The sequence below is a fragment of the Hemitrygon akajei genome, chromosome 9 (assembly GCF_048418815.1).
Source record: "Hemitrygon akajei chromosome 9, sHemAka1.3, whole genome shotgun sequence".
Lineage (NCBI taxonomy): Eukaryota > Metazoa > Chordata > Chondrichthyes > Myliobatiformes > Dasyatidae > Hemitrygon > Hemitrygon akajei.
Genome location: NC_133132.1, coordinates 68,120,166 through 68,192,254, shown reverse-complemented (window position 1 = coordinate 68,192,254; position 72,089 = coordinate 68,120,166). Strand labels below are relative to the sequence as shown.

Genomic DNA, 72,089 nt, shown 5'->3' with positions numbered 1-72,089 from the left:
GTCCTCACCGTCAGTCGGTATTTTATCGCTTGTCTTCGGGTTTTGTTGCGGTTTTCCTCTTGTCTTTCTTTTGCTTCCCTCTTTCATGCTACAAGACCCACTTTTCTATTTAAATAACCGTTTCTTATTTAGGGGGAAATAAGACCATCTAGGAGCCCTTACTGATTATGCTGCTGGCTGTATCCGCCATACCTGAAGTCCCAAAAATCTGGTTGAATGGTGCCACAATAACAACCTCTCACTCAGCATCAACAAAACCAAAGAGCTGATTATTGGCTATAGGGGGAAAAAAGCAGAGGTCAGTGAGTCAGTCCTCATTAGGGGAACGGAGGTGGAGAGGGTCAGCAACATTAAATTCCTTGGCTTTATCATATCCCAGGATCTGTCCTGGGACCAGCCTGTAAGTGTCATTAGAAAGAAAGCACAGTAACATGAGAAAAAAGGCCCTTTCTTAGAAGTTTGAGCAGTTACATGTCATCCAGAACCTTGACAAACTTCTATAGGTGCTCAGTGGAGATTATCCTGACGAGTTTCATCACTGCCCGGCATGGAACAAAAGACAATACAAAGTAGTGGTTCCAGACAAGTCTGTCACAGGAAAAGCCCTGTCTCCCCACCATTGAGCACGTCTACAAGGATTGCCGTCACAAGAAAGCAGCAGCATCGCATCCTCAAGGATCCCCACCATCCAGGACAAAATCTCTTCTCACTGCTGCCATCAGGAAGAAGGTACAGAAGCCTTAGGTCCCACACCACCAAGCTAAAGACCAGTTATTACCCCTCAATCATCAGATTCCTGAACTAGCGTGGATAACTTCACTTACCCCAACACTGAACTGATTCAACAGCCTGTGAATTCACTGTTAAGGACTCTACAACCTATGTTCTTACTATTATTTATTCACACATTTATTATTTATTTATTTACCTATCTATTTGTTTGTTTACAATACTGTAACCTTTTCTCAACTCAAGCTGGTAAAACCTGACAATTAGCCATAGGCAGGCACAGTCATTTCTCAATTGCTAGGAACTTTTGGACAGTTTAGTGCATATATGTCAAACTCAAGGCCCGCGGGCCAAATCCGGCCCGCGGTGGAATTATCTTTGGCCCGCGAGATAATATCTAATTACTATTAAAGCTGATCCCAGTAATCGAAGCGCCTATGGCGTATGATATGGCTAATGCTGAGTTTATTCAGGTACCAGGTTTTCAGGGTTTTTAATGTTTATTCGGCAGTCTTCTTCATAAGAAACGGAATTTGTAAAGTGAAACACTTTGTAGTTATAGCAGGGACCTGAGACACATGAGAGCAGGCTGAAAAAACGGAGGCAACGAAAGCTGCGTTCGCACGCGTCCGACTGATCCGGCCCGCATGAAGCTGCATTTTGCTCAATCCGGCCCGTGACCTAAAATGAGTTTGACACCCCTGGTTTAGTGTATTGTGGCTTTTTGGAGATTTACATAAATATTGCTGTGTAGGCCTAATTGTTTAATGTTATTGTGTAGTGACTTTGGGATGATACCAGTTGTAGATATTTCTATTGAGACAATGTATACCCTGTTCATGTTCCACAGACTTTCAAATTCCTCTTTTAATTCGACATATTTTTGGTGTTTTTCACTTACTGATTTCTGTAAGTTATGTGTGTTTGGAATGGTTATATTTATTCAGTAAGTTGTTCTTGCTTGTTTATCCTGTAATGTTACTGTACATCTGGACAATCATTATGGATTCTCCTATCTGTAATCGTGGATCAGTTGTAATATAATTTGTAGAACTCTGACTCTAAAACAGTATCAGACTTATATATATGGTCAGGTATGGTTTTCTTTACTTTTATGCGTTTGTTTCTTAAAGCAAGATTTTGGTAATTTATGTTTGCTGCTTGATTGTGCCTGTGTAAGTAATCAGATTTACTTAAACTGCCGCAGGATCCTGTAATGTGTTGAATTGCTTCTGGTTTCTCTTGGCATTCTCTGTAGTTATTGTCTTGAATTTGTTGGTCTTTTATTATGCATCTTTGATAATTTTTTTAACCCCCTGGGACTCTATTGCCTCTGTTTCTGGGAAGAAGTCTCCAACTCTGAACCAGGGGTTTGTCATTCCCTTATCAACCTCTGGACTGCTCAGATCATGGGGAAATCTTCCATTGAGGGCCATGCTCCTCCATTGGTTAACTTTTTCTTCCGTAGTGATAATTGTTCTGTAGTGAAAAAAGTACAGTTGATGTATCGGGCCGAAACCCTTTGGCAGGAAGGCTTGCTGGGTTCCTCCAGCATTTTGTGTGTGTTGCTTACATGGAGTGCTGAATCCTGTTTTTGTTGATGAAAATATATCCTTAGATTTTTTAATCTGCTGTTGGGTAGATTTTTTTATATGTCTGTTATTCTTCTTCCTCCTTGGGCCCTACACAGTGTTAGTCTAAGTGCATTTGAGTGTACATAGTGTTTTCTAAACTCTGTCATTTCAGTTCTTATTTTTCTTTATAAATTTTCCAGATCAGTTTTGGACTAAGGTATTATGCCAAAAGAATACAGTAATATGGGTATAGCGAAGGTGTTTATTGCCTTTGTTACATTTTTACTATTAAGCTCTGTTTGGCAGATTTTCTTAAGTCTTGAAGTAAATTCTGTTCAAAGTTCTCTCTTTATTGCACTATGATCTATTAGTTTTACTTGTTGATATCCCAGATACTTAGTGCCTTAAAAAAGTATACCACCCCCACAACTATTTTCTCATTTTACTGTCTCATTTTTAAAATTTAAAATATATTGGACTAGTATTTTTGAGCTAATCTACAAAACATTGCACACCATGTCAAATCAAAAGAAAATTCCAAAACCTGTCAACAATTCACAAAAAATTAAAAACCAAAATTGTGAGGCTGAAAGAGTATTCATCCCCTTTGTAATTACTATGCTAACTTTCCTCAGGAGAAATGTATATTACCTTATTTGTTGATGTAGAAAATTGAAGGATCACCTGTTTTCAATGAATTGATAAGACTAGATACCCCCTCCTTCTGTAAGGTTCAATAGTATTGGTAGGTTTTCAACAAACCAAACCTAAATGAAGACAATGAGCATTCAAGGTAAGTCAGGGAAATGATTAATAGAGGAGCACAAATCGCTGGTTCTAATAGAGGAGCACAAATCGCTGGTTCTAATAGAGGAGCACAAATCGCTGGTTCTAATAGAGGAGCACAAATCGCTGGTTCTAATAGTCATTTAAGTGAAGAATCTGATGGGGGCTGAATACTTTTCCCAGACACTGTATCTGTTTTGTGTTCATCCATCAGTTGTACCCTGCTGCTCTGGTTTATATTCTACTAGCTCTAATGCACCTTTCTTTATGTTTAATGTTCTGCACTTATCTTTTCCCAAAGTTCATGTTCACATCTTTAGAAAACACATAGTTCTACTATTGAATTAATTGCTTTAGCTTTACTAATGAAGGAGCGTAAACTTTCAAATCATCCATGTGTAGATGATGTGTCAAGGTATAATTTGTTTTGATGTCTCTGATTTGGTGCCCTATTTTCATCTGATTCAGCAATTTAGAGCTTGACAAAACTATAGTGGGCTTAGAGTCAACTTGAATATGCTTTGGTTTATTTTGATAACAGTGGTTGTTCTTTTTTAGATGGATAGGGTGATTCTAGTAGGCCAATGCTTCTTCAGATGTTGTTGGAATTTCACAGGTATTGGGTGCCATTTATATATATTAAGAATGTCTATTGACTGGGAGTGTGGGGCAGAATCTAATGTTTTTTTGGTAGTCGATATAACAACATGAAAGATTTCTGCTTTTCCGCTGGGCTTGATTTAGAATTACGGAATCTATTATCAGTTGTTTTTTACATCCTTTCATTCCCTTACGGCATGCTTTCTGTCTGTGTATCATGAATGCTGATCAGTAGGGAGGTGCATGATGTTACACTTTTATATATAGTTTGTAAACAAGCAACAGGATGATACTCTGATGATTCATTTGTGATTTCTCCTTTAGGGTAAGAATTATGTTTTACCTTCTGTTAAAAATTTGGGCACTTTTTCAAGATGTTTAAGAAAATTGTTGATATATATTAATAGGTACAGATGAAGGCAAGTACATTTTTATACCAGTAATTATGGATATTATTACTGACAGTACTTTTCCAGTTGTGGGTATTTTTATAACCACTTTTAGCATGTCCATTGTAACTTATGGTGTTTGCGCATCTTTAGTTGTGTGAATGCATTCTTTCTCTTCCCTAATCAGAGGCAGAGATAGATAAGAGTTATCAGGAGGTAGTCACACCAAAAAGACAGGAGGTAGACAAATAGGTGACAGTCAAGAGAGGCAGAGGGAGCAGACAGAGAGAGCAGAGCACCCCTGTGGCCATTCCCATCAACAATAAGTATACTGTTTTGGCTACTGTTGGTGGGGATGACCTACCAGGAACAAGCTGCAGTGGTCCTGTCTCTGGCACTGAGGTTGGACCCTCGACTAGGAAGGGGAGGAGGGAAGAGAACAGAGCGGTAGTGGGGCGGATAGGAGATTTTGTGGGGAAGATCGGGAGACTCGGATGGTATGTTGCCTCCCTGGTGCCGGGGTCCGGGACATCTCAGATCGGGTGCAGGTTATTCTTGAGAGGGAGGGCAAGAACCCAGATGTTGTGGTCCATGTAGGGACCAACGACATGGGTAGGATGAGTGAGGGGGTCCTGCGTAGTGAGTTCACGGAGTTAGGTGCGAAGCTGAAGGGCAGGACCTCCAGGGTAACAATCTCAGGATTGCTACCTGTGCCACGTGCGAGTGAGGCAAGGAACAGAAGGATTATACAGATTAATATGTGGCTGAGAAGATGGTGCAGGAGGGAGGGCTTCAGGTTTTTAGATGATTGGGCTTTGTTCCAGGGAAGGTGGGATCTGTTCCGACGGGACGGTTTACACCTGAACTGGAGCGATACTAACATTCTTGCAGGAAAATTTGCTAGTGCTTCTTGGGGGGGGGGGGTTTAAACTAAATTTGCAGGGGGCAGGGATCCAGAGAGGATAGCGAGATGAAGAATAAAGGACAGGTGGGGACTACATGGTTCCGGAATATTAAGTGTGTAGTAGAGAAAGGTGAGGCGGACCAAGTGATGAGGAGGACACATGTACAGAGGGATGGTCTGACGGAACATGGAGTTAAATGTGCAGAAAGAATAAGTAAATTTAGGAAGGACAACAAAATTCAAGGGGCGTATAGCCTGATGGGTGTTCGGGGAGCTGGGTTAAGCACAATAGGCAGAGATTCAAACAGAGAGAGGAGAAATGGGCTAAAAATTCTATATCTGAATGCACCAAGTGTCAGAAATAAGGCGGATGAGCTTGAAGCTCAGGTGCGAATGGGTAACTATGATGTTGTTGGGATAACGGAGACATGGCTGCAGGGAGATCAGACCTGGGAAATGAATGTACAAGGGTATACGTGCTATTGTAGGGACAGAAATGTGGGCAGAGGGGGTGGGGTGGCCCTGTTGGTGAGAAATGAGATTCAGTCCTTTGCAAGGGGGGACATAGGATCAGGAGAAGTAGAGTCTGTGTGGATAGAACTGAGGAACAGTAAGGGCAAAAAGACCCTAATGGGTGTTGTCTACAGGCCACCAAACAGCAGCATGGATATTGGGTGCAAGTTGAACAGGGAGTTAACATTGGCATGTGGCAAAGGTAATGTCGCAGTAGTTATGGGGGATTTCAACATGCAGGTGAACTGGGAGAATCAGGTTGGTGCTGGATCCCAGGGTAGGGAGTTTGTAGAGTGCCTACGGGATGCATTCTTGGAACAGCTTGTACGAGAGCCGACCAGGGACAAGGCTATTCTGGATTTAGTCTTGTGTAATGAACAGGATTTGATAAGCGATCTTGAAGTAAAGGAGCCATTAGGAGGTAGTGACCATAACATGTTAAGTTTTTATCTGCAGTTTGAGAAGGATAAGGGCAGATCGGAGGTGTCAGTGTTGCAGTTGAACAGGGGAAACTATGGAGCCATGAGGGAGGAGCTGGCCAAAGTTAACTGGACGGATATCCTAGCAGAAAAGACAGTGGAACAGCAATGGCAGGTATTCTTGGGAATAATGCACAAGGAGCAAAATCAGTTCATCCCCCGGAGAAGGAAGGATTCAAAGGGGGGAAAGGGGCCACAGTGGTTGACAAAGGAAGTCAGAGATTGCATAGCATTAAAAAAAAAGGAAATATGACAGAGCTAAGGTGAGTGGGAGGACAGATGATTGGGAAATTTTTAAGGAACAACAGAACTTAACTAAAAAGGCAATACGGGGAGAAAAAAATGAGGTACGAACGCAAGCTAGCCAGGAATATAAAGGAGGATAGCAAAAGCTTTTTTAGGTATGTGAAGAGAAAGAAGATAGTTAAGAACAATGTTGGGCCCTTGAAGAATGAATTGTGTGAAATTGTTATGGGAAACAGAGAAATGGCAGAAGAATTTAATAAGTACTTTAGATCTGTCTTCACTAGGGAAGACACAAGCAATCTCCCAAATGTATGGATGGGCCAAGGACATAGGGTAACAGAGGAAATGAAACAGATTGACATTAGGAAGGAAACGGTGATGAGTAGACTGATGGGACTGAAGGCTGACAAATCCTCAGGTCCAGATGGTCTGCATCCTAGGGTACTAAAGGAGGTGGCCCTGGAAATTGCGGATGCATTGGCAATCATTTTCCAATGTTCCTTAGATTCAGGATCAGTTCCTGAGGATTGGAGAATGGCTAATGTTATCCCACTTTTTAAGAAAGGAGGGAGGGAGAAAACAGAGAACTATCGTCCTGTCAGCCTAACATCAGTAGTGGGGAAGATGCTAGAGTCCATTATTAAAGATGAAATAGTGGCATATCTAGATAGCAGTGATAGGATTGGGCTGAGCCAGCATGGATTTACCAAGGGTAAATCATGCTTGACTAATCTATTGGAGTTTTTCAAGGATGTAACAAGGGAGTTAGACAAGGGAGATCCAGTGGATGTGGTGTACCTCGATTTTCAGAAGGCATTTGATAAGGTCCCACATAGGAGATTGGTGGGTAAAATCAGAGCTCATGGCATTGGGGGGAAGATATTGACATGGATAGAAAACTGGTTGGCAGAAAGAAAGCAAAGGGTAACAGTGAATGGGTGTTTCTTGGAATGGCAGGTGGTGACTAGTGGGGTGCCACAGGGCTCGGTATTGGGACCACAGCTGTTTACGATTTACATCAACAATTTAGATGAAGGCATTGAGAATAACATCAGCAAGTTTGCTGATGATACTAAGCTGGGTGGCAGTGTGACATGTGATGAGGATGTTAGGAGAATTCAGGGTGACTTGGATAGGCTGGGTGAGTGGGCAGATACTTGGCAGATGATGTTTAATGTGAATAAGTGAGAGGTTATCCACTTTGGGAGTAAGAACAGGAAGGCAGATTATTATCTGAATGGTGTAGAGTTAGGTAAGGGAGAAATACAAAGAGATCTAGGAGTCCTTGTTCATCAGTCACTGAAGGTGTATGAGCAAGTGCAGCAGGCAGTGAAGAAGGCTAATGGAATGTTGGCCTTTATTACAAAAGGAATTGAGTGCAAGAGCAAGGAAATCCTTTTGCATTTGTACAGGGCCCTGGTAAGACCACACCTGGAGTATTGTGTACAGTTTTGGTCTCCAGGGTTAAGGAAGGACATCCTGGCTATAGAGAAAGTGCAGCATAGATTCACGAGGTTAATTCCTGGGATGTCCGGACTGTCTTACGCAAAGAGGTTAGAGAGACTGGGCTTGTACACACTGGAATTAAGGAGATTGAAAGAGGATCTGATTGAAACATATAAGATTATTAAGGGATTGGACAAGATAGAGGCAGGAAATATGTTCCAGATGCTGGGAGAGTCCAGTACCAGAGGGCATGGTTTGAGAATAAGGGGTAGGTCATTTAGGACAGAGTTAAGGAAAAACTTCTTCTCCCAGAGAGTTGTGGGGGTCTGGAATGCATTGCCTCGGAAGGCAGTGGAGGCCAATTCTCTGGATGCTTTCAAGAAGGAGCTAGATAGGTATCTTATGGATAGGGGAATCAAGGGATATGGGGACAAGGCAGGAACCGGGTATTGATAGTAGATGATGAGCCATGATCTCAGAATGGCAGTGCAGGCTTGAAGGGCCGAATGGTCTACTTCTGCACCTATTGTCTATTGTCTAATCCTGCTTGCTCCTTGCGTCATTCTATTTGACCAGGTATTAAATTCATTATCTCTGTGTTTGTTGGTAATTCTGTGCTGGAGTTGGTGACATTTTAGTGTGTTGAATTTAGTTTCAAAGTCCTGTATAAACATTTTTCATTGTTCCTGAACTGATAATTCTGTTTTCCTCATCTGACGCATTTCATGTGTCTGATTAGTCTGGCTTTGTATGCACTAAGCTTTTGTTTTGGTGTATCTATAAATTCTACAATACCTTTGTTCGGTTGATCATATCTTGTATGGACCTTATCTTTCCATAAAGCCATAAGATATAGGAGCAGAATTAAGCCATTTGGCCCATCGAGTCTGATCCATTTTTCCTCTCAGCCCCCATCTCCTGCCTTCTCCCTGTATCCCTTCATTACGAATCAGAATCAGAATCCTGTGTCAGGATGCTGTTCATTGACTATAGCTCAGCATTTTATACCATCATTCCCACAATCCTGATTGAGAAGTTGCAGAACCTGGGCCTCTGTACCTCCCTCTGCAATTGGATCCTTGACTTCCTAACCGGAAGGCCACATCTGTGCAGATTGGTGATAACATCTCTTCCTCACTGACAATCAACACTGCCACACCTCAGGGGTGTGTGCTTAGCCCACTGCTCTACTCTCTATATACACACGACTGTGTGACTAGGCATAACTCAAATACCATCTATAAATTTGATGATGATACAACCATTGTTGGTAGAATCTCAGATGGTGAGGAAAGGGCATAGAGTAGCGAGATGTGCCAACTAGTGGAGTGGTGTTGCAGCAACAACCTGGCACTCAACGTCAGTAAGATAAAAAGTTGATGTGGACTTCCGGAAGGGTAAGATGAAGGAACACATACCAATCCTCATAGAGGGATCAGAAGTGGAGACAGTGAGCAGTTTCAAGTTCCTGGGTGTCAAGATCTCTGAGGATCTAACCTGGTCCCAACATATCGATGTAGTTATAAAGAAGGCAAGACAGTAGGAATTTTAAGAGATTTGGTATGTCAACAAATATACTCAGAAACTTCTATAGATTACTGTGGAGAGCATTCTGACAGGCTGCATCACTGTCTGGCATGGGGGGGGGGGGGGCTACTGCACAGGACCAAAAGAAGTTGCAAAAGGTTGTAAATCTAGACAGCTCCATCTTGGGTACCAGCCTACAAAGTACCCAGGACATCTTTAAGGAGCGGTGTCTCAGAAAGGCAGTGTCCATTATTAAGGACTTCCAGCACCCAGGGAATGCCCTTTTCTCACTGTTACCATCAGGTAGGAGGTACAGAAGCCTGAAGGCACACACTCAGCAATTCAGGAACAGCTTCTTTCCTTCTGCCATCTGATTCCTAAATGGACGTTGAACCCTTGGACACTACCTCACTTTTTAAAAATATAGTTTTTTTTGCATAATTGTTAATCTATTCAATATATGCATATTGCAATTGGTTTAGTTATTTATTTATTACTATTTTAATTTTTTTCTTCTATATTATGTATCACATTAAACTGCTGCTGCTAAGTTAACAAATTGCATACATATGCTGATGATAATAAACCTGATTCTGAGACTGTGTCCTCTGGTCTTAGACTCCCCCAGAATTGGAAACATCCTCTTCACATCCACTCTATCAAGGCCTTTCACCATTTGATAGGTTTCAATGAGGTCACTCCTCATTCTTCTGAATTCCAGTGAATTCGGGCCTAGAGTCATCAGATGCTCTTCATATGACAAGCCATTCAATCCTGGAATCATTTTCATGAACCTCCTTTGAACTCTCTCCAGTGTCAGCACATTATTCTAAAATAATACACTTCCTTACCTTTTCTCTTAACTTTCTTGCTTGGGTTATTCATTTTATACTCTGTTAGGTGGGCTATTTCTGCTCTTATGATTATTGTTGCTGTTATTTTTGTGTTGGCACAGTTTGTCTTCTTTTGCACATTGGTTGTTTGTCAGTCTTTGTATATAGTCTTCCACTGGTTCAGTTGTTATGTTGTTATTCTATGTGGATGCCTACAAAAAATGAATCTCGGGGTAGTATATGGTGATATATATGTACTTTGAGCTTTGAACTCTGCATCTCTCAGACAAGGCTTCTCCATTAATCTGTGCTGTCCAACACCACTAGCCCCATCATGAATGTTCAGTGGTGCGGTTTGGACAATGTGGACTGCTTCCTACATCTTGAACATGATTCTGAAGTTAAACATTTTAAATGAAATTTATCCCCGGCACCTTTGCAGTGGCACAGTCTGAGGAAATGAGTGTTTGAAAGTCAGAAGTTCGGATGCAGCCAGCGTCTGCAGTCTGCAAGATCCCTATTTGTCTCTGAGTTATGGAGCCCTCGCGCAGGAACCTCATCACATGAGATAATATAGCATGTGGCAAAGACCTTGCAACCTGTCTGCTCCATGCCCACCAACGAGCTCAACAAAGCTAGTCCTCACTCCTATTGACGTACCTGTCCAAGAACCTTTTAAATCAAGTCATCATACTTCCTCGGGCAGTTCATTCCATATCCCAACACCCACTGTGTGAAGAAGTTATTCTCATGTAATTTTAAATCCCTCACCTCTCACCTTAAACCTCTGCCTTCTAGTTTTTGATTCCCAAGCTCTGGGGAAAAGACTGTGAACATTCACCCTATTTATGCTCCTCATGATTTTATACATCTCTATAAGATCATCTCTCAGTCTCTTTCACTTCAGAAAATGAAGTTCAAGCCTGTCCAACCTCTTGCTATAACTGGAGAGGTTCTAATGACACTGTTTCTCCAAAACCCTCTTCATCCATTGGTGGCATCAACATCCTTTCCCAACTAGATTTCCTTGCATCAACTCTCTAATTGACTTCTGCCCACATCTGACTGCGCGCACGTTATTCACATCCTGCACACCGGACTCCCAAAACTCTCAGCTTCCTCAGAGGGGAGAGCTTGGCAGAAGATCATGGGAAGCTCCAACATCAAATACAGAAGCTGGAGTGGGTAATTTGGCCCTTTGAGCTGGGCTTGCTGGCCAGAACAATGGCGGGTGACCTTCTTTCTTGATCCTAGATTCCCATTCTCCACAGACCCTTGTGTGTTAGAAATCAAACTAATTTTTCACAATTTCTCAGTACACAAGGCAATAATAAATAAATTCCAATTTATCTCCTTAAATAAATTCAGTCAGCAGTCTCTCCCATTACTTTCCATGGTGGATACATTTCTCCTCAGCTGTAACTGTGACCTCTGATTCTAACCCCACCACCTCAGCTGGGGGACAGACTGCACCCAGACTGTGTGAATTTTGTACGTTTCAAGATGATCATCTCACTCGTCTGAAGTCAAGTGCACACAGGCCTTGTCAACCTGTTCTCTCTTGTACAATTGCCAGTCCGGTGAACCTTTCCCACATTCCCTCTGTACCAAGTACATCCCTCAGGGGTAGGGATACCAAACTGTACATAGTACCCAGAATCTGGTCTCGTCAGGGCTCAGTGTAAGTCTAAGTGCTGTGCTGAATTCTCACTCACATTAGACACACACCACTGCCTTCTGGTGAGAGCTAATCTGCTGAGCTTTATTGAAATATTCATTTGTGAAGTCGAAGTGCAGCACACACACAGTTTGCAACAGATGGTGATGTTGTGATCAATCCCAGACAGAAATTTGATGTCATATGTTCTCTGTATCCTGTCCTATTGGTCGTGAATTCTTGTGCTGACCTAAATGATGAGGAGCTAATTCCTGATTCCAGGATTTGTCTCCCCATTGCTTCTGTTCTTCTGCACAGGAACTGCCCCCACGTGAGTCATCTACTCCACAGCTAACCACTTTGGCTATCGTGCTGTGATCTAGCTGGAGGATTGGTAGCTACAGCATTGACTTCCGTTTAACATTCCCCAAAGTGCATCCTCTTGGTTACTGGCACTGAGTGAACCAAGTACAGAGGAGCACATGATCGATTCAAGGACCTCACTTCTCAGGTGGCAAAAGAACCAGGCCTTTTTGCTAAGCTACTGTCTCAGCCTGAGCTCTTTTTATCTTTATAATCATGGACATGGCCAATTCTACTCCCTGCTGTTGAATCACAGGTGAAGCCTACACCATTTAACTACAGCCGGCCAGACAATTCCACAGGCTGTATTTATGGCTGCTGCAATTTAGTGAAAGAGTGGAGTGTTGTCCATTATCTTGGGCTAGTCTGGACTTAAATCTATTTCACAGAGCCTTAATTGCCAGTTTCTGATTCAGAAACTGTGATCAGTCAATGTTGGAGATACATTCCTTCTTCATTTAGGCGTATCAGTCTCCTTGCTTTTTGACTTCCTTAACATTCTCAGAGAGCAAGACTGATAACTACACTGTGCACCTTACCCTGTATAATTACTCGTGTTCAACTCCTCTTGCAAATGAAAGCTAACAAACCATTTGTCTTTTTAACTGTCTGCTGCATGTAGGTATCAGTTTTCAGTAACTGGTGTACAAGGACTCCCAGTTTCATATAAGTATTCTCTAGCCTATCACCAGTCAACTGATGTTTGTCTCCTTCCTCAACTGTCCAGTTACTTTGCCATCTCATCATCCTCCTCGCTATTCACAATGCCACAAAGTGTCTTCTCGTTAGCAAGTTAGGAGATATTCCATTCTGCTTCCCCTTTTAACCATCGATAGATATTGGGAACAGCCGGGTCCCAGTACTGAACCATGCACTGCCCCCACCAGCCACTGCCTGCTATTTGGAAAGGGACCTATTTATTTTTACTCTGTTTCCTATTTGTTAACCAATTCTTGATCCATGCCAGTATACTAACCTGCATGCCCCAATACCATATCCCCATTCCACATCCCCAATTCCATCCCACCTCCCCAATTCCACTTCTCCATTCCTACCACCACCTTTTCAATCCCACCCCAATTCCAGGTCTCTAATAGCCAATTCCAACTCCATAATAGAGGAGGTTTACAAAAATGTTTCTCAGAATGAAAGGGTTAATTGATGAGGAACTTTTAACGGCTCTGGGCCTGTCCTTGCTGGAGTTTAGAAGAATGAAGGGGGGGGGGGTCTATATGACACTTACTGAATATTGAAATACCTGGATAGAGTGGACACAAAGAGGATATTTCCAACAGTGGGAGAGATTAGAACAGGGGTTTCCAACCTCGGGTCCAGAGAGCCCTCGGTTAATGGCAGGGGTCCGTGGCATAAAAAAGGTTGGGAACTCCTGGTCTAGAAATTGATGCTACAGCTTCATAATAAAAAGACATCCCTTTAGACAAGAGATGAGGAGGAATTTCTTTAGCCAGAAGGTAGTGGATCTGTGGAATTCCTTGCCTCAGGCAGCTGTAGAGGCCAGCTCATTAGGTATATTTAAAGCAGAAGTTGATGGTTCCTTGATTAATAAGGGTGTCAGAGATGAAGGGGAGAAGGTGAGACAGTGTGGTTGAGAGGAAAATAAATCAGCCATGAGATGACAGAGCAGACTCGATGGACTGAATGGCCTAATTCTGCTCCTTTGGCTTATGGTTTCAATTTCCACATTAATTTACTTGGGATTGACAAGAGTTCAGTGACGGCTTAAGTGCAGAGGAAGAGGTACAAACTCAGAGTGAATAGGTCACCGAGTTTCAATAAGAACTGTACAGAATACAGGAAAATATTCAGTCCCGCTGAAGGGTCTCAGCCCGAAACATCAACTGTACTCTTTTCCATAGAAGCTGGCTGGCCTGCTGAGTTCCTCCTGCATTTTATGTATGTGTTGCTTGGATTTCCAGCATCTGCAGGTTTCCCCATGTTTGTAAAAATATTAAGTCCTCGGCCAACACGCCGGCTAACTAAAAACTCTCAAACTAAAAACTAACACCGTCACTGTGGCTCAAAGTCAGTAACCTAGAACAAAATAAACAATGCTATTTAACCACGTCTGTCTACAGTAAATCATTAATCTTATTTCCCAGAATGTGGACTAAGGTAAGCAGGGAGCTTTGTCGTCACTGTGCTTTGATCAAGACTCGACAGAGCTGAAACAAAAGGAAAGGAGTTAAATTAATTACAAAGAAACCTTAATTATCTGGAATGTGAGTATTCTCACGTGGGTGATTGCTTCTTCTTTCAGCAGTCGCCTGTGAGAGCATCCAGACTCCGCAGTTATGACGGGGATTTCATTCCAAACATAGCTCTGTTCCCTGATCTACACACCCCCAACAATGTCCAGTAGATCCAATGAACATGATTTGCCTTTTGTAAATTGACATTGATTTTATCTACTCCTGCCCATATTTCTCAACTCTTCTGTTACCACACCAAATTGACGCTGGCAGTTTTCATCCTACTTAAGTTCTGCTAACTGATTTGTAGATGCAGCTTTCCTTTTTCCTTTAGGATTATATTTGCCACCCTCCAATCTGCAACAATCATTTTATTACCTGCAGAGTTTGGAAGATGACAACCAAGGCATTCCACACCTATTTCTGTCAGTGCCCTGGATGTAGATATCAGGCAACTGAGACTGGTCATCTTACAATCCCAGAAATTCCTCCAGAATTCTATGCTGATAGTCATTTCCTTTAAACATCCTTTTACTCGGTTCCTTGCCAGTTTTGAGAATTTACCTGTTCCCTGAAGACAGAAGCAATGCATCTGTTAAAGTGTTCAGCTATTTCTTGTTCCCCATAATAAATTCTCCAGTTTCTGACTGACTGGTACCTAACATTTATTTGTACGAATCTTTTCCTTTTTGTGCATTTTAGAAACATTTAATTCACTTTTTAGTTCATTCATTGCAAATTTAGAATCAGAGAGTAGTAAAGCCTTCAGCCCAATTAACCACACTGACTGTGTTACCCCGTGAACTAATCCTACCTGCCTGTGTTTGGCCCCTAGCGGTCTGACCGTGTACTTCTCTAGATGGCTTTTAAATGCCACTCAAGTGTCCACCTCAGCCACTGCCAGCATATTGCAAATACACGGTACCCTTTCCATGAACAAACTGCTGCTGAGGTTCCTTTTTAAGTCATTTGCCTCTGATCTTAAACCTATACCCTCTTGTTTTTAGTGCCTTCTCCCTGGGAAAATGATTACTTGCTTTCACCCCGACTACACCTTTCATGACCTCATATACTCCTCAATCTCTTACATTTCAGGAAATAAATCTTTGTCTCCACAATCTCTCCAAGTAACTCAAGCCACCAAGACCAGGCCAAATCCTGATAATAGGGCAAACAAAACTGTTCACAGCTCTAAATTTCCCACACTCCTCAGATTTGTTACTGTTTTTGGTAACTTTAAATGGTCCTCTTTGGATCTTATACCACCCTTAACTATTTCTGAGTCATGGTTAGGTTACTTTTCAAGTTTTTGTATCAGAAGGGAATACAGTTCCTGCAACCATTCCTTCAACATTAGCCACTGTCTCTCCACTGTCATATCTTTCATGAACCTCCTCAATCCATCACGGCCAATGCATTCCCCCTTGCTTTGTCATAGTTTAAAATTAAGACCCTGGTTTCAGAATGAGAGATTACTTTCCATTTTAATGAAACATTTTACCACATTTTAGTCACTTTTCACTAACAGATATCACACAATGAGTAATTAACTGACCTATTTGCTTTGCACAGAACCCAATGTTATATAATTGTGTATATCTTGTGTTTTCTTATGAATGGTTTGTATCAGTTGCCGTTCTTGCAATGCTGCTACAAGTAAGTTTTCATTGCGTGTGTATACTTGTACACAGGGCAATAAACCTGACTTTGTCAGGCTAGTTTCTCTTGTTATCTCCTCATCATGTTGGTCTAAATCCAGGGTGATTCATGGTAATTGGCTCCCAATCCATGCCAGGTAATTACCCTCAATCTTACTTTGTTTAGTAGCTTCTTGTGTGGCATCTTATTTGTAAGTCAGTTCACCCTTTTCTACTTTGACAGATGCAAACTCAGCAAATCCCAACAGCTTTGTAAAACATGATTTCTCTTTCAGGAGTTCAGGTGGAATCTGTCACGGCCAATTATGTTTATCTTCTTCCTTAATAAAAGATTACAACATTCTGTTCCAAAAGTTCACCAGGATGTTGCCCACATTAGAGACTTTAAGGAGACAATGAACAAACATGGGTTGCTTTTTCTGGAGCATTGGAGGCTAAGGGATATCCTGTTGGATGTTTATAAAATTACCAGAGGCGTAGATAGGGAAGATAATCAGAGTCTTTCTCCCCAGAGTAGAAATGCCGAATACCATTGGGCAGAAGCTTAAGGTGGAGACAATATAAGACATATAAGCAAAATTAGGCCATTTGACCCATTGAGTCTGCTGACCCATTTCCCTCTCAACCCTGTAGTATTGATGTGACTCAGACACTGCAGTATATTGAACAACCACGTTTATTCAATAGACTTCCATTTTCTTAACCCCTGTTCTGATGTCATACGCACTCTGACCTACAAATACTCACACAGTACATTACATCCCCCTTCTCAAGATTTTTTTTACAACACTGTGAATTACCAAATCAATGCCTCTAGGTATGACTTTCTTACATTGCAACAGCCATGACATAAACTAAAAAAAAATCTTAACTTGTACTGTATTCGACATTGAATCTTACAATACTAACAACAGTATATTTTCTTTACTAACATAGACTAATAAACCTTCTATTTCACACCTTGGAACTTTCAAGCTTGAATACTGCAACACACCGATTGTGGGTGTGGGGTTCTCTCCTGTGCAGCTGTTGATGGGACATCGTCTGAAGTCCAAACTGCCAACATCCACAACTCTACTTACTCCTGAAGGTAATGCTGAAGTACATGACAAGCAAATAAAGCAAAAGAGCTACTATGACAGACATACAAGACAGTTGCCAGATCTGCATACAGGTGAAAATGTCAGAGAGGAGGCACTTGGCAACCAGCTGTGGTTGTGAACAGACATCAGCAACCAAGATCCTTCATAGTTCGCACGCCGGATGGAAGAGTCTACAGAAGGAACAGGAAGCAACTGCTGAAGACAGGCGAGAGGGAGTTTCCACGTACAGATGCATGGGACATTTCCACAGATACAGACATGGAAACAAACAACACCAAGAGTGAGGGGTGCGATGAAACCCCATGGCGCAATGAAGGTGAAGGTTCGGCGCAGGCCGACAGAGGTGGAAATGCAGACCGCAAAGACACAGAGGTCACTTGAGAGACTGACACTGATGAAGGACAAGCACAGTCACAGTTGTATCGCACACGGTCTGGGAGACAAGTCAAACTTCCAGCAAGATACAGAGACTAGATTTACCTACAGTCTCACACAGTTTGAGGCAAAGTCACACATGTTATAAGTTCCAAGGTGTGAAATAGAAGGTTTATTAGTCTATGTTAGTAAAGAAAATATACTGTTGTTAGTATTGTAAGATTCAATGTCGAATACAGTACAAGTTAAGATTTTTTTTTAGTTTATGTCATGGCTGTTGCAATGTAAGAAAGTCATACCTAGAGGCATTGATTTGGTAATTCACAGTGTTGTAAAAAAAATCTTGAGAAGGGGGATGTAATGTACTGTGTGAGTATTTGTAGGTCAGAGTGCGTATGACATCAGAACAGGGGTTAAGAAAATGGAAGTCTATTGAATAAACGTGGTTGTTCTGGAATACCATGTCTTGTGAATGTCAACTTCATTGAATTCTGCTGAGCATTTCCTGTCTCATTTGGTTTGGTACGATGAGTTCTGCTGCTTTGAACATTAGTCCTGATGCATAGCTGATTTCCTCTTTAAATGTCCAGTATTTCTGTATTTCTTTTGGAACATTTTTGCTTTCTGTTGGCCATCCATTCATTGTAATGTCTCTTAGCATTTGCATTTCAGGATCATCTGCAGTCGCTTTCCTGAACATGTTCAACTTCTCCTCAGAGATGGGTAGCTGAGGTGTAACCCTCCAGCTCTCTTCCTAGCAACTCTTCCTTTTGCTCTTTGAGGTAAGCATGGCTCAAAGCATCAGCGATGTACAGTTCTTTTCCTGGCTTATAGGTGACTGTGAGAGTGTACCTCTGTAGCTTGAGAATCATCCTTTGCAGCCTCATAGGAACTTGGTGAAGTGGCTTTTTGAAGATGCTCTCAAGTGGTTTGTGATCACTCTCAACCTGGATTTCTTTGCCATATACATATTGGTGGAACTTCTCACACCCATAAACTATGGCGAGTAATTCCTTCTGGATTTAAGCATATCGACGTTGACAGTCTGTAAGTGCTCGTGATCCATATGCCACAGGCCTCCCATCCTGCGGTATAACTGCTCCTATTCCCTCTGAACTGGCATCCACAGACATTGTCACCGGTTTATTGACATCATAGAACCTGAGTGCTGGTGCATTGGTAACCAACTGCTTCAATGTGTCAAAACTTTTCTTTTGTTCATCTTCCCAATGCCATTCAGTATTGCTCTCTAGTAGCTTTTGAAGTGGAGCGCAGACCTCTGATAAGTTGGGAATGAACTTGGCAAGATACTTTATCATGCCCATGAACCTCAATAGTTCTTGCTTATCTTTGGGTGGTGGTAACTGTACCACAGCCCTGACCTTTTCATTATCTGGTTTTAGCCCATCAGCACTGAGTATGTGACCTATGTATTTGATCTCTGTAGTTCTGATCTTACACTTACTTTTGTTCAGTTTTAGGTTGTACTCACCTGCTCTCTCCAGGAGCTTCCTCAGTCTCTGATCATGTTCCTCAATTGTGTCACACCATACCAGCAAATCATCAATGATATTGACCACTCCGTCCAGGCCTTCAATCATTTGTGCCACGGACTTCTGGAATACCTCTGACACAGAAGAAATCCCAAAGGGTAGACACAGAAAACGATATCTCCCTATGGGCGTGTTGAAAGTGCATAATTTGGAACTTTCCTCATCCAGCTTGATCTGCCAGAAACCTTGATTTGCGTCTAATACTGAAAAGAGTTTCGCATGAGGCATGCAGGAGACAACCTCTTCAACTGTGAGCAGCGGATAGTGCTCTCTCTTGATGGCTCGGTTGAGATCTTGTGGATCCATGCAAATCCTCATCTTTTTTTCTGTGACCACTGTCACCATACTATTCATCCTGTCGGTCAGTTCTATTTGTCTCGTTATGACTCCCATCTGATCCATTCTGTGTAGCTCCTCCACTACTCGATCCCTGAGAGCAACTGGAATCCTTCTCGGGGCATGCACGACTGGTGCAATAGTTGGATCAATGTGGATATGGTGTTTCCCTGGTAAACATCCTAATCCAGAAAATAAGTCAGCAAAGTCTTTGAGAATGTCATTTTCTTTCTCAACACCATAGATTCGCTTCACCAGGCCTAGCTTTGTGCATGTTGCTTTGCCCAGTATTGCTGAAACATGTTGCTATATTATCTCAAACTCTATCTTGTGTTTTTGTCCTTTGTACACACAGGTGAGTGTTTTCTTTCCCAATGGCGCTGTCTTGTGGCCAAAATATGGATTTTTGCAGGTAGATTTTCTCAGTCTTCCTCTGAAGTCCAGTGAGCTGAATGTTTCTGCTGACATTACATTGCACTTTGCCCCAGTGTCAAGCTTAAATGTCACATTCCTCCTGTTTATTTTCAGATCTTGAGTCCAATCATCTTCATCCTCCATCACTGCATTGTCAATATTCTTGATGGATACCTCCTGTTCCACTTCAACTGTGCCAATGAACATGCCACTGTTGCCCACACTCTGTTCCACAGCATGCATTTTCCTTGCGTGCTCCTGCGATTTGCACATCTCTACAAAGTGATTTTTTTTCTGCATAACTTGCATGTCTGACCAAAGGCTGGACATTTTCTGCATCCATGTTTATAACCACATCTGTTGCAGTTAACTTCCTTTTGATCATCCTGTGGAGCTGGCCTTGTCCTACTCTTGTCAGTTTTCACAGTTTTTATTTTGTGCACTTCAACCTCTTCATTAAGCACTTTAACCTGACTTGACGTGATCTCGCTGGCATGCAAACATCAATCGCCTTTTCTAATGTAAGCTCTGCCTTTCTCAATAGCCTGTCTCTCACATGATCATCTCGTATGCCGCATACAATCCTGTCGCATGTTAAAGAATCATGCAGTTGTCCGAACTCACAGTTTTTTGCCTTGTTCTTCAAATCTGTTACATAGGCGTCTATGGTCTCTGTCGGTCCTTGAACCCTTGTCAAAAATAAGTGTCGGATGTACGGTAGGTTTTTTCTCAGTTCGCAGTAATCTTGAAACTTTTTCTTCAACACATCAATTTTATCTTGTTCATCAGCTTGGAAGACAAACGTGTTGCAAACCTTTATTGCTTCTGCCCCCGCCACATGCAGAAACGTAGTACATTGCACTTTCTCAGTCTTTTCAGCTACGCCGCTAGAGGTGCAAAACAGCACAAACTGCTGGATCAATACTTTCCAGTTCTCAGCAAGATTACCTCGTAGGCTTAAACTGCTGGATCCATACTTTCCAGTTCTCAGCAAGATTACCTCGTAGGCTTAAACTCGACGCTGGCTGTAACTGTGACATCTTTTACTCCTTTTTTTCTCACAAATTACTTCTGACACCATGTAGTATTGATGTGACTCGGACTCTGCAGTATATTGAACAACCATGTTTATTCAACAGACCTCCATTTTCTTAACCCCCGTTCTGACATCATACGCACTCTGACCTACGGATACTCACACAGTACTTTACAAACCCCGTTCTTCTGCCTTCTTCCCATAACTTTTCATGCCCTGACTAATCAGAAACCTATCAACCTCTGCTTTAAATATACTCAATGATTTGGCCTTCACAGTTATCTGTGGCAATTATTCCACAGATTTACCATCTTCTGGCTAAAGAAATTCCTCCTGATCTCTGTTCTGAGGTTGTGTCCTCTGGTCCTAGACTCACCCACTGTAGGTAACATCCTTTCCACATCCACTCTATCTAGGCCTGACAATATATGATAGGTTTCAATGAGATCTGCTCCCCACCTCCACAATTCTCCTAAACTCCAGCAGGAACAACCCCAGAGCCATCAAAAGAAAGCATTCAAAAAAAGGCTCCTAACTGAAGCACAGTTTATATTTAAAAGAGCAGTGGAAATCACTGTGTCAATGGAAGCCACAGAAACACAATCGAGTTGCAGTCAGGATTGAAAGTAAGCGTGAACAGAAGCGCCGAAATAGAAACCGGCCTGGCCGAACAAATTGTGTTACCATTGCTTTAAATGTAGATTTAAAGGTGAAACTTGCAGAAAATGCAACAAAGTAGGACACATTTCAGGATGTCTATTGTATACATTCTTCTATTGTATACATTTCTCTGACATTAAACGTACCTTTGAAACATACAAAGAGCATGTCTCCTTCTTCTCCTCCTCCCTCCTCTCCCTCCCTGTGACTCCAAACTCCCTCTGTCAGTAAGTCAGTATCATTTCATTTCTCTTTCTCTCTGACCGCCAACCCCAATCAGTCCATCTGATTAGTCCTGATGAAGGGTCTTGGCCCGAAACGTTGACAGTGTACTCTTCTACATAGATGCTGCTGGGCCCGCTGTGTTCCTCCAGTGTTGTGTGTGTTGTTTGGATTCTTCTTCTTCTATTTCCGGCAGTTTAGACACATCTAGGTGCATTACTGCCCTCCACAGGATGTATAATTAATTACAGAATTTCAAGAAACTCAAATTCTTGAATATAAACTAGTCGCATGTAGAAACTGAATAATAAACTCTTCAATCAGATGGTGGTTCTCTTGGTGGTCAAACAAAGATTTAATAGGAAAACAAAATACATTTAAGTCAGAGAGTCTCTTGAACAATATGCTTCTTCCAATTTTATATCAATTACAACTCAGCAAAACATGCTGAACAGTCTCTGGACTACCATAGTCACATAATCCAGTAGGATCTTTTCCTATTACCTTTAAATAATAGTTTAACCCACAATGCCCCAACCTAAGTCTTGTTAATTTCACCATATCTCTATGATTTAAACAGTAACAGTCTGAGACCTTTTTAACTAGTGGGTGACTAGAAAAGAAATGCTTTCCCTTTAATTTTTCCCAATCCTTCTGCCACTTCTCCTCTAAACCCTTTTTTATCCTACTTCTCAATTCTACTCTGCCTAGGGGTACTGTAATTCCTACTTGCCCGCTCTGTAAGGAAGACTTTGCAATGCCATCCACAATTTAATTTCCCTCCACCCCAGCATGCCCAGGTATCCATGTAAATCTGACTTCACAACCTATCTTCCCTACTCTAAACAAAACTAAGAGAATCTATGTGTATCCTGCTCTATGTGAGGAATGTTGACGAGGGTAAGGCAGTGGATGTAGTCTATATGGACTTCAGCAAGGCCTTTGACAAAGTTCCACATGGAAGGTTAGTTAAGAAGGTTCAGTCGTTAGGTATTAATGCTGGAGTAATAAAATGGATTCAACAGTGGCTAGATGGGAGATGCCAGAGAGTAGTGGTGGATAATTGTTTATCGGGATGGAGGCCGGTGACTAGCGGGGTGCCTCAGGGATCTGTTTTGGGCCCAATGTTGTTTGTAATATACATAAATGATCTGGATGATGGGGTGGTAAATTGGATTAGTAAGTATGCTGATGATACTAAGGTAGGAGGTGTTGTGGATAATGAGGTGGGTTTTCAAAGCTTGCAGGGAGATTTCTGCCGGTTAGAAGAATGGGCTGAACGTTGGCAGATGGAGTTTAATGATGAGAAGTGTGAGGTTCTACATTTTGGCAGGAATAATCCAAATAGAACATACAGGGTAAATGGTAGGGCATTGAGGAATGCAGTGGAACAGAGAGATCTAGGAATAACAGTGCATAGTTCCCTGAAGGTGGAGTCTCATGTAGATAGGGTGGTGAAGAAGGCTTTTGGAACGCTGGCCTTTATAAATCAGAGCATTGAGTACAGAAGTTGGGATGTAATGTTAAAATTGTACAAGGCATTGGTAAGGCCAAATTTGGAATATTGTGTACAGTTCTGGTCACCGAATTATAGGAAAGATATCAATAAATTAGAGAGAGTGCAGAGACGATTTACTAGGATGTTACCAGGGTTTCAGCACTTAAGTTACAGAGAAAGGTTGAACAAGTTAGGTCTCTATTCATTGGAGCGTAGAAGGTTGAGGGGGGATTTGATCGAGGTAATTAAAATGTTGAGAGGGATAGATAGAGTTGACGTGAATAGGCTGTTTCCATTGAGAGTAGGGGAGATTCAAACGAGAGGACATGATTTGAGAGTTAGGGGGCAAAAGTTTAAGGGAAACACGAGGGGGTATTTCTTTACTCAGAGAGTGATAGCTGTGTGGAATGAGCTTCCTGTAGAAGTAGTAGAGGCCAGTTCAGTTGTGTCATTTAAGGTAAAATTGGATAGGTATATGGATAGGAAAGGAGTGGAGGGTTATGGGCTGAGTGCGGGTAGGTGGGACTAGGTGAGATTAAGAGTTCGGCACGGACTAGGAGGGCCGGAATGGCCTGTTTCCGTGCTGTGATTGTTATATGGTTATATGGTTATATGGTTATCTAAGAGTAACTATGTTAGGACAAGCTTTTGATTTATTCCCTTTTATAGTCTCTAAGGCAGCAGCAGAATCCGAACAGATGATAACCCTGCATGGTCGAGAGTCTTCTATCCACCATAAGGCCCAGAGGATTGCTAATAATTCTGTTGCAAAGACAGAAACACCATCTGAAACCTGGTGACCAATCTCAACTCCAAGTTGAGACACGTACATCCCAAATCCTGCCTTACTGCTCTCTGGGTCCACTGAGCCATCTGTAAAAATCTATAGATAAGATCCTCATTTATTATTTAAATATTCATTTACGATCGATGCTGTTGAAATTGCTCTGCTTCCTTGAAGCTGAAAAAGGAGGAATAGGTCTACTTCTGGTTCTGGCAAAAGCCAAAAAGGAACAGGTGGCAAGCAAATTTGGTCAGCTATGTCTTCCTCATTCAGTTTCAATTTCACAGCCCAGGTATTAACCAAATCTAAAAATGGGTATCTTTTAATTTTACATTGGCGCTCTGATGTCTCCTGCAAAAGACATTTTGATGGACAACTATGATTGAAGCCATTTAGTTTTGCCCAATACTGCAGGCCCAACTTAAATCGTCTTAAATGTAGAGGCACTTCTCCCATCTCCACACATAATGCAGGGACTGATGTTGTTCTAAGAGCTCCACAACAGAGTCTGAGTGCTTTGGACTGCACAGTGTCTAATTTTTCAAGCACTGCTGTAGCAGCAGAACCATAAGCAATACAACCATAATCAATAACTGATCTAATCATAGCTAGATATATTAAGTACAGTTTCCTGCCCTGCTCCTCAGTCACATCCAGCAATACTTCTCATAACATTTAAAACTTTCTCGCACTTTCCAATTGTTTTATCTATATGAACCCTCCAAGTAAGTCTTTCATCAAACCAGACACCTAAAAACTTAAATACCTTGACATTTTCTAATGGAGATCATATAGACACAATTCACAATCAGGAATTTTTCTTCTAAAGCCAAAAATCATATATTTGAACTTAGAAGCAGAAATCCTGAAACCCCATTTATTTGCCCAGCTTTCAACTGATCTTAAAGCCTTTTGTACCTGCTTTACTTGCCATTTCTTCCATTTTTTCAGATTGCACCATCGTCTACAAACAACAATTTGCCAAATCCTGTCCCTACCTGATCGAAGGTATCATTTATCATGACATTAAAAAGAACTGGACTAATGACGCTTCCTTGAGGGGTACCATTACCTATTTGAACTGACTTGGAGCTTGTTCCACCTATTCTTACTTGAATTGTCCTTTCCTTAAGAAAATCTTTGATCCAATTAAACATTCTACCTCTAATTCCCACATCATAGAGTTTAATTAATAAACCATCCTTCCATAGTGAGTCATATGATCTTTCAATATCTAGAAATACACTTACAATTACTTCTCTATTTTGAAACGCTTTTTCAATATCATGATCTAAAAGGGCAACAGATTCCATTGTTGATCTTCCAGTTCTAAAACCATTTTGATAGGCATCAAAATCTCCCTTAATTTCTAAAAAATATACAAGTCTGTTGGTGACCATTTGTTCCATAGTTTTACAAAGTATTGCAGTTAAAGCTATAGGCCAATATGAACTAGGACTAGACGTGTCTTTACCTGGCTTTAAAACTGGAGCTACCACTACATGCTTACATTCTATTGGTAATTTTCCTTCTTTCCACACTGAATTAAACAAAGCTAGCATTTATATTAATACAGAGTCATCTAAATGCTGAAGCAATTCATTTTTATTGAAGTTCATCATCATACATTTCCATTTGATATATTTCAGATATTGTACATATATATCATATAGTCATACACTATATGCCACAAATCTCCACATAATAATTATCTTAGGTATACACTTATAGAAAAGAGAGGAAAGAAAGAACAAGCAAAAGGAGAAAACTATGTACAAGTAGGGAGTGATCTTTTTACAACATATTCATTGATTTGTGAGGATAAAATCAGGTCTATGAGGTGTTATGTAGTTAAACCATTTTCCCAGTATGAATCAAATTGTTCCAACTTTTGTCCCAAAACCAGAGGGATTTGGACCAGCTGGAAAAATGGGCTGACAAATGGCAGATGGGAGGTTAATACAGTGTGAGGTATTGCACTTTGGAAGGAAAAGCCAAGGTAGAACATACAAGGTAAATGGTAGGGCACTGAGGAGTGCAGTAGAACAGAGGGATCTAGGAATACAGATACAAAATTCCCTAAAAGTGGCGTCACAGGTAGATAGGGTAGTAAAGAGAGCTTTTGGTACATTGACCTTTATAAATGAAAGCACTGAGTATAAGAGTTGGAATGTTATGGTGAGGTTGTATAAGGCATTGGTGAGGTCAGATTTGGAGTATTGTGTGTAGTTTTGGTCACTGAATTACAGGAAGGATATTAATAAGGTTGAAAGACTGCAGAGAAGGTTTACAAGGATGTTGCTGGGACTTGAGAAACTGACTCACAGAGAAAGGATGATAAGGTTAGGACTTTATTCCCTGGACCGTAGAAGAATGAGGGGAGATTTGATAGAGGTATATAAAATTATGATGGGTATAGATAGAGTGAATACAAGCAAGCTTTTTCCACTGAGGCTAGGGGAGAAAAAAAAACTAGAGGACATGGGTTAAGAGTGAAGGAGGAAAAGTTTAAAGGGAACATGCGGGGGTGGGGTGCTTCTTCACACAGAGAGTGGTGGAAATGTGGAATGAGCTGCCAGATGAAGTGGTAAATGCGGGCTCACTTTTAACATTTAAGAAAAACTTGGACAGGTACGTGGATGAGAGGTGTATGGAGGGATATGGGTCAGGTGCAGGTCAGTGGGACTAGGCAGAAAAATGGTTCGGCACAGCCAAGAAGGGCCAAAAGGCCTGTTTCTGTGCTGTAATGTTCCATGGTAACTTATGATTAACAGATGCTGTTATCTTCTCCATTTTGTAAATGTCCATTGTAATTTCCATCCATGCATTTAAGGTTGGGGTCTCCTGTGATAACCATTTCCTAGTAAGAGTCGTTTTACCAGCCACTAGCAGTATATTCATTATTAAAGATGTCTTGTAGGGCATTGTGTAGGGCATTGTGTCCCACTCCAATAGTCTTTGATAACGAGGCATTCCCAGAAAATATGATAATGGTCTGCATTTTGATTTCCACAATTTTTCCAGCAAACAGGGAGGTTACTATCGTAATGGGATTTCTGAGAGGGCGTAATAAAATATCTTATCAAGTTTTTCCATCCGAACTCCCTCCATTTCTGTGAACTGGTACACTTCCATTGATACCTCCATATTATTGTCCATTCTTCCTCAGATATAATTATCCCTCCTTCCTTCTCCCATTTTGTTTTAATCTATGAAGTTGAATGTGTTTTAAGATTTGACAAACCCTTATACACGCTTGAAATGATTCTACTACCGTTATCTGAATAATATGCTTTTCTAAATAGCTTTATCAAACATGTTATTGCCTTGGTTACATTTTTTACCGTCCTTTTAACATATTGTCGCATCTGTAAATACCGATAAAAGTCTTGTTTTTCTAATAAGTGTTTCTCTTTAAGCACTTCAAAAATGAACAGTGTTCCTTCTTTCATTAGATTGCAAAGAACTGTTAAACCTTTAGCTATCCAGTCCTTAAATCTAGCATCCAGTTTATTCGGCGTAAAATCCAAGTCATATGCACACCATTTAAGAATTGCAATATCTCCCTCTAGTTTATATTCTTTTTTAATAGTTTTCCATATTTTAAGAGTCCATTTCACCCATGGGTTATCAATAGTATTTATGTACCTTTGTAGGTTGTTATCAGCCAAAATTGCTTGTATGGGGATGGGAAGTACCCGCTCCTCAATGTTTTTCCATTGAGCGTCATATGATGGGTTGTACCAACATATCACAGCTCTCAACCGTGCTGCAAAATAATAATCTCTAAGGGAAGGTAGGCCCCATCCCCCCTTTTCCTTTGCTAATAGCAAAGTTTTGAGACGAACTCTCGGCCCTTTACCTTGCTAAATACATCTTGATAACATTCTGTTCCATTCATTGAATTGATTTTGATTCATCTCTATTGGTAGGGTCTGAAAGAGATATAATAGTCTGGGCAGTATATTCATTTTAATAGATTCAATCCTTGAACTGAGACTAAAAAAAAGGAATTAGGTTCCATCTTGTTATATCTTCCGTGTTTTTTTTATATATAGGCTGATAATTGCATTCTGATAATTTTGCCAAATCTTTTGGCATAATGATACCCAAATATTTGAAAGACTCTGTTTGCCACACCCAGGGATATCTACTTTCAATTTCTCTTGGTGGGCTATAGTTATATGAAAGTAATTGGGTTTTATCTATGTTGATCTTGTATCCTGATAATTGACCATATTGCTCAAAGGATTGCATTAATTGAACATAAAGAGCACGTTGGTTGCCCTAGATAGATCAAGATGTCATCCGCGTAATAAGCCAATTTATGCTCTGTCCCTTTAATAGTAATTCCCCTGATATCTTCATTTTTGTCTGATGTATTGAGCTAATGGTTCCAGATATAGCGCGAAGAGTAGTGGTGACCATGCACAACCCTGTCTCGTGCCCCTTTCTAGGGTAAGACTATTTGATAAATATCCATTGATTTTAATCCTAGCAGTAGGGTTGTCATATAGTGCCTGTATAGTTTTAATAATTGTCATAGAAACCAAATCTATGTAAACTCTGTAAAGAAAATTCCAATTAACCGAATCAAATGCCTTTTTTAGCGTCCACGCTTATCACTATTGCTTCGATTTTATTTTTTTGTATATGATCCATAATGTGAAGTGCCCTTCGTATATTGTCTTGTGTCTGGCGTTGTCGTATAAAACCTGTCTGATCATTATGTATCAGTATTCTGTAGCAGTATAGTCAACTGAGCAACTTTATGAATTATAGAACAGAGGGATTCATTCCAATCGTCTATCGAGCCCTCGCTATCAATCTCTTCTATTATATCCACAGCTTTTTCCTGGTACTCATCCCAACGGGCCAATGAAAAATTATACCTAGTAGCCCTCCCCTCAACTTCTACTATCAAATTTCTACCAAATTTACATAATATAGGATAGTGATCACTTCCTAGTGTGTATCTGTCCATAATATCCCATTCCCCAACCCTGGCTAAGTTTGAGGAAGTGATTGTTAAGTCTAAGTGACTACAAGTATTCTTTACAATATTAAATCTTGTAGGCCTTCTGCCATTTAGAAGTATCATGTTATATTTATCTAGAAACTCTTCCACTACCACTCCATTACTATCTTTACTTTCACTACCCCATATAGGATTATGGGCATTGAAATCTCCAACCCAGATTACTGGGGATCTTACCTTATTCATAATTTTATCAAAATCTGATAACATCATATTATATGGATTATAAAAGTTAATCAAAGTTTTTTGATAACGAGAGCTCCAAACCCCCACAGCCACCATTTCAAGGTTAGATTTAAAGTCAAGTCTTCTAAACTGAAGTCTTGCTTTTATGAAAGTTGCACACCCACAACCAGGTTTACCTGTTCTGTCAGCTCTCAAGCTATCATATCCAGGGATCACAACATCTAAACGAGGCTTTAACCATGTCTCCTGTATACAAATCAGGCTGATCTTTAAAAGTTCCAACAAATCTTTTTAATTCTTGACCATTTGCAATTAAACTTCTTGCATTCCATTGTAATATTAAAAACATCCAAATACTAATTATCGGCCTCTTCATCCACACAAAGCTCCTCCATACCCTCTGACCCCGACAACTGGGAAGTATTCAGTGATTATTTGTCTGTCATATAGTCATGTAATTTTCCCGGTAAAACCTGTTTCATATCAAGGAATCTCTGCAGCTCCACAACTACGTTGATCATATCCAACCTCTTGGTTGTAGTTTTAGCCCCGACCAGTACATCAACAACATATGCCAAAAAAGACTCTTTAGTCATCAATAACGTCTGAAGGAACCATAGTTGGAGAATGCAGAATGTGCTGACTCCCCATCGTTCCAATCTTTTCTTTACTTATCCCTTGCTCTCTATCAACTTTCTTTACTGCCTCAGCATATGATATTTTTTGTTGGTTACTAACAACCAGAATCTGCTTTGCCTTGATAAAATACTCACATCCTTTGAACGCCGCTACATGGTCTCCTCCAGTTACTGCATTTAGGTGCCGCTGCCTTATACACTTTAATATCATGATCCTCTCCACATTTCACACATCTTCTTTTACCTCGACACGAACCAGCAACATGTCCAAATCTCTGGCAATTAAAACAGTGCAAGGGAGGTCTAATATATTCATTAATTGTTAAGACATGCTCCCAAGATAGACTCTAGATGGAAGAACGTCACCTGCAAAAACCTGTGGGACAGGAGAATCCCAATCCTAATTCTCTCGATTTTAATCGCTTAGCTTCAATCACTCGACCACCTTTAATATTATCCAAAATTTCCTTTCCATGCCAGACCAAATACCATACACTACCCCCCAACTCCCTTCCTTTCTTTCAGAGTAATACACTCCACTTTCACAACCAGTTTTCCCACCGTTTTAGCACTGCTATATTGGTCAACATCTTTGCAAGAAATTTTCAGCAATCCATTATACAAAATCTTGGCCTGGAATCCTTTACCTATTTGGTTCTCTAATGCTGCTGCCATTTTCAAAGGATTAAGGGCTATAAATCCTCCTTCCCCTTCCTTCTGACCTTTAATTTTATACAAAACTACAGATTCCTTCAAGTCACCCATTTTCCTCAATTTTTTGTCCCCTATTACATTGGGACTTTCAATTGCTGCATCTCTTTTTTGGCTACCCTTACTTCTGGAGTATTCCACAGTCTCCCACCCTCCTCCTTCAATCTCAACCTCCTCTTCCCCCTTTGCAGCCATAACTAACCCTTTCAAACTACTAGGCTGAATAAAGGGGAAGAAAATAAATTAATAAAATATGGAAAATTAAACAAACTGGCCAACCAAAAGTTAAGGGAAACCACCACTGATCGCACATCAAACAATACTTCCACCCTGTCCAGCCCAGCCACCCTCCCAGCGCCGCTCGCCAAAGAAGCTCCCCATTGAACCTCTGCCCTCTCTCTTTATCTCCCTCTCCTGGTCCCATTATCATCCCTCTGCCACTTTCTTTCCTCGTTTGGATTCTTCTTCTTGTTTTACGGCAGTTGGTACCCAGCTTAATGGTGATCAGACGATAGACTTGCATTCTAAATCCCTTCACCCATATATATATAAATTAAAAAACACACACACACACACACATTATCCTTCCTTCTTTGGCCATCCTAGTACCCTATTCCTGCTTATCCATCATATCCTATAAAAAAAACCCTGTATCCCTTAAGAAAGCTAAAAGTACCCTGACCTGTGCTCTCTCTCACTCATGCCCAGTAACCCTTTTAATGTGAATTCCTGCACCCCCAGTTCCCTTACATTAATTCTCATCATCTCTCTCTGTATCCCATACTTACTGCAACTCAGAATTACATGTTCTTCTGACTCCTCTTCCTGACATTCCTCACATAAACCCGTCTGGTGTTTCCCTATCATTTTCAATGTTTTGTTTAGTGCACAGTGCCCCAGCCTAAACCTAGTCAACACAGTTTCCTCTCTTCAGTATCCTCTGCCTACCCTAGTACCTGTAATGCTCTTTTGTATTTGATATACATACATCCCTTTCCCCTCTCTGTCCCATCTTTCCTGCCATATTTGGAGGATTTCCCCCCAGATTACAAACTTAGCCTCTGCTTTACTGATACTAATGTGCATTTCTATATTTTCTTTCTTTAACACCCTCTTTGCCAACTCATCCACCCTCTCATTCCCCTTCACCTCTACATGAGCTGGAACCCATAGAAATTTAACCTGACCTCCCTTATTTGCAACTCTTGGGCCTGACTGAAGGACTTCATAAAGTACATCTTGCCGGCTGTTTGAATGAAAATACCTTAAACTTGCTAGAACTGAGGATGAATATCAACACTTTGACTAGTCTAGCTTTCTCCACCCATTGCAACGCAACCAACACTGCCAACATCTCCACTGTACACACTCCTAACTTATTAGATGTTCTTCTGATGATTCCAATTTCTTTTGCTGGTATAGCCACCCCAAACCCTGTCACTCCTGTTTCAGGTTCCTTAGCACTATCCGTATAAATCTGAGTATAACCACTATACTTTTCCATCACATGATGGTTAAATGCACTAACCAAATCAGTTTTATATCTTTCTTTCCTTTTTACCTCTAACAAATGCCAGTCTATGTCAGGCCATACAATCTTCCATGGAGCTACAACCGGATAAACTACTGAAGGACTTATCCTTAGATTAAACACTCCACATTCTTTAGCAATATCATTCCCTACCCGACTAAAGTTATCCCTCTGAAACCTCACATTCTCCCAGCACTCCTGCAACACTCTTTTTGCGGGGTGAGAATCATTGTGCCCCTGCAAATTAGCCCAGTAGTTTGCCATCAATTGCTTCCTTCTTAGTTCCAAAGGCATTACTTCCAATTCTACCTGCAGGGCTGATACTGGTGATGTTTTAAAAGCCCCACTGCACATTCTCAAAGCCTGAGCCGGAATCAAAACCAGAGACCTAGTTGCTGATCCATATGCTACACTACACTTCTGTGTAGTGTGCCATTTCCCACTATGTACTGATTTGATAATTCTGACCCAATCCGAACTTGAATTTTCGTACCTAACAAAAAATCTTGTCCAATTAAAAACTCTCCCACCAACCCCCATCTTGTGCAGTTTAATTAACAATCCTTCCTTCTACATCATGTCATAGGCTTTTTCTATGTCAAAAAACACTGCAACTACCAACTCTTTATTTGCCTGGGCCTTTCTTATTTCAGTCTCTAACCTTATCACTGAGTCCATGGAATTCCTTCCCTTCCTAAAACCACTCTGATAACTTGCCAGCATTCGCCTCTTCTCAAACTCATGCGATAACCTTTCTGTTATCATCCTTTCCGTTCACTTGCAAATATTTGATGTTAATGCTCCGTTGTTTGGATTGCAGACAACTGGAGAGTTTCTCCCATATAGGTCCCTCTGATTGGCCGCGACTTGTGATAAGTCTGAGCGTGATTGGATGCACAGACCTGTTTGTTTTTGTCACTGCTCTCTCATGTAGCTCCTTCCTATTGGGCGCCTGCTCCCGATCGCTGTGATTGGTGGAGACTTCTTTACTATAGCTGTAGCTGATTGATTGTTTCTTTCGCCATACCAGACCGGCTCCTGTGATTGGCTGCGCCTCGGCGAGCGTCCGCTGGTGATTGTTTCCGGTGTCCGTCAGAGGGCACGGCGGCCTGGAGACCATCGGCCATGACCTACATCCCAAGTTGGGAGGAGTTCGTCCGGGCGGCCGAGAAGCTCTGTCTGACCGAGGGCATGAAGGTGGGCTACGGGTGGTGGTGGCTGTGGCAATGGGATCGGATGTAACTCAAATCATGTCGGACTGAGGCCGTCAAGGAGGATGGGGTCAGGGTGGAGTGGGGGGGGGGGGGTCTGTGTAGGTGTGGAAGCGAGAGGATGGGGACTGACAGAGTGGGGGTCTGTAGGTGTGGGATGGGGACAGGGTGGGGTGGGAGGATGGGGTCAGGGTGGAGTGGGGGGGGATCTGTGTAGGTGTGGAAGCGAGAGGATGGGGACTGACAGTGGGGGTCTGTAGTTATGGGATGGGGTCAGGGTGGGGTGGGAGGATGGGGTCAGGGTGGAGTTGGGGGGATCTGTGTAGGTGTGGAAGTGAGAGGATGGGGACTGACAGTGGGGGTCTGTAGTTATGGGATGGGGTCAGGGTGGGGTGGGAGGATGGGGTCAGGGTGGAGTGGGGGGGATCTGTGTAGGTGTGGGAGCGGGAGGATGGGGACTGACAGAGTGGGGGTCTGTAGGTGTGGGATGGGGACAGGGTGGGGTGGGAGGATGGGGTCAGGGTGGAGTTGGGGGGGTCTGTGTAGGTGTGGGAACGGGAGGATGGGGATAGCGTGGAGTGGGGGGGTCTGTAGGTGTGGGAGCGGGAGGGTGGGGATAGGGTGGAGTGGGGGTCTGTGGGAACGGGAGGATGGGGACAGGGTGGGGTGGGAGTGGGAGGATGGGGTCAGGGTGGAGTGGGGGGTCTGTGTAGGTGTGGGAGTATGGGGATAGCATGGAGTGGGGGAATGTGTGGGAGGATGGAGATAGGGTGGAGTGGGGGTCTGTGTTGGAGTGGGAGGATGGGGATAGTTTGGAGTGGGAGGATGGGGATAGTGTGGAGTGGGGGGTGTGGGAGTGGGAGGATGGGGTCAGGGTGGAGTGGGGGGGTCTGTGTAGGTGTGGGAGCAGGAGGATGGGGTTAGTGTGGGAGCGGGAGGATGGGGATAGCATGGAGTGGGGGCCTGTGTGGGAGCGGGAGGATGGGGACAGACAGAGTGGGGGTCTGTGTAGGTGTGGGAGCAAGAGGATGGGCAGCAGAGGAGTTTGTGTCTGACTGAAGCCATGAAGGTGATCTGCCCAACAGTCCCCTGAACTCCCATCCTCATTATCTGTCAATGACACCAACCTTCCCTTAATCTCTACCCCCCCCCCCACCAATTCCTCTGTGTGTCATTCTCCGAACATCCAGCCACTTCCCACACCATTCCTCTCCCTCAGGAGCACTGACAGTACCTCTCCCCATCTCATCTACCCCTTCCCACCACTATCCACCAATTTCACTGTTCCCCATGGAAACCCCTGCGTCACCCTAATCTCCTCCCCACATCCCCTTTCCCTCACCACCTCTCCCACCATCCCACATTCCCAACTCCTGATATCATCACATCCTTCACCCATACACGAGCCCTTCCACCACCCTTACACTTTGTGCCCAATCCTCACCGTCTCCTTTCTCCTTCCTGATCTCTCTGATGTTGACCCTGCTCTACGTCACCCACTTTGGCTGTGCCGACAGGGACTCCGTCTCCCTCCTGTTTGGCTGCTAATCTCGGCTCGGTGTGTCTTTTTTTCTGTACAGGTGCGAGTGGTCATCAAGTACCGACACTGCGCTGGCCTTCTGTCCATGAAGGTGACTGATGACGTGGTGGTGAGTGTGCTGCTGCTGTCTGGAATCTCAGCATGGGGCTGGTACCCATGGGTGTTGCAGACGGCCACTGCTCTCTCTGCCCCTGCTGCTTGAGGGTCATTCAGCCTGATTTGTGGTGGCTGAGTCCACATTTCCCCAGTGTGGCACAGACAGGGCTACACCAGCCTGTTGCTGCTTTCGAAAGTAGGTGGGAGGGTTTGGTAATCGGTGGGTCTGGCTGTGCTGCTTCCTGTGTATGGGAGGGGGTGCTGGGGGAGGTCACTGGGACTGGCTCTCCCGTCTCCAGTGAATGAGGCTGGGGGAGGGGTGGGTCACTGGGATCTGCTGTCTCCAGTGGTGGGGGGGGGGGGGGGGGGTGGATGTGTTCAGAATCAGATATATTATCACCAGCTTACATGACATGAAATTTGCTTGTTCTGTGGTACAGTACAAAGACATAAAATTTCTTTAAATTATATAATTTAGTACAATAAAATAATAATGAAGTTGTGTACAAGGGTTCATGACTATTCAGGAAACTAGTGTCGGACAGGTGCAGTGTGGGGTCTGTGTAGGTGTTGGAGTGGAAGGATGGTGAGAGTAAGAAGCTGTGTCAGATCCCTCCAGTGAAGAGGTTGTCGGGGGGGTGGGAGTCAGTGGGTCTGCTATCTCCAGGTAGTCAGTGTCAACAGAAGCTGGGGTTGGAGGGATGGAGGTCCTTTAGATGAAGAGGGTGTTTCTGTTTTCAGGACTTGAACAGGGATCAGTGCCAGCGTGACAAGCCGCTGGTATCGGTGCTGGAGGCTTGATCAACTCCTCGTGTGGAGTGGATCTCAGAACACATGTATTGTCACTGACTTAGATGATGTGTAATTTGTTTTGCAGCAATCTGGTGCAAAAACATATGACTGTAAGTTGCGATAATTAAAATGACTAAAAGTAAAGACGTACAATCGTACATTTGTAAGAGTTTTTGGTGGCATACTGAGTCTCCTCAAACTGCCAGTGAAGTCCGGCCACTCACGTGCCTTCCTGATTGCAATGAAGTGTTGGGCCAGGAACTTCAAACAGCTCACCCTTCCCACCACTGGCCCCTCAATGGGGACTGGTGTGTGTTCTCCTTATGTTATCCACAATCAGTTCATTTGTCTTCCTGACGTTGAGTGCGAGGTTGTTTTTGTGCCACCGCTCAGCCAACCAATGTACCTCACCCCTGTGCGCTTCCTTGTCACTGAGGTTTTACTAACAACAGTGGTGTTGGGTGATTCTTGGGACGTAGGCGAAGTGGGTGAAAATCCTTGAAGAGTGAATGGCTGAATGTGAGCCACGGTTTAGACCGAGATGGGGGTGTGTGCTTTAAATGGATTTTCCTTTGGTGATCGATTTATTATTGTCATACGCCTTCTGTGTAGATCAGTCCAGAGAGGAAGAGCAAAGGAAAATAATGAGCAGAATGCAGAACAGCGTTGCAGAGAAAATGCCGTGTAGGTAGACAACAACTTGGGCAAGATCGTAATGAGGTAGATCATGAGGTCAGGAGTCCATCTTCTTGTATGAGGAGACCATTCAATAATCTTATAACAACAGTGTGGAAGCTGTTCTTAAGCCTTTTTCACAATCTCTTCCCCTTTTCCTCCCACCAGTGCCTCCAGTACAAGACAGACCAAGCTCAAGATGTCAAGAAGTTTGAGAAGTTCCAGAACCAGTTGATGCGTGTGATGGTTTCACGGGAATGCCGTAGCAGTCTGATGGAGATGGAGTAAAGCCGGGGATTTGCTGCCAGACCCTTGATCAGAGGGAACAGCACAGAGTTTTCTTGTGTGATGCATCTTGGAGAGAGGAGGTTGGGGCATGTGGACTGCTGGATGGAGGTGGTTTGAGGGTTGTGGGCGGGTAGAGTTGGAGATGCACCTTCCATGGGAGGAGATTCTGTTTCCTGGGACAGGGAATGTCCTCTCTGGTTGTTGTTGGGACAGCAGTGTCTCAGCAGTCTGGCCTGAGGCAGCTATGAACTCCCCCACTGCACAGTTGCATTGTGTTTGTAGTCACCATCACTCCTCCTTGAATAATCTGCAGGTTCTGTTACTGTGGGGTAGCTGCCATTTCGTACAGAGCTCAGACAGTTTACTGAAATAAATTATCCTTGGTTGAATCTGTCTTCATACCCTTCCTCTGTCCTGTCACTCAGCACTTGAGCCCCGGTGATGACTCCCTTCCTATGACTATCTTGTCCTGGGTGTAGCATAGAAAGAATATATGTGAGTCATAGAGTAAAACCAGCATGGATACAGGCCTTTCAGCCCAAATGGGTCTGTGCTGATCATCCAAATACTCTCAATTTCTTGCATTCAACCCATATCCCTCCAAGATCCAGTTCTCCATATACCCATGTACCTGTCCGGCTAATTGGAGCACATAGGGACCAGTACTTTTTGGCCCAATTAGCCAAAGTTTCATGGAATTAAGAGAAACTACTGTTTTAGTTAACAAATTATGTATAATGGATTCCTGTTAAGTGGGGCAGTTGCTTATTTGGGACGACTCAAAAAAAAACTAATTGAGAAAATAGCTGAGATGCGCTTTGTTTATTTGGGACACTGTCATGCTTAATCGGGACAGGAGATTGTTGCTGAACAGTTTCTAACTAGCATCAGTCACATGCATATGTGGCCATTAGCCAAGCATTCAGGCTTGGAGATACTGGGAACAGCCAGGAGTGAAAATAAAATGATTTCACTACTTCAAGTTAGGGATGACAAAGAATTTGAAGGTATTAACAATCTTGAACGTTACAATGAAAATGATGATTTGGAGGATGCAATCATTGAAGGCATTGTATGAAGCCAGTCCATTATCTACACTGATTTTTGTGAATTCATTGGTTATCTGTTGTATCTGATGATGGCGGGAAACCTATAAGGGAGAGTTTAAAGTGGAAAAGCCGGTGCACTGGGTAGTTCCACTCTCTCACCTCAGAAGTCCAGGTCCGGGGTATGAGTAGTCGTCACAGCTGTTTGCAGTGAATGACCATGACTTCTCTGTCTTGAAATACCCCTTCGCTCTCCGAGCTTTGCAGAACTGCCTTCCTGGCCGTTGGATTTCACTGTGGATCTCATCTGGTCAGTCCAAAGGAGCTGGCTTTGATTGCTAGGACAGGCGGGTCCCTATCTTACTGGCTAACCTCACCTGGTTTAGTCCACTTGTTGAACAATGTACCAGGGTGTGGCCTCTGTTGAATGTAAACAGCTGCTTTCAGCCACAGATGAGAGCAGAGTGTCTGGTGGGGACAAAAGGTGAGTGGGCTGCTCCAGATCAGACATGACAAGCCCCTTCACCAGAGATGCTGCCCCTTCCTGGCCACCTCATACACCCCTTTGTTCATTTACGGTCAAAAAATACTCCGCATGTACACTGAATGAATTCCTCCGTCACCAACTATTAGTATATAATAGTCTTTAGTGCTATACTGGCATTGATAATGTTCTAATCTGTCTATTTCATTTAAATACATGAAACCCTTTTTTAATAGGCGTTTCTAGAGATGCAACTCATTAGCCCCTCCCTAACAACCACTGGACTCAGCAGTGAGAAAACCCTCTTTCTCAGACTCTGCTTGTCTAGGGTCAATATGACCTGGGTCCCACCAAACCCGGGAGGCTGGGGTGTGTGATTTACTGTCCCCATGCAATTGTCCGTCGGCAGGAAATAACAGATCCAACACTGCATACAATTATAAAGAAAGTATATTTATGAATGTTAACTTAACCAAAGAGTTATTAAAGAAAAAGAAAAACATAAAAAGGGCCCATTATAATTAAATAGTGAAATGTGCGCAGGTTGGAGCTCAAATCTTCTGAAAACCGTTGTGTCCAATGTACTCATGGCGCCGACAACTGTTCACTGATCCCAAGTAGAACTCACCCCTTAGGCTCCATCAGATCACACTTTCTTGTCGGATCAAATCCTATGGCTGGATCTCTCAAGCTTTTCCCCCCATCTCCTGCAGTAAAAGATCTCAATCCACCTCAGTGTCTGTCACAAAACCTCTCCCCCAGTGTTCTCTAGAACCGTCTCCCAGTTCCACCATCCTGATTGGATGACACAGCATTCCTAGGCATCCCTTATCTTTAACGGTAATTCAAGCACTAGCAGCAGAATGCACTGCTTCTACAGAAAACCATTACATGAAATACCCTACAACATTAGCTATAAAGCCTTTACCGAGGCATTTCACTCTTCCACCACCAAAAATAGTCATGTCCTAATGACTTTGAAATTTATCAACCTATAATTAATAATGGCTTTCAAAGGGATTTTGTGATATCAGGACCTCCAATCAATTTGTGAATGGTAGTGACATATCTCTGGTGGAATAGCCGCAACACTGTTTCCATGGTGCAACATCGGCCAGCCTTTCTGGGATTCTCAGACCTCCTTATCCCATCATCTACTTTGTAAGTTTCAGACACTCCTTGGGATCTTTCCTGCCTGTGTAGAGGCCTCCCCTGCCCATTACTCGTGCCTTATGGCAACTCGGATTCCCCGTCACTTGACTGAGCTTAGCGTCATTCCCAGTTACTTTGGAGCCCAGTTTCCCTTCATTGTCCAGCTGCAAGTCTGTCCACTGCTAGTCTCCGGAGCCTTCTACGTCCGCATTAGTGTGGGGAGGTTTGGGAATCTCTTCATCAATTATTGGGGAGTTTGCATAAGGTAACATATACTACACCCCCATTTCCTCATCCTCTGAGTCTGTACAACATTCAGTAGTTAGGTTCCTGGTTGTCTGTTCTCGCATGCCACCAGAGTCCTCCTACCAGGTGTAGGGCCCATGTCAGGCTCTGGGTCAACACATACCTCTTGTCCTAGAGAGAAAAGGTGGTTCCAATAGTGAATTTTGACAGGCCCATTCCCATCTTCTGCTTCACCTGAAAATCTGGAACATTTGGCATCTGACTGTCGTCTATGCAGTGTGTAGCTGCCCAGCGGTCAGCCAACTTGTGCTTCCCTGGTCGCCCCAATTTCCTTATGAGAACTCGCTCCAGACATCAGTTGGGAGAACCTAATCTTTTGGTCATATCTCCTCATTTCCTTGATTCTGCTTGGTAGCAGAGACCCTTGTTGGTTCATAAGCCTTTCGCATTTCTCTCATGTCAGACACACACTTTAGATAAAAAACAAAAAACACAAGATGCTGGCAGAACTCAGCAGGCCAGACAGCATCTATGGGAGGACGTAATAATGACGTTTCGGGCCGAAACCCTTCATCAGGAGGGCCTGAAACGTTATTACGTCCTCCCATAGATGCTGTCTGGCCTGCTGAGTTCTGCCAGCATTTTGTATTTTTTGTTTTTTATTTATTTCCAGCATCTGCAGATTCACTCATGTTGCCTTTGAACACTCTTTAGATAGGTTTTTTTGTGGCAAATCTTCCCCACCAGTCCCAAAAGAGGTCTACAAGTAATCATGCTTTGAGCCCAACCATCAATTTATGGTGAGTATCTTGTAGCAGTGGACAAGATGCCTTTTATGCTGACTCTATTTGTTCTTGCTGGTCTCCAGGGTTCCGAGCATGTCTAGCAGTGTCCAGTTGAACCACGGGCTGAGGGTGACAAGGCGTAGCATGCTCAGTAACTCGTGTATGAACCTACTCTCAAAATCCCTTCCCTGATCACCGTGTATCCGCCTGGGAAGGCTTAATGAATGAAATACTTCTCCCGTAACACTTTGGCCATGGTGGACACCCTCTGATCCTTTGTAGGGAAGGCTTGAGCATATCTGGTGCAGTGTTCAGTAATGACCAAGGTATTCACAGTGTTGCTGCAAACACGCCAAATCAAGTGGCCCTGCAATCTGTAAATGGGAAAATGGAATGGCCCATGTAGGCAGTGTCTTCCCCCAAAATAATATCGACTTGCAGTAGAACTGATCTCTGGCCTTGTCAAACTCCGGATGACCTGAATCATCATGAAGTTACCAGCACAATCCTCCGAATCTTCTCAGGCAGAACCAGCTGGGAATGCAGAGGCCTGTCTGGAGGAGACGTGACCTGGTATAGAACCTGTTTCCTCAACTCCATTCTCTCAGCAGTAGAGATACAGCAGGGTGTTTCATCTTTTCAGCCTGGGCCGTATCCCCTTTTCGCAACAGCTGTCCAAATGGTAACAGTACAAGGGTCATCTCACTGAGCGGTTGCCACTTCCCCTGTCCTCAACTCAGGCAACTGCTTTGTATTCAGAGCGGTCGTTGCAGTAAGCTTACGGAATGGCACAGCCAGAAGCTCCCAAATGATCCACAGCTCTATCCTGCCATAGCCTTGCCTCTGATTTCCACGTGGCAGAAAACTGGCACATTATTTTATCTCCAGGTGCAGGAATGCTCTCCCACTCTCCATCCAGCCCTTCATGTGCACGTTGGGACGATGCATTCGCAGCGATGTTCCAGCTTTCCGACCGATACCTAGGATGAAATCATAGACAACGCCGCCAACCACTGATGGCTTGAGGCATCCAATTTTGCCAAGGTCAGGATACAAGTCAATAGATAATTGTCGGTCCTCCCCTCAAACTTTGCACCATATCGATAGTCACTTAACTTATCCACTGCAACCCATTTCAATGTCAGGAACACCAATTTGTGTGTGGGGTAGTTTCGCTCGGTGGGTGATAAACTTCGGCTGACAAATGTGACAGGTCACAACCCTGTGCCTTGATCCTGATAGAGAACACCCCTAAGCTCATTCTGCTGGCATCTGTATGCAGTACATACAGCGATCGGGGGTCTGCAAAAGCCAGCACAGGTGCTTTCGCCTGCAGCTCCTTCAACGACTGAAAGGCCACTTCACGTTTCACATCCCATCTCGCTCCAAGAAGCTTCGAAGGGCTAAGATAATCTTTACCATCCTCTCCTTTTGTCATCGTCCTGTTCTTCCCCAAGGGAGGGTAACCACACAGAAGTTGATTCAAAGGGTGACTCACTTCAGGGTAGTCCTTCACAAACCTTTGATGGTACCCACAGAATCCAAGGAACGAGTGTAGAGCTCTCTCAGTCCGGGGCCTTAGCCATGTGGTCACCACCTCTATCTTAGACAGATCTGTAGCTACTCCATCCCTTGAGGCTATGTGCCCAACTTAGCTGACAGACTTCTAGCAAAAATGGTGCTTGTCCAGTGACAGTTTTAACTCTTCAGCTTTCAGTGTCCCAGCACCTTCAGTAGCCTCATTGCATGCTCCCCCAGGGTAGACCCGAACACAATGAGATCATCCAAGTACACCAGTACCTCAAGCAAGTTCATGTCCCCTGTAGACTTCTCCATGACATGTCGGAAAGTAGCCAGTGTTTCTGATGTCCTGGGGCATTCTTTCAAACTGAAAATATCCAAGTAGACATGGATGTAGTCTTCTCTTCGTCAGCCTCACTTATGGGTATCTGATAATGCCCACTCCTCAGGGCCAGCACACTGAACCACTTAGCTCCAGTCAGGCAGGCCAGAGCGTCCTTGATCCGTGGAACAGTGTACTTGTCAGGGACTGGGCGTTAGTTCAGTGTCCGATACACATTCATACCTTCCCATTCCCCTTCACTATGGGTTTTCACCATTCCACTATGGGTGACTCAGTAATACTCCCAGCTTCATTCAGTTTCAGGAGATGCTGCTGGTCCTCCACCTCTGCAGATGTCAGACACTGTGGCCTTTCTCTGAATGGGGTGTCCTCTGTCACCTGAACGGTGTGGTGACTGCTCTTGGAACAACCCACGTCAAACTCATCAGTAGAAATTACATCTTTGAACTTTAACATCTTCTCCATTAGTCTCCTTTTCCAACTTCCAGGTACCGAGGAGTCACCAAAGTTGAATGACTTGGCTGTCAGCTTTCCTGATCCAAGAGATCAGCTGAACAAACGATGGAGGGGGTGTCTTACAAGACATTTGGAGGCTCACAAGAAAACCAGACATAACAGTCACCAGAAAAAGATGTGCCATTGGTATTCCCCGCTGGAGGGTGACCTCTCTCTGGGAAGTGTTCCTGACACTCACTGTCATCCTGTTCACCTGTACAACTGAGGGCCTCACCAGTACCCCAGCAGGTAAGCATGACTGCTCTTCGTCATCTTCCGGAGCATCCACCAAGAGGACCTCAGCCTTGGGAATTCCAGGAAATTTGGGATTTCCTATCACTCCAGCTACTTTCCTGGGCCGTAACACGACAGGTTTGTTCATCATCTGGCCTGGGATGGGTTTGTATTTTGTCAAAAGCAGCTCTGAACACTGAGTGAGTTGACAGGTTTTTCAGAAAGCTCTCTCCAACTTTGTCCTTACAGGCTCCCACTATCCTCCTCATGATAAGGAGTATTTGTTCCTACAAGAATTAAAGCTTCACGCTTCTCAACTGGGTCTGGCCAAACTTAACACTAACGTATCAAGGACCTCAGCTACTCCCACATCTGCCTATCGGCTTTGTCATGCTCGGTGATGGTGCCCGCCGATATCAAGTGAGATACCTCAGCTCTAAAGTCTTTCACGAAATCCTGTAAAACCCCTACATGTGGGACATCAGGGGCCGCTTCAGCACCAGAGCTACCACCAAAGGACTGTGACCCGCTAATAGAAGCCTGCCGCTCCTCATCATGTTTTCCTCCCAGGTGAACACATGATGGAGGGGCGGGGATGTGTCTTACAAGACATTTGGAGGCTTAAATAAATCACATCGCTTGGCTGTGAGCCCTTTGCCACTTGGCCGATCCTTAACTGAACACGTCAGCAATTTGAATTACCTCTTTACACCGCAAACAAAGCAGCTGGCTTTCTAGCTGGAAAATGTAGGCAGAAAATTTCTCACCTTTCTCCTGAAATATGCTCCTAACCCCCATCATAAGCTCCATTGTGCTTCCCGTCGTGCCAAAAATACTTTCTAATGTTTGCATGTAGCTCACAGAAGTAGCAAAGGGGTTCTCTGCCAACCAGGACCTCACCTAAACCTTTTGGACTCTACCAGTACCAGTCTTCACATTATCAGAGCACTGCCACTCACACAGCATCCCAGATGTCTGCTTTGCCCAAGTCTTCTATTCCTCCTCCCCCTTGGAGGTGGGCTTTGCTTTGATTCTCCAACTGTACACTTTGCCATTTATCCATCAGGGACGTAATTGCCGGGGCCAAGTCAGAATTTTCTCATCTCACTGAAGGACGCATTCGACCTTCCACATCAGACAACTCCTTCCTCTCACTTCACAGAAGTGAGAGCAACTTGTCTCCTCAGCTACAGGAACACAGCTTCCAATTCGGTGCCCTCGCCTTCACTCCCCGTTCTCTGAAAGTACGGATGGCCAATGGTGTGAGGCAGATGCACTCCCGTCACATCATTTCCAGTTTGAGCTGAAACGACATCTTTGCCGGCCATTTGGTCAAACTGCCATGCAACAATTGTAACTCAGCCTAATTCTTTAATGGTACTTAAAACCCTATTCAATCTGGACTGTAGTTACCTATCCCGCTCAGAACATAAACATTGCACCCCAATGCTGAACCCCTGTTGTGTCCATAGCCACGTATCTTAATCGCTTTCCTGGACAATAATTAAACACTGACTTAAACACAGACCCACTTCACCAATTTTATCAATTCTTAGGGCAATCACACAGTATTCAATTAATTGAATCCCAGATGAGCCCCCACAATAAAACCCCTTTTTACTGGGCATCTCTGGAGATGTGGCTCGTTAGCCCTTTTCTAACGGCCTCTAGACTCAGCGGTGAGAAAACCACCTTCCTCAGACTCTACGTGTATGATTCCCAAACCCGTGAGGCTGGGATGTCTTGCCCTCCCAAGCCCTGACTTGCAGGAGTACAGTGTGATTTACTGCCCCCGGCAATCATGTGATGGCAAGAAATAACAGACCCGACTCTGCATACAATTATAAAGCAAGTGTATTTATGAATGTTAACTTAACCAAAGAGTTTTTAAAGAAAAGAAAGAAAAATACAAAAAGGGCCCATTATAATTGAACCATCAAATGTGCACAGGTGGAGCTCAAATCTTCCAAAAGCCAATGCGTCTGATGTACTCACGGCGACAGCTCCTATTCACCGATCACTGGTAGAATTCCCCCTCTTGGGTGCATTCCTGGTGGATCAAATCATATGGCCAGTTCTCTCTAGCTTCTTCTCTCTCCATCTCCTGCCAAAAAAGATCTCGACCCATCTCAGTGTCCATCACAGAACCTCTTCCCCAGAGTTCTCTTGAACCTTCTCACAGTTCCACCCTCCTGACTGGATTACACAACATTCCTAAGCATCCTTTATCTTTAACAGTAACCCGAATGGAAACATACCTTTTCTACAGAAAACCATTATATGAAATACCCACGACATTAGCAGTAAAATCTCTGCCAGGCTGTTATGTACATAATTTGTGACTCAGTTAAATGGTACTTTATCTATTTATACCTTTTTAACAATTTACATGAAACTTTGGCTAATTGGGTAAAAATGTACTGGTCCCAATGTGTTCCAATTAACAGAAACCCACTGTAGTTTAATGAAATAGAGAACAAATTAGAACACTGTCAATGCTACAAGAACTGTGTAGTAGTTCCTATTGACAGAGGAATTCATCCAGTGTATGAAGCCATGTTCTTTGACTGACTGTAAAGAAACAGGTCGTACACCATCCTGCAAGAAGTAGTGTTTAAATACAACAATAAATTTTCTGTCATCCTGTGTCGCCAAAAGCTCAAGTTCAGATGTGACATCTTCATCATTTTCCTCATCTTCATGTTTCCTGCCTTGGTGTTTTGATACAATTATTTTGAATGTAATATTCAAGATGATTGTTGATACCTTTAAATGCTTTGTAGTTCCTAACTTCTTGAAATAGTGAAATCATTTCATATTCATTCCTAGCTGTTTCTGGCATCTCCAAACCTGAATGTTTGAAATCACAGTGAGCAAAGCAGTTCTGAATTGTCTTTCTTCTTATTTCTCACCATCTATCACTGATGAACTGTAAAAGGTTAACACTTGCACTTCAAAAGTCATTGCTTTTTGAATCGATGTCTGTTGGCCCAAATGGATAAATGATACTATTTAAAAACTGTTCACTTTGAGTAGAGTGTACTGTCCAACAGCATGTGACTGATGTTAGTTAGAAATTGATCAGCAATGGTTTCATATTCCAGTTAAGTGGCTCTATGTCCTGAGTAAGTGCAGGGAATTCTGGCTATTTTCTCAATTGCTTTTTGTTCTTTAGCTGTTGTTCCAATTAACCGATGGCCCAATCCACCTGCCTCAACCACTTTCTCTGGCAGCTCATTCCATATTCTCACCATTCTTTGTGTGAAAAAATTTGTCCCTTGGGTCCTTTTTTAAACCTTCTGCCTCTCATCCTAAACCAATACTCTCTAGTTTTGGAGTCTGCTACCCTTTGGGCTCCTGAAGGTTGTTATAGTTGGAGGTGGTAATGGCGATAAGCCCCCACTGCCTATTAAATGCTCCCTACAGCGTGCAACTCAAATAGCCTCTGGCAACCAATTCCAGCTTCTGGCCTTCATGTGTGGCTTAGCTACTAAACACAGTGGAACCATTCCACTGACAGGAGAAAGCTGGGTTACTGGTTCCTTAAAACCAGTCACTTCGAGCAAATGGAGCTCTTCAGCTATGGTTGGCAGTTCATCTGGGAGAAGGAAAACTCCATTCTCAGACCTCCACTACCCTGCAGCTATACCCACTCGTGGGGAAGGCTTTGGGAGTAAAACCTGGAGTTGGAGTCCCTAAGGCAGTCCTATGCTGAGTTCAATGTTGACCGGCGGCTCTTGCGATGCCACTGGTGTTAAACTCTATGGGTCTCTGCCATTCCTTTGGATTCATCAGATGCATGGTGAGGGGGAGATGGGCAATAGCTCGGTCTCCATATCGTACTGCCCAGGGGTGTGTATCTGGAGAGCTAGGATGCAACATCCATGGTTGACCATGACCAACGAAAGCCTTTGAGCAATCAGTGTTCATGAAATTATCGGCTAGTCAGCCTGACCCCAGATTTTAGAGTCCATTTTTAAGGATGAAGTTTTAGAGTACTTGGAGAATCTGAAATGAGCTAGAGAAGACTTGAACAGTTTGGGTGGGCAAAGAAGTGGCTGACAGAATAGGGTACAAGGAAGTGTAGCATTATGCATTTTGGCAAGAAGAATAAATATGTAGACTATTTTCTAAATGGGGAGAAAATCCAGAAATCAGAAGTGTAAGGGAACTTGAGAGTTTGTTCGGGATTCCCTCCAGGTTAACTTGCAGGTTGAGTCAGTAGTAAAGAGGGCAAAGATAATGTTAGTATTCATTTTGAGGGGACTTGAATACAAAAGAAAATATAAACTTCTGTTTACTAAGGTATTGGTCAGATCACATTTGGAATATTACTAGGGCCCCCAAAGTAAAGATGTGCCAGCTCTGGAGAAGATCTAGCAGGGATTCACAAGAGTGATACAAGGAATGAAAGGCTTAACCCATGAGGAGCATTTGATGTCAGCCGGCTGTACTCAATGGAATTCATAAGAACGGGGAGGGGGGGGTGCATGGAATCTCATTGAAACCTACAAAGTAACTGCAAGGCCTGAATAGAAAAGATGTGGAGAGGATGTTTCTATTAGGAGAGTACGGCCTGAGGGCACAGCCTCAGAATAAAGGGATGTGCCTATGCCTTATAGCAGGTCAGAAAGTGGATTTTGTGGTGAGTGCTTCACCTTCTGGTAACTTAGAGACACCACCACCTACAAACCACATTAGTCATGTGATCGAAACATTAGCGTGTGGCTCTAACAATTCTTCAGAAGCTCAAGAACAAAGTCATCTTGATTAGTATCCCAGCAACAGGGCCTATGGTGTAGAAATGAGTAGGTTTTCAGGCCTTGGTGGAAGTGACAAAGGACTTGAATATGATGGAAGATGGAATAAAAGGAGAGGTGGGGAGGGCAGAGGGGACCAGTGGGGGATAAGTGATAGGCAGATAGGTGGTTGAGGGGGGTTGGAGTAAATGTAAGAAGAACGGGGAAGATCAGGAAGAGGGAGAAAGGGGAAAAGGGGAGGAGCTGTGAAATTTGATGTTCATGCAATAGGGTTGTCGACTTCAGGCAGAATATTAGGCATTGTTTCATCCATCCAGCCTCTGTTGCTCTTTCCACTCCCTCCTCTTCCATCTCCCTACCATTCCCCCTTGACCCAGACGGATGTAGCAGTTCTTGCTCCACCTTTAATACTGGCTATCTCACCTCCATCTTTCAGCCCAGACCAAGTCTCCAACCAAAATGTCAACTGTTCATTTCCCTCGGTCACTGCGCCTGGAGTCATCGGATAGCCTAGGGGTCAATACCAAAGTTTAGAACCCAAAGGTCGATCGGAAGTCCAGAGGTTGAAGCCAATGGCCATAGTCTGGAGACCAGAGATCTGTCCTGCAGTTGGAGCAGTGTGTGTGTGTGTGTGTGTGTGTGGGGGGGGTTACTTTTTGTATTATGTTTATGTGTTGTTTTGTTTGTTGTACTCCATTGTGCTGTGTTCTGTGTGGTTCTGCCAAGCATTGTGGGCACGCTGTGGTTGGCACCAGAATGTGTCGTGACCCTTGCAGGCTGCCCCAGAACATGAGTTGGCTGTTAATGTAAAGCTCGCATTTCACTGGTTTCATGTAGTGTGATAAATGAATCCTTTAGCATCTTGTGTGCTCTTCAGTAGGCCTGGCAAAGCCGGCAAGGCTGTATAAATAGCTGCCGTCTCCTTTATGAAAGAATAACGGCAGCACAGGATCCGAAGTCGAGTTTGTTGTTCGATGCGCAGAGCTGTATTGAAAAACTTACTTGCAACACCATCAGAATCTCATTTATTAACACTGGGTTATTTCCTGAAATTTGTTGTGCGTTCACAAGAAGAACCTACACATATTTTACAAGAAAGAACACAATCAAAACTAAACAAAGTCCATTTTAGTGCAGGTTGTGAAGCTGCAGTGATTGCGGTTTTGCGGTTAGTTTAAAAACCCAATAGTTTAAGGGAAGTAGCTGTTCTTGAACCTATGGTGTGTGGGACTTGAGGCTTCTCCGTCTCCAGGCCGATCGAAGGCGCAAGAAGATGCCAATCACGTACCACCATAACCAAACCAGTCTGAATCGAGGAGACCTGCCGGCAGGGAGCGAGCACTTCCGACAGACGGGCCGCTGCAGCCTCGCTCCCAGGGCCAGCGGCTGCACAACACTTCCGGCCCCTTCCTGCCAGGCTCCAAAGGTCGGCAAGCTGGTGTCTGCAGATCTGGGGTAAGTGGCGGTACTGGGGAGACGAACCTGCGGGGAAATGTGGGAAATCTGGGCGGGGGGCAGGGGGAACCGTTAGCACCACCTCCTCTGCCTACTCTGATTTCTGGGCAGCAGAATTTGAATTGGGTGACAGTGCAGACTCTGGCCTTGGCTGGATGCGAGTTATACTCATGGGAAAGTTTCTTACTCCACTTTCCCTCAGCGAGTTTCACTGCCAGTCCGCCGAGAGCAATCCTCCCAATAACTCGAATCCTTATGTCCGGTCACTGCGCCTTTCCGTTTCCCCTGCTCTGGACACTCGGCAATCTCCCGCCGGTACACCGCCAAGGACATCTTCGGAAGACGATGCCTCAAGTAGACACAATCCATCATTAAGGACCTTCACCAGGCATTCATCAACCACATTGTGTAATCGTGGCCTCCCTGCTCTCGCAATATCTGCTCTGCTGCCCTCAGTGTCACTGTGTGCGTTTGTTGCTTGACATGGGTGACCACGAACACGAACGTTCTTGGCAAATTGTCCTACAGAAGTGCCTTCTTCTGGGCAGTGTCTTCACAAGATGGGTGACCCCAGTCATTATCAATGCTCTTCAGAGAATGTCTGTCTAACGTCAGCGGTCAGGAATGAGGTGGGCGCCGACTGCTCCCACCACCGCCCACCTCCTGCTCTCATGACTTCTCATGACCCTGATCGGACGGGAAGATTTCCCGTTGATCTGTTCTCACCGTCTCCTATACAGAATTCCCCTTTCTCCTCACCTTCCACCCACCAGTCCGTCACCCTCTTCAGACAGAATTCAGAATCAGGTTTATTATCACCGGCATGTGACGTGAAATTTGTTAACTTAGCAGCAGCAGTTCAATGCAACACATAACCTAGCTGACAGAGAAAAATTAATAATAACAAATAAATCAATTAGGTGTGTTGAATAGATTTTTTAAAAATGTGCAAAAAACAGAAATATTAAAAAATGTTGAGGTAGTGTCCAAAGTTTCAATGTCCATTTGGGGATCGGATGGCAGAGGGAAAGAAGCTGTTCCTGAATCGCTGAGTGTGTGTCTTCAGGCTTCTGTACCTCCTACCTGATGGTAATAGTGAGAAAAGGGCATGCCCTGGGTGCTGGAGGTCCTTAATAATGGACGCTGCCTTTCTGAGACACCTCTCCCTAAAGATGTCCTGGGTACTTTGTAGGCTAGTACCCAAGATTGAGCTGACAAGATTTACAACCTTCTGCAGCTTCTTTTGGTCCTGTGCAGTAGCCCTTCCATACCAGACAGTGATTCAGCCTGTAAGAATGCTCTCCACAGTACATCTATCGAAGTATTTGAGTGTATTTGTTGACATGCCAAATCTCTTCAAACTCTATAGCCACTGTCTTGCCTTCTTTATAACTACATCGATATGTTGGGACCAGGTTAGATCCTCAGAGATCTTGACCAGGAACTTGAAGCTGCTCACTCTCCACTTCTGATCCCTCTGTGAGGATTGGTATGTGTTTCTTCATCTTACCCTTCCCAAAGTCCACAACCAGCTCTTTCGTCTTACTGACGTTGAGTGCCAGGTTGTTGCTGTGGCACCATTTCACTAGTTGGCATATCTCACTCCTGTACGCCCTCTCATCACCACCTGAGATTCTACCAACAATCGTATTGTCAGCAAATTTGTAGATGGTATTTGAGCTATGCCTAGCCACACAGTCGTGGGTATATAGAGAGCAGAGCAGTTGGCTAAGCACACACTTTCCCCTTTCTCCTCACCTTCCACTCACTTGTCTCTAGCTTCTGTTCTCACCATCTCCACCCAGAATTCCCCTTTCCCCTCACCTGTCTGTCACCGTCTCCCACCCAGAATTCCCCTTTAGCTTCACCTCCCACTCACCTGTCTCTAGTGTGACACACACCCATTGCCCTCACCGTTCAGCATTGTGAGGGAATCACTCAAGAATACTAGGCTGAGGTAAGACCACACAAGGACCGTAAGTGGTCACCAGCCATCAGACTGGTTCCAGGGCTGGTGGCTTTGACTGTAAGGAGTGGTTGAGGAAACTGCTGCATTTTGGGAAGGTCAAACCAGGGTAAGATATTGAGAGTGAATATCTGGGTTCTGGGTGTGTTTTTGGACAGTGGTGTTGTTCCTAATGAGTGGTGGAGTCTGAGGGAAGTTAATGGGAGTGTGGGGAGGAACAAATTGTTTTGGGCAGGATGAGTATGGACTCTGCCTCGGAAATTCACCTCTTCTATAAGTGACTAATTCAGCTTTACTGCCCTAGTCTTGGACTTAATTACATCACTCTCAAACTCATTTTAGCATTCCATTACAACATGATCACTCTTCCCCAAAGATTTCACTGCCAGTAGTGATTGCAAGACACCAAAATCAGCGCGATGGTGGCAGACTTTAAGTTGTGATGTAAACCCTATCTCTGCCACTAATTTGTTTGTCGTCTCCTCCCTAGGTTCATCTTCTCCACGATGTGGCTCATTATCTTCACCCTGGTGGTTGGAATTCTCGTTTATTACTTGTTTTTGCGTGAGAGCCCCAGGAGCATCCCGGAGGGGTTCGGCTGGTGGGGGGAGGGGGATCGGCTGGAGTTGGAGGAGGAGGATGAATCCGTCAAGCCGTTCAAGCTTGAAGTGTCGGAGGAAATGATCCAGGTAACTGTGGAATCACAGTACCAAACCAGGAATGGACAGATAATCAAAACAGGGCCAGTTACAGACCAGGCTTTTGTAATCAAGCCTGGCAGTGTTACAGGAACAAAAGGGAGCTTTAAGCTTATCCCACCTCCGACGAGCTGTTAGCTCAGCTAAGAGACTGACTGTTTAGCAATTCATGTAGGATGTGAGCTGGGTCACAAGAGGGAAGAGGGTCTGAAAGGTAAGGAGAGAATTCGGGCTTGTGTTTGAGACCACAGCACACAGACCCACACTTACTGGGTGCTACGGGCTTGTTCCCGAGGTTCTTCTATAAATCAACACTCCTAGGAAACCTTCTAAGGTCCCTGGTATTTAGTCCATGTTCAGAGGTCATTTTATTTGGTACCTCCTGTACCTAACAAAGTGGCCACTGAGTGTATGTCCGCGGTCTTTCGCTGCTGTAGCTCATCTACTTCAAGTTCAACGTATTGTGCTGTTCCTCATTACACTGTTATAACTTGTAGTTATTTGAGTTACTGTTGCCTTCCTGTCACCTTGAACCAGTCTGACCACTCCCCTCTAACCTCTCCTAATAACAAGGCATTTTCACCCACAGAAATGCTGCAGTCTGGATGTTTTTCTACCATTCTCTGTAAACTCCAGAGACTGGTGTATGTGGAAATCCAGAGAGATCAGAAGTTTCTGGCTCCAACAATTATTCCATGGTCAAAGTCACTTTGATCACATTTCTTCCCCATTCTGACATTTGGTCTGAACAGCTGAACCTCTTGACTATGTCTGCACGCTTTTTTGCATTAAGTTGCTGCCATATGATTGGCTGATTAGATATTTGCATTGATGAGCAGGTGTATCTAATAAAATGGCTACTGAGTGTATATGTCCAACCAAAGTTTTACTTCCCAAAATGCATTACCTCACCTGAAATGGCTTGATAGGCCACTTGGAGGTCTGTTGGAGCTGGGCAATGAAATCCTCTCCCCGTGCTCCCAACCCCACTCCCAGAGATGGATAAATAGCGCCCTCTGGTGGCTCATTCCACATACCTGCCACCTTCCATTTGTTTAAAAAGAAATTTAAATTTCTCCCCTCTGAAAGCTCTAGTTCCAGCGCCCTAAACTGCAAAATGGACCTTTCATAACTTTATAAACCTTCTACATTCCAGTGAGAACAATCCAAGGGTATCCAATCTGTTCAAAGTAAATTTATTATCAGAATATGTATATGTCCCCATGTACTATCCTGAGATTCATTTTCTTGCAGACATTGAGTAGAACAAAGAAAAAATAGAATCAATTAAAAAATGCAAAGACTGACAAACAACCAATGTGCATATGCAAATAATAATAATGAATAGACAAACATATAAATAAATAACACTGACAAAATGAATTGTAGAGACCTTGAAAGTGGTCAGTTCAGGGTTGAGGTGAGTGAAAGTTATCCAAACTGGTTCAGGAGCCTGATGGTCCAGGGATAATAACTCTTCCTGAATCTGGTGGCATGGGACCTAAAGCTCCTGTACCTCCTTTCTGATGGCAGTTGCGAGAATAGTGCATGGCTTTAAGGTGGGGGTTCTTAATGGTGTGTGATGCTTTCTTGTGACAGTGCTCCTTGTAGACTGGCATAGTGCAGGAGGGACTTTGCTTTTGATGGACTGGGCTGTATCCACCTTCTTTGCTGGCTTTTCCATTCTTGGGATTGGTGTTTTCATACCAGATTGTGATGCAATATCTCCACTCAAAGTTTTAGATGACATGCTGAATCTACACAAACTGCTCAGAAAACAGGGTGCTGTTTGTGTAACGGAACTTAATGCTGGTCCCAGGACAGATCCTCTGACATGAATTTAAAGTGAACACTAAGGAACACTAAGGAACACTAAGGAACACTAGTGACATGAACACTAAGGAATTTAAAGTTACCGACACTTTCTACCTGTGATCCCCTAAAGAAGTCTGGTTTCCTCCTCCTGTTGTCAATAATCAGCTTCTTGGTTTTGCTGACATTAAGTGAGAAGTAGTTGTGGCACCATTCAACCAGATTTTCAATCTCCCTCCTGTACGTTAATTCTTCAGCCAACATACTTAAATATGGCATTAGAACTGTGCTTAGCTTCACAGTCATAAGTATAAGAAACAAATAGAGCAGGGGCTAAGCACACAGCCTTGGGCTACACCTGTGCTGATGAAGATTGTGGAGGAGATGTCTCCTCAATCACCTTCCTCCTTTCTCCTTTTAACAATATCCCTCTTTTCCAGGCAACATCCTGGTGAATCTCTTCCGCATTCTCTCTATTCCTCCCACATTCTTTCTGTGTGTGGCAAGCAGGACTGTCCACTGTACTCCAAGTGTGGTCTAACCAGTGTTTTGTTTAGCTGTATCCTGACTTCCTAAGTATTATACACACTACCCTCTCCAGCAATGTTGACATTTTCAGATTTACCTCTCAGGTTTCTCTGTACATTAACATGTCTGCTGGAAAGTCACTGGAATATAGTGCATTCTTCACCCTTAGCAACACGCCTAAAATGCCGGAGGAACTCAGAGATCAGGCAGCATCTATGGAAATGAATAGATAGTTAACATTGTGGGCTGAGACCCTTCTTCAGGACCAAGAAGGAAGGTGGAAGACATCTCTTCAGTCCTGAAGAAAGGTCTTAGCCCGAAATGTCGACTACCTATTCATTTCCATAGATGCTGCCTGATTTGCTGAGTTGCTCCAGCATTGCAGGCATGTTGCTCTGGATTCCTAGCATCTGTAGACTTTCTGTTGTTTATGATTACATACTCTTGTCTGGTTAAGTCCCAATTGTCACTGCTCCACCTAACTTTCCAAATGCTCCATGTTCTTTTCACTGTATCCTTGGACAACCTTCTCTGCTTTGTATGAACAGACCGAAGGGTTTCAGCCCAAAACGTCGACTCTTTTTCCAGATGCTGCCCAGTCTGCTGAGCGTGTCCGAGTTGTTCTGCTGTGTATGACTCCAGCAAACTTACTCCTTAGACCTGCTGCATTTGCATCTATTAAAAAGAAAAGAAACAGCATTGAACCCTGCTGTACACCACTAGTTACAAACTTCCAATCAGAGTAACACCCATCCATCACCTAACATTGGACTGAGTTTGTTTGCACTCCTCTGGACATTCTAAAGTCCAAATAAACCATATTTACTTCTCTGCTTTGATCAATTTTCGTAGTTAACTCAAGATCTTAGTCAGATCTGTTGGACATGATCTCCCCTGTTACAAAATCATAAGAATCCCTAACTTTGCAAGTGAACATAAATCCTGCCCCGCAGGATCTTTTCCAACAGCTTCCCTTGGCTCACTGGCCTGTAGTTTCCAGGATTTGTCCTTAGTGCCCCTTTTGAAAAGAGGGCACTGTTAGTTAACCTCCTGTCTTTTGCTACCTCACTCTTGGCTAACGAAGATGTAAAAATCTTAGTCAGAGCCCAAACAGTCACTTCCCTTGCTTCCATTTGCATTTTGTGATAAATCCCACCAGGTCCCAGGGATTTATCTATGCTAATCTGCTCCAATATTTCCAGCACTCCTTCCTTCCTGCTATGGATATTCTTCAGTGTACCCCTCCCTTAACTGTTCTTCCATGACATTCTCCCTGATGAAAACTAATGAGAAGTACTCATTTAAAATCTCACCTGGATCCACACAGATACTGTTCCTTATACTGTCTTTTTCTAAAATACTTAGAAAAGGTTTCTATATGTCACTCCATGGTCCTCCTTTGCCTTCCTAATTTCTTTTTGTGTGTGTATAAACCCAGCCTGTTGGAGTGTTGTTTGAATTCCAGGACCTGTACAATCGCCTGGACAACACCCGGTTCACCCCGCCACTAGAGGGCAGCTGCTTTCACTATGGCTTTAACTCCACCCACCTGAGGACGGTGGTGTCCTATTGGAGGAAGGACTATGACTGGCAGAAGCAGGTGGCGCTCTTAAACAGCTATCCTCATTTCAAAACCAGGATTGAAGGTGGGTCCCTTGGTCCACACTGTTCAAGATTCAATTATTATCAAAGAAGTTATAAATTGTACAACCTTCAAAGTTCAAGGTACATGTATTATCAAAGTACATATACAACCCCAAGATTCATTTTCTTGTGGGCATACTCTGTACATCCATAATAGAATCAATGAAAGGCCTTGGGGCAGGAGGAGTTGATGTAACTTTGGGTTGTGAGTGCCCCAGACTGTAGTGAGACGTTGGGGCTTGGACAGGGCCCCAGACTGTGGCGAAACATTGGTATAGCAGAGAGTAGTTGTGGGTGGGTGTTGTGTTACCCATGAGTTTTCCTGCTTATCCTCTACAATTAGGATAAGTTAGTGGACCAGTTATTGGGAACATGAGGTGTGGTGAATAGTGGAGTTTGGTGGGGGCAGACCAGTCATAGAGATCCTCGAATTCCTCAGAGCAGAGCAACAGGTCATAGCTAAGCTACAGAGGTCCGGACCCAGATCATGTATCATAAGGTTTTCGGGAGCATTGAGCGACAGAAGGATACTGGTGAAGGTCCAAGGATCAAAACGGGGCAGCACAGGTGGTTATGAGAAAAAGAATGAAAGTGCAGAGGAGATCTACCAGAAATATGAAAGGAGCATCAAACATTCTGGAGAAACTCGCGGGTCGAGCAGCATCTGTAAGAGGAAAAGAATTGTTGACATTTCAGGTTGAAAGGCTGCGTCAGGACCAGGAGTGGAGAGGGGAGATGGGCAGTACAGAGAAGAGAGGGGGAGCAAGGTGATTGGTGGCCGACAGAGGGGTGAGAAATAAGTTTCTTCCCTGTACTCTCAACAGGGCATATCCAAGTCCAGTGCCCCCTGAAAGTAGGTAGGGTGGTAAAGAAGTCGTATGGCATGGTGGGGGCCATGAGTGTAAGAGTCGCAAAGTTATATTGTAGGGACACAAAACTTTGGAGCATTGTGTGCAGTTCAGGTTGCCCCATTTCAGGAAGAATATGGAGCCTTTGGAGAGGGTTACTGGGATGCTGCGGGGATTAGAGGGTATGGACAAATGGGTTATTTTCTTATAACGTTCTATAAGCATTCCCCTCAGCTTCTGAAAGGAGCCCTGATTGAAGCTTATGAAATTTGGAGAGGCATGGGTAGAGCAGTCCTTTTATTTTAGGTTCAAAATGGTAAATACTGGAGGATATGCATTTAAGATGGGGGGGAGCATGGGAAGTTTAAAAGTGATGTACGGGACAGAGGGTGGGAGGTGCTTAGTGTGGTACTGGAGGGGATAGGGATCATGGACAGGCAGCAGAGATTTAATTTAATTTGGTGTTGAGTTTGGCACAAACGTTACTGTCCAAAGGGCCTATCCTGTGCTGTATAGCAGGGAGGTGGTGCCAAGCAGAGGAGGGGAGGGGAAATTGGGAGACACTGAATGATAGATGAGGCTCTCCTCCCCCCCCCCCCCCACCACTGCCTCACTGTTTCTTCACTCTGTCTGTCTGTCGTCTTTCTACCACTGTCTCCCCAGAATCATGAAGAACATTGCAAATTTCCTTAGCCTTGAAGATCTTTGTACAGGGAGAGTGGTTGTATCGGGGTCTTGCTGATTTGATTTTCAGGGATCCAGGTACACTTTGTCCACGTGAAGCCGGATGCCCCTCCCCCAAACCGAGCCGTTCGACCCCTGATGTTGATCCATGGTTGGCCGGGTTCCTTCTACGAGTTCTACAAGATGACTTCCCTCCTGAAGGACCCTGACAGTCATAACCTGGACAAGCACCAGAACCTGGCCTTCGAGATGGTTTGTCCCTCCATCCCAGGATATGGCTTCTCTGAGGCACCACACAAGCAAGGTGAGAGTCCCACCTGCCCAACCTCAAGTTTCTGGCCCAGGTAGCATTAGAACAACATTTTGACCCTAAAATACCTACCAAAACCTTATCCCACCCTGTTGTCCGGAAAACACCCATCCAAATTCAACCCAACCCCGTCCTAAGAATACCGACTGACAGCTTGTCTGATTCTTGACCCACTGGGAAGGACGGGGTGGGGTGTGGTTTGGGTGGGTGTCCCCGGGATGGGTTGGGTGGGGTGGGGTGTGGTTTGGGTGGGTGTCCCCGGGATGGGTGGGGTGGGGTGTGGTTTGGGTGGGTGTCCCCGGGAAGGACGGGGTGGGGTGTGGTTTGGGTGGGTGTCCCCGGGATGGGTGGGGTGGGGTGTGGTGTAGGTGGTGTTGGGACTGTCTGATTGGGTGGGTGTTTCTGGGATGGGCGGTGTGTTTGGGTGTTCAAACTGTAATGCATTCACTCCCCTGTCCGCAGGCTTTGACACGATCGCTGCTGCCCGCATTTTCCACAAACTGATGCAACGTTTGGGCTATGAGCGTTTCTACATACAGGGAGGTGACTGGGGTGCCGTCATCGCCACTAACATGGCACAGATGATCCCCGAGTGAGTCCAGCTCAGAGCAGTGTGTTTGACGGAGGAGGGAGGGACAGGGTTGGGAAGAGGGCTTGAAGAAGGAAAGGGAGTGTAGGAGGAAGGCATAGGGGAAGAGTGAGGAGTGCAGTTTGGGAGAGTAAGAGACAGGGAGGGCAGGGAACTGGAGGGAGTGGGGAGGGTGAGGGGGGTGGGCAGCAGGAGTGGAGGGGGAAGGAGGGATGTGGGGAAAGAAGGCGGGAAGAGGAGGGAAGGAGGACGGACAGGGAGCGAGAAAGGACAGAGTGAGGGAAGTGAGATCCTGGAGCAGGGGAAGGTGTCAGAGGGAGAGGAGGTAGGAAGTGCTGGGTGAAGGAGGAGGCCATAAAGAAGAGGGAGGTTCAGGGGAAGGGAGTGGAGGAGTGTTGAATGAGGATGGGTGTATGAGAGGAGGGAGTTGAGGAATGGGGACAAAACTCTGTAGGTGGGTGGCAAAGTCTGTTAACTACTCTGTCCCCACCCCATTGTTAACTCTGCCCCCCTCTACCCAAAGGAAGGTATTGGGAATCCACCTGAACTTCTTCCCATTGATGAGGCTGAAACTGCAGATACTCCCCTCCCTCTTTCTTGGGCCATACGTGCCGTCGCTGTTTGGATTCACACAGACTGATGTGGAGCGGATGTATCCCTTCATGAGGAACATCCATAAACTGCTGAAGGAGTCGGGGTACATGCACATCCAGGGAACTAAACCAGACACTCTAGGTAAATATGTGGCCCAAAGACAACAGCCACAGGCCTGGGGCACTGCACAACAGGATGCTGGGCTGTATTGAGAACACGGGGTCAATTATAGGCTGAGATCAAATACAGGGCTTCGGAGAGTTTGGAGATAGAATAGCAGGTCTATGGGTTGTTCTGGCTATCATTTAGTTCTATAGTTTAGTGGTGTTATATCCTTAACAATAGGCACTCACAATGGACTCCAGGCTGGGATCTGGCCAAGAATCTGTGGGTTTGTATCAGGTAGTGGAGTTGGTGTCTACAAACAGGAATCTGTTACCTGATGATGAAATGTCGTCAAGGTCTTTGGGCTAATACAGTGGCACCTTCTCGAGGAATATCCTGGAGCAAGTTCTGCCAGAGACATCTGGTGACTTTCATGGATCTCTGAGAGTTTGCTACAATCTAGAATCGGTTTTGTGGGCTTTGGCTTGACACGGGGAGCCATCTGTACCTGGGTTTACTGTGGCTGTTTCTCTATTCGACAGGCTGTGCTCTCAATGACTCCCCCGTGGGCCTGGCTGCCTACATCCTGGAGAAGTTTTCCAGCTGGACCAACATGGCTTTCCAGGATTTGGACGATGGTGGGCTGCTCAGGTGGGACACTCCTACATTCTCTGCTCGTCCTCGCATTTCCTCCGGTGACAGGCCCTGGCCTTAACCTGCACACTGCAGCTCCAGGATCAGATCAGTGCTGCTGAATACGGCAGTTGATGTTATGTAGGCTGCATTTTGAACGTTGTGTTCTGTTTTGGTCACCCTGCCAAAGGAAAGATGCCATTGCACTGGAAAGAATGCAAAGAAGATTTATGAGCATGTGGCCAGGACTTGGGATCTGAATTATGGAGCAGGTTAGGAACGTAGGAGACTGAGGAGTTATTTTACAGAGATTAGGTTCAATGTGCAGTCTTTTTCCAAGGTTGGGGAATCAAGAACTAGAGGACATAGCTTTAGGGTGGGCGGGGAAGATTTAATAGAAACATGAGAGGCAATGTTTTCACTCAGAGGGTTGCTAATTTATAGAACAAGCTGAGCCGCCAGAGGCAGGTACATTAACAACATTAAAAGGTACTTGGACAGGTCAATGGATAGGAATGGTTTAGAGGGATATGAACCAAACTCAAAAGCAAGTGGAACTAACTTAGGTGGGACATGTTTAGGTCAGCTTAGACCAGTTGGGCCAAAGGGCCTGTTTCGATGCTGTATGACTCTATGATCTGGTAGGCACAAGGCAGCACCTACAGATCCTGGCTGTACATGGGAGAGGCTCAAGTGTTGGGGAAGGTTACTGAGTGTGTGAAATGAAGAGAGAGATTGTGGCAGTACCCAGGAGGCTAGGCAGCTTCCATGGAGACAAACAGTCATCACTTCAGCTCTGAGACCCCACAATGGAAGCAGGAAAACGAGGGAAAATAATAGTTGAACATTACAGAAAAAATGGGGATGAAATGAATGACTAAAACTAGAAGGCACGCATCTAAGGTGAGAGGAAATGTGCAACACACACACACACACAGACACAGACACACTCACACACACACACACACACACACACACACACACACACTCACACACACACACACACACACACTCTCACACACACACACACACACACACACACACACACACACACTCACACACACACACACTCACACACACACACACACACACACTCTCACACACACACACACACACACACACACACACACACACACACACACACACACACACACACACACACACACACACACACACACACAAAATGCTGAGGGACTCAGCAGGCCAGGCAGCATCAGTTGACGTTTCGGGCTGAGACCCTTCAGCAGGACTAATCTTTTTATGCAGAGAGTAGTGAGCACTTGGGATGTGCTTCCAGCAACAGCGATGGAGGCAATTAGATGAAGACTTTCAGAAAGCTGTTAAATTGGCTGATGAATGTGCAGGAAATGGAGAGACGTGGACAGTGTGTAGACAGGAGAGATTAGTTTTGTTACATGTCATTAGCTTAATTACTTTAGCACAGCATCGTGGACTGAAGGCCCTGTCCCTGTGCTCGATTGTCCTACCGTCTGATACGGTGAGGCTCAGGTTACCTTGAGGATAAGGTTTCCTGGTCAATAGATCTACAATGACACTTAAAGAGAGGGGTTACATATAAAATAATGTGTAAAAACTGTGAAAAGTGAGACATTTCACAGATGGTATCAGTGGGGAGAGAAAAAAACTGAGGCAGTATCACAGGTGGGTAACCTACAGCAGAAATGACCATCTCTGATACTGAAGAGAAAAGGAATTAGCTGAATCTGTGGAATTTGATATTGAATCCAGAACAGTGCCACGTGTCCAGACAGAAGATGAGGTGTTGTACCTCAAGCTAATATCAGGCCTGGTTTGAGCACCAATAGGCAAGAGATGTGTCTGGTCTTGAGTTGGGTGGTTTATAGTCTACCAAAGGAACACTTTGAAAATGGGTCATGTAGTCGTGGAATCATGTAATCAGAGCCAACAGGGTAGAACGTTTCCTCTGTAATCTGAGACAATAGGGTAGAACTGATGACACCAGGCTGGTGAAACAGACTAGGCCCAAAAGGTTAAAGGTGAGCGGAGGAGAGGAAAAGTCCAGTTCAGTGATGATCAAGATCAGCTTGGTGTTCATTCCTCACCCAAGCCAAATGAATGCAAAGGAGTTGGGGCATTGAGAGTAAGAGTCTGGTAGTTGGGTTGCAGCTTTGGTTAAGCCACGTCAGAGTATTGTGTGCAGTTCTGGATCTCCCACGATGGAAGGGGAGACGTGGAGGCTTTGGAGAGGGTGCAGAAGAGATGCTGAATACTTCCACAAGACTGACAGTTTGTTGCTTCTGATACCAGCATTGTCAGTCACTTGTGTCCGCAAACGAAGTTGAGCTGCCGGGATTGGAGAGGGTGGAGAAGGATGGATTTGTTTCTCCACAGCATCAGAGATCGAGGAGAGACCTGGTGGAAGTGTAGACAACAATGAGAAACAGAGACATGGTGGAAAGATTCCTAACTTAATTCAAAGGGAAACAGGCAGTTCGGCCCATTTGCAAATAGTCAGAGTCTTTATCCCTCCAGAGTGGAAATGTCAGATATTAGAGGGCATAACTTTGAGGTGAGAGCAGGACAGTTTAAAGGAGATTTAAGAGGCAAGTTTTTTTTCACAAAGTGGTAGGTGGGAGCAGATACGGTAGCAACATTTAAGAGGTGTTTGGACAGGCAGGGAATGAAGGTATATGGAGCACGTGCAGGTAGATGGGATTGGTTAGAGCAGCATGGCCAGCACAGACATGGTGGGCTGAAGGGCCTTTTCCTGTGCTTTCCTATGGTATGTTGGATGAGATCACTGACAGAATGAGAGGCCTGAGAGGACGATGTTGCAGAGGGACACAAGCTGCTGATGGCACCTGAACTACCAGTGTAGGAAGTGTTATCTTCGTGTCTTTGACCTTCCACTTCTCCCCTCTTGTCCCAATGCAGTAAGTTCTCCTTGGACGAGCTACTGACCAACGTGATGATCTACTGGGTGTCGGGCTCCATCACCTCCTCAATGAGGATGTACAAAGAGAACCTAGGGGTGAAAGCCCTGAACAGAATTGATGAGAAGTGAGTGACCAGCACTGCTGGGGCTGTGGGTGGGTTATGGTTGGCTGGTGAAACCCCTTCCCGACAGCCAGGAGCAAGGAGACAAGGCCATCCTCCCTCTGACCATGCACCCTCCATACTGGGTGACCAACATTGAAGAGGGTGGGGCTGAGATGTAACCAGAAGGCAGGGAGCAGCCTCTGACATTCCACGTACACGTGGGGCACGGTCTCCTCCAGCTCGCAGAAGTGATGCGTGGCTGGCTGACCGTAGAAATTATTACAGGGCACCGTCCACCTGCTACACACCCTCCTCTTCCTAGCCATCACTCACCATCTGGACACGCTATGGCAGTCAGTCTTCACCTCTGGTGGCAAAGGGAGTCTCAGTAGAGGTCACTCTATGCAGGGTGCTGCCCTGGTACGTTGGCGACCTGGGTGGAGGGTGCCTGGTGGTATGGGCTCTCATGCTTTTGTGTCTCCTGTTGATGCCCAGGTTGGGTTGGGTCTTTGATGATGCTGTCTGCTTTTCCAAGGCAGCAAGAAGAGTGGACAGAGTCCATGGAGGGGAGGCTGCTTTCCCATCTCTCTGCAGTTTCTTGCAGTCACGTGCAGAGCAGTTGTCATACCAAGCTGGGTATTTTCTATGGCGCATCAATTGTGAGGGTCAATTGTGAAATGCCAAATTTCTTCAGCCTCCTGAGGAAGTAACAGTGTTAACGGCCATCCATCTTCCCCCAACACAGTGGCCTGGAAGCAAGCTCAGGGAAAACACTCACTGTAACTTGCTTTCAGAGACTTTCCTTCCTCCTTCTGCCTCTCTCTTTCAGGATCGCAGTCTACGTACCCACGGGATTGGCTGCCTTTCCCAATGAAGTAATGCATGTTCCATTGACCTGGGCCAAACAGAAATACAAGAGGATTGTGTCCTACTCCTACATGTCACAGGGAGGTCACTTCGCTGCCCTGGAGGAGCCTGTGCTGCTGGCTGAAGACCTCATACGCTTCATTCAATTTGTGGAAAAGAGTGGCTGAGAGATGCAGAGCTCAGTTCCATCTGAACAGGCCCCCCCCCCACACAAAATGGGATGCCTTGTCAGATAATCACAAGGTGAAGACGATCCCTTCGATCCCTTCACCTTCAGTTCAATAGTCTCCCGCTGTCAAAATGGATAATTGGAGCTGTTGTTGACTTTTTTGTGATCAAGTATAATGGACCATTCCCCGATGATACCGTCCACTTTTCCTGGAGTCCTTTGCGCTTCTCTGTCACACTGAGAAATAAAACTTAAACATTCCTAACTCCCTCTGCCTTTTTAATTTTCAAATTCCCTCTTTGTTAAGACTCCCTGCTCACAGTTAATCTTTTTATTAATCTCTGGATTTCACTGGCATTGTCAGCATTTATTGCCTATCCCTAATTGCGCTTGACAAAAAGTTGGGATCATCTTTTTGCAACACTGCACCCTTTCCGGTGAAGGTGCTCCCACAGTACTGTTGGCCAGGGAGCTCCTGGCTTTACACCCATTGATGGTGAAGGAACCATGATAGATTTCCAAGTCAGCAGAACATGGAAGTGGGAGGGGGAGCTGCATGTGATGGTGTTTCCCTGCCCCTGCTACCCTTGTCCTATTTGACACAGGAATCCATGGGTGTGAGACGTTCCTGGCAGGTAACTCCAGTGTAACACTTGGTATAGGGGATGGAGAGAGTAGGTGATTAAGATGGTGAATGGGCTTCAATTAATCAGAATCAGATTCAGGTTTAACATCACTGGCATGTGTCATGACACAGCGGCAATACAGTGCAATACACAAAAAATTTACATTACAATTATTCAATAAGTAGTGCAAAGAGAGAGCAAAAAAAAGGCAGTGTACATGGGTTGGTTTATTGTCCATTCTGATGACAGAGGGTAAGAACCTGTTTGTAAAATATTGAGTGTGTGTCTTTAGGGTCCTGTATGTCCTGTACTTCCTCCCTGATGGTAGCAATGAGAAGAGGGCATACCCTGGGTGACGGGGGTCTTTCATGATGGAGCTACTTTTTTAAGGCCTTTTGAAGATATCCTTGATGCTGGGGAGTGGGGTGCAGTGCTCATGATTGTGTTGACTGAGTTCACAACCTTCTGCAGCTTTTTCCAATCCTGTGTAGTGCTCCTCCATACTACAAAGTAGATGGTGATGTAAACAATCAGAATGCTCTCCACAGTACATCTGCAGAAACTTGCAAGTGTCTTTGGTAACATCTCCTCAAACTCCTAATGAAATATAGCTGCTGTTGTGCCGCCTTTGTAATTGCATCAATATGTTGGGTCCAGGATAGGTCGTCAGAGGTGTTGACAGCCAGGAACTTGAAACTGCTTTTCACTGCTGATCCTTCATAAGGACTGGTGTGTGTTCCCTCAAATTCCCCTTCCTGAAGTACACAACCACTTACTGATGTTGAATGCAAGATCATTGTTGTGATACCACTCAACCAGCTGATCCTTGTCACTCCTGTACACCACCTCATCACCATCTGAGATTCTGCAAGCAACAGTTGTGTCATTGGCAAATTTATAAATGGCTTTTTGAGCAGTTGTGGGTGTGGAGAGAGAAAAACACTGTGCAAACCACACATCCTTGAGTTGAACCAGCGTTGTTTGTCAGCGAGGAGATGTTATTTCCATTAAATACTGACTGGTCTCCCGGTGAGGAAGTCAAATATACAGTTGCTGAGGGAATGACAAAGGCTCAGGTTTTGAAGCTTGTTTATTAATATTGGAGGGTATGATGGTATTGACTCAGTGAATAGCGTGAAAAGGGAGATGGAAGAATCCCGGTATTCCTCCATCATCACTTAACGCTCAACACCATGACGCATCAACCTCTCCTCTACCAACATGGCAGCGCCGATGCAATAAACGTACCGCGCATGTGCGCAGCCGGTCCTGGCGCTATGCGCATGCGGGTACAGGATCGGTCTTTCCTCCGAGAAGGGCTGGCCGCGGTACTTGCCGGAGGTGAAGACCGGTTTGCAGCCTGTGCTGCGACGGACTGTGAGGACCTCGTGGTACGTTGGTTGAGGCGGGGGAGGCCGGCGGGTCCGGGACGGGAGCTGTTGTCGGGTTACGAAGTAAGGAGCAGGGTGAATGTGGGCGGCAGGGGACACTCCGGCTCCGGAGTGGTGGGTGGCTGTCTCGGGAACAGTGCCTGTCCTGGGGAGAATGGAGGGGTTCGGTAGAGGCAGTGGACATTCTGGGGAGAGGATGGAACCTTGAGACGGGGCCTATCCTGGGGAACGAGAAGGGCGGCTGGAAGGCTGGCAACCCGGAGGTGGGGGTGGGAAGGAGTCTGGAGATGGAGAGTGCAGGAAGACAGGGAATGAAGCTGACTGAGGTAGGTCTGACCATAGACACACTGGATTGTGTTCTTGGTCGGTATTTTACCCGTCCCTTGGCACGGTGTGGTAATGTGCAGGATAGGATCTCGTGTATGATTTTCGGATATCTCCAGTTACAGGTGGAGTTGACGGCTGGTGAAGGTACACATGAAGAACAAGAGCCCCTTGCTAGACGCTCGCTTGAAGCACCGAGTAAAACAGGTATTTAGTGGGGATCGTTCTCCTGAATGGATCACAAAGAAGTAACAAGAGATACTATGGGGGCGGGGGGGGGGGGGGTGGAACGCTTCAACAGTGAGCTTAATATGATGCACAATTCCACGTGCATTTTGATGGTGAACATTGCAGAACTGAAACTACTGTCTTCAACTTAAAGGGCAGTTGTAATTGTAGGAAGCTGCAGTTGCCTTAGGTGGACTTGGAAAGCAAGCTGAAAGACAGGTCAGTTCAGACTGCTGACCCATAACACTTAGCAGGAGTTTAAACCAACTAAGAAGAGCAGCTTTATGGAAAAGAAACAACTTGTGGTTGACAAAGGAGGTCAAGGATTATGTTAAATTGAAACATTGAGCTGAGAAAGTAGCAAGGGCAGGGTAGGGCAGAGGACTGGGAAGTTACTTTTGCATCTTGTAATGTAAAAAAAACAAATAAGCTTACCAGAAAAGAGAAAATTGAATTAAAACTCGTGTAACATCAAAATAAACAGTTTTTGTGGATATAAAGAAGAATAAGATTAAAAACGATTCCAGATATAAAAAATGATGGAAGGTTTGAGATGTGTCTATTTTAACGCACTAAGTAATTCATGTTGGGAAAAAAACAGAAAAGAGAAAAAGAAAAAAAAATATTAATACCCTAAGAAAAACTAAACTAACTATTAAGAATTTTTTTTATTTAAAAATGGGCTGTTTATAGTATCTATAAAAAAAAATTACAAAGTCATCAGTGTCCCCAACTCCGATCCTCTCAACATATGTATATGTATGTATAAAATCAAAACCGGAGAAACAAATAGGATTGGAACAGGGTCAAATTACATCATGTGAAAATATTGAATAAATGGCCTCCAAATCTTTTCAAATTTAATAGAAGGGTCATATACGACACTTCTAATTTTCTCCAAATTTAGACATAACATAGTTTGAGAAAACCAATGAAATACGGTAGGGGGATTAATTTCTTTCCAATTCAACAAAATAGATCTTCTAGCCATTAATGTAAGAAATGCAATCATCTGACAAGCAGAAGAAGATAAATGGATTGACCCCATCACTGGTAAACCAAAGATTGCAGTAATAGGATGTGGTTGTAAATCAATGTTCAATACCGTAGAAATAATATCGAAAATGTCTTTCCAATATTTTTTCAAAAGCGGACATGACCAAAAGATATGAGTTAAAGAAGCTATCTCAGAATGACATCTGTCACATATAGGATTTATATGGGAATAAAAACGAGCCAATTTATCCTTGGACATATGAGCCCTGTGCACAACTTTAAACTGTATCAATGAATGTTTCGCACATATAGAGGATAAATTAACTAATTGAAGAATTTTATCCCAATTCTCAATAGGGATAATAAAGTTAAGTTCTCTTTCCCAATCATTTTTAATCTTATAAAAGGCCTCTGAATGTATTTTCATAATTATATTGTAAACATTTGATATTACACCTTTCTGAAAAGGATTTAGTTCTAACAATTTCTCCAAAATACCCGAAGAATCAAGATTTGGAAAGGTAGGAAGTACAGTGTTTAAGAAATTCCTAATCTGTAAATATGTAAAAAAAATTAGATCTGGGCAAATTATATTTATTAGATAATTGTTCAAAAGACATAAAACAATTATCCAAAAATAGATCAGAAAATCGTAGTATTCCTTTAGTCTTCCAAGCTGAATAAGCTTGTTCAATAATAGAAGGATGAAAAAAGAAATTGGATACAATAGGAATAGTTGAAACAAATTGATTCAACCCAAAAAATTTCAGAAATTGAAACCATTTACGTAAAGTGTGTTTGACTATCGGATTGTCAATTCGTTTATGCAATTTAGAAAGAGCAAAGGGAAGAGAAATCCCTAAAATAGAACCCAGTGAAAATCCTTGTACAGATTTAGTTTCCAGATTTACCCAGTGAGGGCTAGGAGATAAATCCCAATCCCTTAACCAACAATTCAAATATCGAATATTAATTGCCCAATAATAAAATCTAAAATTAGGCAATGCCAATCCACCTTCCTTCCTTGCCTTCTGTAAATATGTTTTACCTAATCTAGGATTTTTGTTCTGCCATATATATGAGGAAATTTTTGAATCAACATTGTCAAAAAAGGATTTTGGAATAAAAATTGGTACCGCTTGAAATATATATAAGAACTTGAGTAAAATAATCATCTTAATAGCATTAATCCGACCTATCAGAGATAAAGACAATGGTGACCATTTAGTGAACAAACATTTAATCTGATCAAGGGTAAAAAATTAACCTTGAATAACTCTTTATGATTTTTTGTAATTTTAATCCCTAAGTATATAAAAAAAGTCATTAACTAATTTAAAAGGTAAATTTCCATAAATTGGAACCTGTCTATTTAAGGGGAACAGTTCACTCTTATTAAGATTCAATTTATACCTGGAAAAATTACTAAACTGAGCCAACAATGATATAACTGCAGGAATGGATTTCTCAGGATCAGAAAATTATAATAACAAGTCATCTGCATATAATGATAACTTATGTATATCCATCCCACGAGTGATGCCAAAAATGTTAGGTGATTCTCTAATAGCAATTGCCAAAGGTTCTATAGCAATATCAAATAATACTGGACCAAGAGGACAACCTTGCCTGGTACCCTGAAATAAACGAAAAAAGGGAGATCTTTGATTGTTAGTAAAAACGGAGGCTACTGGAGTATGATATATCAATTTAATCCAGGATATAAATGTCGGACTAAAATTAAACTTCTCAAGCACAGTAAATAAATATGGCCATTCAACTCTATCAAATGCTTTCTCTGCATCTAATGAAATGGCACATTCTGAGGTGCTGCGTGAAGGAGTATAAACAATGTTCAATAATCTCCTAATATTGAAAAAAGAATAGCGATTTTTAACAAAACCAGTTTGATCCTCCAAGATAATTTGAGGTAATACCTTCTACAGCCTGGTCGCCAGTAACTTGGAAAAGATCTTGGAATCTACATTCAATAAGGATATTGGTCTATAAGATGCGCAATCAGTAGGGTCTTTATCTTTTTTCAATATTAAAGAAATGGAAGCTCTATAAAAAGATTGTGGCAATTTATGTAGTCTAATTGCTTCTTCAAAAACCTTGCATAACCAAGGAGAAAGAGTAGAGGAAAAACACTTCAAAAATTCTACTGTTTACCCATCTGGACCTGGTGCTTTCCCAGAATTCATAGAGGAAATAACCCCTTTAATTTCTGCATCTGTAATAGGAGTTTCTAATATTAAAAGTTCTTCTGATGATAATTTTGGAAAATTCAATTTCCCAAGAAAATTATGCATGGTATTATGATCATGAGGAAATTCAGAATGATACAGAGAGGTATAAAAATCTTGAAAAGATTTGTTTATCTCATCATGGTCAACTGTCAGTTTACCATTCTGTTGATGAATCTTAATAATTTGACGTTTAACCGAAGCATTTTTCAATTGGTTAGCTAACAGTTTACCCAATTTATCACTATGTATATAAAAATCAGTTCTGGTTTTCATTAATTGATTTTCAATTGAAGATGTAAGTAATAAACTGTGTTCCATTTGAAGCTCAACCCTTTGTTTGTAAAGCTCCTTACTAGGAGCAATCGAATATTTCTTGTCAATTTCTTTAATCTTATCAACCAATAAAAGAGTTTCCTTAATATGTTTTCTCAAACCAGCAGAATAGGAGATAATCTGTCCACGTATATATGCTTTAAAAGTGTCCCAAAGTATTCCGCAGGAAATTTCATCCGTGAAATTAGTTGAAAAGAAGAAATCAATCTGTTCCTTCATAAATTTAATGAAATCCAGATCTTGCAGTAAGGTAGAATCAAATCGCCATTGCTTAGTACTAGAAGCTGTATCCAATAATTTAATAGAAAGTTTCATTGGCGCATGATCAGAGATGGCTATAATGTCATAATTACAACCAGTAATTACAGATGGAATAAAACGAGAGTCAATTAAAAAATAGTCAATTCTCGAGTAAGAATGATAAACGTGAGAAAAATGAAAACTCTTTGTCCTTCAGATGCAGAAATCTCCAAATATCGAAAATTCCATTATCTGTCAAAAAAGAATTGATGGAAGTGGCCGACTTATTTGGTAAAGTCTGAATGGATATAGATCTATCCAGCAAAGGATTTAAACAACAGTTGAAGTCACCACCCATTATTAACATATATTCATTTAGATTAGGTAGAGAAGTAAATAAAGACTTAAAGAAATCAGGGTAATCCGCATTTGGAGCATAAACATTAACCATAGCAACCTTCTTATTAAAAAGTAACCCAGTAATTAACAAAAATCTACCACTCGGATCCGAAATAATATCATGTTGAACAAAAGCAATAGAGGAGTCAATAAAAATTGAAACTCCCTTTACTTTAGCATTCGAATTCGAATGGTACTGTTGACCCTTCCAAAACCTAAAAAAACATTGATTGTCCTCTTTCTTCATATGAGTTTCTTGTACAAAAATAATATGCGCATTCAGTCTTTGGAATACTTTAAAAATCTTTTTTCCATTTAATCGGATGGTTTAAGCCATTAGTATTCCAAGAAACAAAATTAATGGTCTGAGCCATATTTCTAAAATCAACCCTTTGGTATATAAAGAGTTAACCAAAATATGAACTCATGCACCCGGAAGAGGAACAAAAATAAGGGGAGGACCCGGAAATGACGACACGGCAGATATTTTAGTAGTTTGAAATCAGCCCAAATGAAAAAACTAGAAAAACTAATAAAAAGAGCAATAGAATTAAAAGGGAAACCCCTGCCCACCACCCACGGAAAAGAGACCCTCCTGAGCCTGAAGAAGGCCAGGAAAAAAAGAAATTGTGAGACTAAATCTACCCCCATGTCTCCAGAAATATAGAGGAGAAAAAAAAAGATCCACCCAAAATCCTAAAAAGTAATTAACACTATACTAAAACAGACTTCTTAATATAATTGCTAGTAAAAAAAACAAGAAGAATATAAACACTGGTAACTTATAAATCGGGTTAAAACCCGAACAAATAAAATTTAGGATGTGATAAGAAAGGCATAATAGGAAGAAGACGACAAAAAAATGGCGAAATTTAAAAAAAGCAAGAAATATTTTAGAAAAGAAACCGCCATCTTAGTTACACAAAAAATGAAAAAGATATATATCAAGACGTTAAAAAAAATTCACCTTCAAAGGATTAATAATAATAACCAAAAATAAAATACAATGGTTAAAGTAAGTAAATTAAAAAGATTAGTACGTCGATAAAGAAAAACTTTAATTTGAATATAAAATGTAAAATAAACCTACACCAATAGTCAGAAACAAAATCTGGTTTTGGAAACAAAAACTATCTTGTAACAATCAAAACCATACATTTATTAGAGATGAGAATCCGAAACAGTTGGATAGTTCTCATCCAGAAAGCTTTGAGCATCAGATGTGGAGAGAAAAACACAACGTGGTGCATTCAGAGGCGAGATTCTAAGTTTCGCAGGGTATAAAAGCGCTGGTTTTAGGTTTTTCTCATAACAATCGGACATCAAAGGTTTAAAAACGAGCCGTGCCTTCATCACTTCTGGGCTGAAATCCTCCACGAGCCAAAAGTGGAATTCTCTCAATTTAACCATCCCTAAACGCCGAGCCAAACGAATAAGGTGCTCTTTAACATGCACATAATGAAATTGAACAATTACAACCGGTGGGTTAGATGAAGAACTTGGTGATCGGCGCATAATTCTATGGGCACGATCAAGTAATGGAGGATTGTCTGGGAATACAGAAGGGAACGCATCCTTTAAAAGTTAAACGAAATACTTTGAGGGGTCCCCTTGTTCAATATCTTCCGGGAGACCAAGCATGCGTAAGTTCTGTCTTCTAGACCGATTTTCAAAATCGACACTCTTGGCTTTAAGTATTTCCAACTGTTTAAT

At 43.4% G+C, this 72,089-nt stretch overlaps 3 protein-coding genes across 4 annotated transcripts in view; all 3 read left to right on the top strand.

Moving 5' to 3' along the window:
- The first annotated feature begins 33,044 nt into the window (after positions 1-33,044).
- On the top strand, positions 33,045-36,990 carry srp9 (signal recognition particle 9). The gene is made up of 3 exons (XM_073056218.1): positions 33,045-33,196; positions 34,791-34,859; positions 36,482-36,990. The coding sequence occupies exons 1-3, from the start codon at positions 33,125-33,127 to the stop codon at positions 36,599-36,601; spliced, it is 261 nt and encodes an 86-aa protein (XP_072912319.1). The 5' UTR covers positions 33,045-33,124; the 3' UTR covers positions 36,602-36,990.
- An 11,979-nt stretch (positions 36,991-48,969) lies between these two features.
- Positions 48,970-63,855, top strand: LOC140733202 (epoxide hydrolase 1-like). The gene is made up of 9 exons (XM_073056217.1): positions 48,970-49,122; positions 51,579-51,777; positions 55,592-55,772; positions 57,373-57,606; positions 58,075-58,204; positions 58,725-58,936; positions 59,443-59,551; positions 62,450-62,575; positions 63,384-63,855. The coding sequence occupies exons 2-9, from the start codon at positions 51,595-51,597 to the stop codon at positions 63,586-63,588; spliced, it is 1,380 nt and encodes a 459-aa protein (XP_072912318.1). The 5' UTR covers positions 48,970-49,122; positions 51,579-51,594; the 3' UTR covers positions 63,589-63,855.
- A 1,623-nt stretch (positions 63,856-65,478) lies between these two features.
- The window catches only part of nvl (nuclear VCP like), a 64,010-nt gene continuing 57,399 nt past the window's right edge, over positions 65,479-72,089 (top strand). Inside the window, exons 1-2 of one of the 2 annotated variants that reach the window (XM_073056225.1) lie at positions 65,479-65,607; positions 66,051-66,138. In XM_073056225.1, the coding sequence (XP_072912326.1) occupies positions 66,085-66,138 (54 nt within the window). In that variant the 5' untranslated portion in view covers positions 65,479-65,607; positions 66,051-66,084. Of the gene's footprint in view, positions 65,671-66,050; positions 66,139-72,089 lie in introns of both variants that reach the window. The other variant, XM_073056224.1, reaches the window with a different exon arrangement.

Excerpts from the sequence above, each read along its gene's own strand:
- srp9 (XM_073056218.1), top strand. The coding sequence starts at position 33,125 with ATGACCTACATCCCAAGTTGGGAGGAGTTCGTCCGGGCGGCCGAGAAG. Across the intron at positions 33,197-34,790 it reads GTCTGACCGAGGGCATGAAG|GTGCGAGTGGTCATCAAGTA; the intron begins GTGGGCTACGGG and ends TTTTCTGTACAG. Across the intron at positions 34,860-36,481 it reads AGGTGACTGATGACGTGGTG|TGCCTCCAGTACAAGACAGA; the intron begins GTGAGTGTGCTG and ends TCCTCCCACCAG.
- LOC140733202 (XM_073056217.1), top strand. The coding sequence starts at position 51,595 with ATGTGGCTCATTATCTTCACCCTGGTGGTTGGAATTCTCGTTTATTAC. Across the intron at positions 51,778-55,591 it reads TGTCGGAGGAAATGATCCAG|GACCTGTACAATCGCCTGGA; the intron begins GTAACTGTGGAA and ends TTTGAATTCCAG. Across the intron at positions 62,576-63,383 it reads CTGAACAGAATTGATGAGAA|GATCGCAGTCTACGTACCCA; the intron begins GTGAGTGACCAG and ends TCTCTCTTTCAG.